General features: G+C 32.5%; 3 protein-coding genes across 4 annotated transcripts; 2 read left to right on the top strand and 1 right to left on the bottom strand.

The window, feature by feature from the left end:
* Positions 1 to 21,892: 21,892 nt before the first annotated feature.
* Positions 21,893 to 40,288, bottom strand: LOC149795441 (beta-1,4-galactosyltransferase 4-like). Its single transcript, XM_089964097.1, has 7 exons — positions 39,987 to 40,288; positions 39,051 to 39,286; positions 35,978 to 36,168; positions 32,988 to 33,110; positions 26,371 to 26,475; positions 25,837 to 25,975; positions 21,893 to 22,940 (listed from the first exon to the last, which is right to left on the bottom strand). The coding sequence occupies exons 1-7, from the start codon at positions 40,273 to 40,275 to the stop codon at positions 22,800 to 22,802; spliced, it is 1,224 nt and encodes a 407-aa protein (XP_089820223.1). The 5' UTR covers positions 40,276 to 40,288; the 3' UTR covers positions 21,893 to 22,799.
* Positions 40,289 to 47,817: 7,529 nt separating this feature from the next.
* On the top strand, positions 47,818 to 51,809 carry LOC149795440 (uncharacterized). Of its 2 annotated transcripts, none has more exons than XM_089964096.1 (2): positions 47,818 to 48,180; positions 49,879 to 51,809. In XM_089964096.1, exon 2 carries the CDS (start codon positions 49,900 to 49,902, stop codon positions 51,076 to 51,078), a length of 1,179 nt encoding a protein of 392 aa, XP_089820222.1. In that variant the 5' UTR covers positions 47,818 to 48,180; positions 49,879 to 49,899; the 3' UTR covers positions 51,079 to 51,809. The 2 variants fall into 2 exon arrangements, with proteins under 2 accessions (XP_089820222.1, XP_089820220.1); XM_089964094.1 differs by lacking the exon at positions 47,818 to 48,180 and adding an exon at positions 49,244 to 49,363.
* A 12,731-nt stretch (positions 51,810 to 64,540) lies between these two features.
* LOC149795439 (uncharacterized) lies at positions 64,541 to 71,684 on the top strand. Its single transcript, XM_089965225.1, has 4 exons — positions 64,541 to 64,810; positions 67,497 to 67,601; positions 67,968 to 68,106; positions 70,367 to 71,684. The coding sequence occupies exons 1-4, from the start codon at positions 64,653 to 64,655 to the stop codon at positions 70,772 to 70,774; spliced, it is 810 nt and encodes a 269-aa protein (XP_089821351.1). The 5' UTR covers positions 64,541 to 64,652; the 3' UTR covers positions 70,775 to 71,684.
* Positions 71,685 to 72,089: the final 405 nt, after the last annotated feature.

The following is a 72,089-nucleotide window of genomic DNA, read 5'->3' as shown; positions in this document are numbered from 1 at the left end:
AGTTTTGTTATTTTTACCTTTTCATATTGTTCTTAAGCAAATAATTTTCCTGTCAGTGAAGTAGTTCTTATATATTTTTCATTCATTGAAAAGCATTGAAACTATTACCATGTGTCAAACATGTAAATTTGAATATTTCCATCAGAAAATAGAGTGTCGTATCAATATTACCTCAGTATAATTATTCATTACGGTTTCTTAACATACTATTTAAATATTGCTTCTTTTTACAAATATGCTCTTCCTGTACTTATTTTTCATATTAGTCCTAGAGAATTTTATTTTAATTTCTTTACCCATAGTATATTGAGATATGTATACTTTGGTAATAAGTATACAGCTGCTTTAAAATGGGATATTGCATACCTTAAATGCACGTCTAGTACAATTTTGTTGCTCCAACCCATGTTTGTCTGAGTATTCTGCAGGTAAAACATATTAAACATCTTTCAAATGAATATGTTTATGTAACTGTTCTGCTTGTCAGGTGTTTACAATGCTAGTCGACAAGATTATGTCACATCCCTATTCTTGACTGGTATTTTAGCACATGTTTTAAGTGTATTCCAAGGTTTGCGGAAAACGTCTTATTTTTATCATTCTTTTGGATTTAGGGAAAAAATTTAATTGGAATAATAATGGCATAGATAACTTAAACTTTGCTTGCGTCTTTCTCTGAATGCGTAAAGATGAAATTATTTGAATTACTCAGATTTATTTACAATTTACAAAGGAAATTATCTTGCTTTTTGATGTTCCTTCCAAAAACAAATTGACAGTTTGACGTTTCACCAAGTGTTGAAGGAACTACCTTATCTGCTTATAATAGGGATTTTCCATGCAGACAGTAATGATAAATAATATGATGTTTTCATGTACAAATGCAGCAGTACTGCATATGTCTTCCTATGACGCCATTTTTGTCAAGACTCCTCCACCTTACATGGATGTTGACGTCCTTTAGTTCAACTGTCAACACCCTTTGATTTTCCAAATGTTACAGTTTTTTATAGTTTTTTTTTTCACTTTAATACTATTGGTACCAACATTTTTAATATGTTCATGAGTGGGCTCAATATGCAGGCTGTGGCCAGCTTCTTGTATGCATTCAATAATGACATATAGTTTGACTGAAATGACTCTGTTTGGGTTACATCTTTTATATTAGACATCTTTTGCGGAGATGAACATGTACTGTACTCTGTGAAATATGTGTCATATTCATACATACTTCTCTGTCTTAATTAAATTGTAATGCAATTTAATCATTTAATGATTTTCTTTTTCTTCCCAACTTCCTACTGTTAGTTATTTTTAATTCTTTGGTTTCAAACAGTATTGGGTAGGTGGCCATAGCACCTCAGAAGGTGGATAACTGCATTTCGTAATCGAATGATCATGAGTTCGCTACACTAGACACGAAACACAAAGCCTGACCTTACATCCTGAATAGGAACACTCTGACCATATTTTTTCTCAGAATTGGGCAATGTACCTGATAATAAAAGACTCTGAGAAACGCCTGTGTCTCTTAATAGTTTAATCGGGACAGGTTTGGTAGAATTGTCCAGAGGTGATATAGAACCTCTCAGCATGAATGGCTTATAATTCTCAAAAATAAAATCAGATTGATTTGGTTGATCTAACAAATGTATTGCTTTCAGTACAAGACTCTGACCCTGACCTCTTAAAATAGGAGTATTTGGAAAGTCAGTCTTTATTATGTTGCTTAATTTTCAATCTTTAACAATCAGAAATAGCACGCAATTTCTTGTTGCAATATAGGTCTATACAGTTTTCATTTTGACATTCCTAACCTATGCTGATGTACCAACTCATAACCCCTCAATATACGTTACTCAACCACATCATAATTAACACATTGTTGCAATGACAATGAAGTGTATATTTTGTATGCTTTGTCAATAGGTTCACTTTGTGCAAATATATTTCAACGTTCTCTTGCCCATATTTATATACGTCCTCTTCTATAAGAATTAATAGCATCAAAACATGAGCGTGCACATATAGTGAGGGTCGCTTTTCACTTTTCAGTTCTAATTTTTTAATTTAAATTGCATTTCCCCTTTCTCGTTTTCTCTCTGTATTTTCATCTCTGCTTTTTCATTTATATTTACCTATTGAACACTCCGGTGGCCTAGTGGCTAGAGCGTCCGTCCTGGACGGGGAAGGTTGCTGGATTGAACCCTGGCCGAGTCATACCAAAAACATAAAAATGGTACAGCTTCCACGCTAGGTGCTCAGCATTAAGAGCTTAGTGTTGGCATTTGTTATTCAATTGTGAGGATAATGTGTCTTGGTGGGACAGCGGCATGACATCACTATATACTGCGCTGCAGATATCGTATCGATATGTCTGAAAATGTGTTAAAGCTATGATAAATATCCAAATCGCACACACACACTCCATTTGCATATCTTATCTCTCTCTCTCTCTCTCTCTCTCTCTCTCTCTCTCTCTCTCTCTCTCGCCTCTTCCTGCAACTCTCATTTCTGAAATTGCATTTGTCTTTCTCTTCTTCAAAATAATTCCAGTAGTGATGCAAACAAATTCCAATATTGAACTTGATATGTCAATATCCTCGAATGTGCTACGGTGCCAACAGTCTTAGTGTATCGGGGTGATATAATCCAAAACGTCTTAAATCAATTCAGTACAATTCAAAATAGTGATTTAGTCCAAGAAGAAATAATGAGTACTTCGAAATTCCAGTGAAAATTTTAATGACATAAATCCTCTGAAATATTAACTGAAATGCAACCTAAACTGAGCCCTCAAAACCTGATGTTAAGACATGCAATAAAGAAGTTATGTTACTTCTCCCATTGTAAAAAGCCCCAACATGCAATAACAGAACCAGATTGAATGTTATTTTGAGAAAATTTTAAGTTTTCAATAAAGGCAGGTATCTTACTAAAACTTAAGTTAACAACATGTCATGCAGCAGGTACACATAGCATTCATTTTATTTTAGATAATAACCTTAATATAGAATCTAAAATCATAGATAAATATTACTTATGTATTATATTGTTTACACAAACATAAGAGTTTTGTCAGGTAGGCATTAAACTAAATTACTGATCAAGGTCAGTATCACAATTTGGATATACGTAACAAATAAGCATAAAGGCCAGCAAATAAAAATTAAATATACATCACAAGCGTTGTTACATGTTTTTAAAGTTTCGTTTTCATATGTTAGCGGTATCTAGAGTCTCGGCTATTTAATACATTTATTTATTAAGCGTAAAAATCCTTGCATTGTACCACCTTGTATAATATGTAGAAGGATTTTATTGCAATATACTACTGTAACAATGCATCTTTTGAGAACAGTGTAAAATGAACCTGAAGTTTACAGCATTACAGCATTGTGAGATTCCACTTCAACCAAAATAGAGAATGTCTTTAATCAAGGAGAGCTGAGAAAGTGAATGGAAATGTACTACTGTACAGAACTCCGCTCCCATCTTTATTTTAAACGTGATTGGTGCATTGGTGCATAATTTAGAGTAATGAGGAGGGAATTACCTATCCCTTGTTATATTCGTCTTATGTAATGCCTTATTTCCGCGGTGGTATTGTACAATACAATCCATTGAAATTGTATAGATACTCACATGCACGATCACTTTATGTGAACTATGCTCATTAGATTTATCATTAAAAATATGTGAAGATAACACATTGTAAAGAAGCATTATCTGCTGGTACGAATCGACCTTCAGGATTGCCTTGAAAGTTTACCACGCGTAGTCTAAATGGTTCTAAATGAAACTGATGCCACTCAAATATTCAACATGGCCAACACAGCATCCATCTTGACAATATTGTTCTCGCTCCTTCTGAGTGGATAGTCAGACCAATATGAGGTTCTCACCAACAGATTTCTTGTAATGTCTTGGTCCTAAATTAAAATGGTGCCGATGTGAAGTTAGGTATGGCCACTATGGTTGGCATCTTGAAAATCGTTTTGTTACCCCACACTAGAAAGTTATATAGCCATCGGGTCTTCGCGGATAAATGTATGATTTCTAGTCTGTTCTAAAAGATATGGTGCCGATCTGATGTCTAATATGGACACAACAGTGTTGCTTTTGTCCTATTAGTTTAATCTTCTTGGAGGACTTGAACTTGTAAAAAAAATGAAGATTATGTCAGATGTTCAAAAGTTGGGAATAAAAAATAACTGAATCTGCTTTATGCGCTCCCCCTCACCTATTTCGTATAATTGTTATAGTTGTAAATCTCGTCATGAGTTACTAGCACGAGTCATCAATTTGATGCAGAATATAATAAACCCTCGTATAATTATTATTAGGAAATTTCAGAATTTACTGCCTTGATGCCAGGAAGAAGTTTATGTTCGTCTAGGGCATTATCCCGTGAGCAGAGAGAAAACATTAAGAGAGGTCGTGTACAGTTAGTAATTCTTTATGATTTGCAATTGTCATACTTTGCGATCTCCCCAAAGTACATATATCATCACCTTTGTGTATGATCACATATATCGCAATCTTCTTTGACATAATGGTCCATAGTTTCTATAATCAGTCTAGTCCTGTTAAAATGTGTCATTTCCATTTTGTGGTCCGTGACAAAATTAATGATTGGAGCAAGTTTTTTGAACAACAGGTACTATATATTTATATATATCTTAAAAACCACCATGGCTTTTATAGCGTTGGTATAAAGCAATTTGATATACCAGTACTATTGGCATATCAATTTGTGATCCGCCAATGAAGCAATAATATGCATATATAAACATTCTTGCAAAGGCGCCCTTGCTATTGTGCTGTCCACTTATTAATCACTCGTGACGTGTGAAACTAACCATACAAATATTAATAATCCCCTTTTTTAAATGAATGCACAATTTCATTGCAATCCTTTCTGCTTTCAGATCACCCTCCCCTCTCATTCATAAGGGATAAAATGATCAGAAATATAGATTGAGTGAAATACAGAATTTTGGCTGCACGAAAACCTTGAAATTGGACTTCCAAGTAACATACAAGAAAATTGTTCGTTGTAACGGTTATTTGTGCACTAGCCTTGGGATTCATATAATCAATGATAGAAAGTTACATGCCTGTCGACATCATACGGTACATTTCATGGTTACGTGGAACTCATACATGTACTATGATGTGTGTGTGATCTGAATTTTTGGCGTAGCTTTAGCAAGTTTACAATCATATTGCTACAATATCTGTAGTGTGGCAGTTTATAGTGATGTCATGTACTGTGTAACCATGCCGCAGACATGTAGCACGATATCCCCCGCCAGTCATATTATCCTGACACCAGGCCGACCAGTCCTAACACTAACTTCCTAATGATATGCGCCTAGCGAGGCAGCAGTACCACTTTATACGTCTTTGGTATGACTCGACCGGGGTTCAAAGCCGCGATCTTCCGCATCCGACGCGGACGCGCTAACCATTAGTCCACCGAAGTTTTCAATAGTGTGATATGGTTAATGCTTCGTTGTTCTTTCTTGAACCTATTCTAATGTTCCAAATTCGAGTATTATTAAATAAATATGAAAATATCAAACGTTCCCACCTCTCTCTGTCTCTCTCTGTCTCTCTCTCTCTCTCTCTCTCTCTCTCTTTATCTGTCACTTCCTCTCTTTCTGGACCATAATAGCAAGATAAGTGCGAAAATCTAAAAAAGGACGAGCTAATAGGAGGATTTGTGTTTCTATTATCCCACGATGCCTCTGGACTTAATATGATGGTAACACTAACATCCATATGCTAGTACGTGACGGGCTGAGCGTTCGTGCCAATGATTGAGCTAATCATGTGTTTGTAGTGTTCTACTTTCTTCATTTCGTGTTGAAATCATAAATGTTTCTTATATTGACTTAATCAATGTAAAAAAAAATAGAAACTAAAATAAGAAAATGATCAACTTATCAAATTGCGAAGATGATTTTAAATAGCAACATACTGCATTTTCTATTGGTTACACTCGGTAGGGATATGATTAGTTCATTCACGCGGTCAATACACAGTTGCCTGTAGTCAACCTTAAACATCATTCCAAGCGGAAACACATGTATATGCATGTGATATGAATAAAATATATGTACAGTATGTACGCTGTATCCTGTAAAAACCGCTCGTATAAACTTGTCATTGAAAGGATATTCGACAAGCCTGTTATTCTTTTAATGAAAAATGTATACTCGTGGCATATCACTGATACAGCGTGCATGCTATATATATATATATATATATATATATATATATATATATATAGAAAGATAGAAAGAGATATGGGATTCGAGGATTTAAAGCCCTAACGCAACTATGGAAAGTTTGCGGGCTGCATTATATGCCGAGATTCTAGACTCTAAACAATCGGCTTCTCAAAGATTATTTTGATGTATGTCGCTTATTTGAAAGTAATTCGGCATTACTTGTACATGTTAATAATGTAAATCGTGTGAGATTTATTTTACAGGCATGCTTCATAAAGCACTTATCCATAATTCTTACAGCCATTTCTATTTATTTTAATGCCTAATGAATCAACTTAAACCCTAGGAGTCCAATCCGTGTTTATCATCTATTGTATGATTGTTTACATAAAAATTAAAGACGGCTGATAACTATTTATTGTTTGGAAAAGAAGTAAACGAATTAAAATAAGTGCTCTTAACTCCTTTTTCAGAAGTGAACTCGTCAGAGAGAGTTTAGAAGCATCTCGCCGACTTCATGGTGACTAGATGTTTATTGTTAAGCAAATGGATTACCAATGTTCTCAAATCATTTAGTTTTAATTTTTGAAAAAATTATTCCATAACGGCTAGCTTTCATTACTATACATAATGATCTGGTAGCATATCTAGGAGTAGAAAAGGGAATTTAATAACGTTATCAAAAGCAAATAAGATGAACCCTTTCGAAGAAAAAAGATTTAATGTTTCAGTTCAATGTATTTCACCTACCCCCTTTTGTCTATACTCTCTCCATTCTAAATATTTCAAAAAAATAATATATTTACCTATGTACATACATATGCATATATATGCATTTTAACCCTTCCTTTCCTTCTCGCGTACATTTTTATCTTCATTTACTATTTACATACATCTTTTGATAACTTTAATTATAGGCATATGATTTTAAGTCATACACAAAGAAAACCGTAAAAGAGTTAACTGTAAAACAAATGGAATGCAATTTCCTTAACTTACCGTTTTCTTCTGCCTAATATTGAAACTTTAGTTGTGATATAATGTCATATAATTGGTCAGGCGCAGAGTTCCCAAAGGCAACTTCAGTTCCAGTGAATTTAGCATATGCATACTGATTTATGACATTTGTGCTGCTTTGATGTCAACCTACATTTTTAGAAATCTCACTTTTATTTTAAGAGATGAATTTGCAATTAGGTATGTTTGATATATTTATTTTCCTAAAATAACGAACTAATCTAATGTATCGGAATTTATATTATAATTAAATTTTAATAAGCCAATTGACAGTTTCCTGCAAATTTATAGAAAATGGTTAAAGTGAATTTGACACCTAATAGCATAAGATACGTGAAACATTCCACACAGATGTATAAGAATGGGTGATTAAAAATTTATTTTTATCTATCTTTATTGTTTTGGTTCTTTGTATTATGCAATAACTTCCTTTGTAAATCTTTAAATTTTTGTATCATTTTAATGCGTAAAACCATTGTTCACCTTCACGTAGTGTCTCTTCAAAATTAAACTTATAAAAAAACTCTTCTGAAAGTAACTCGTACACACTGTACAGACTAGTGTTTTATAAACTATTGACCCATTATTTTCGTCTCTAAGCTTCCAGTCATATAATGAATCGGATGACATCCGCATCGGTATAAATTTATATCGTCTGATATCAGTAATTCTACGTCATGGCTGACATTACAGGTGTGGTCAGAGATCCCTCGTGCTATACTTACACCTGCATTTGCTGGAAGTCCTATACAAAGAGAAGAAAATATTCCAGTTATCTACTATAGTATACACTCTTCTCGAGAACCATGCACAATGCATCCAACAGGTCAGGGGGCACGAAGTTGCAACAGTTCCAGATAACATAGCTTTTATTTGGTTCATGGCGTCTTAACCAATATTTACCACCCATACTGTATTGTCCTAGCAAACTATAAATGTAAACAAAGACCAATATCAATACCAGCTTTTTGGTTTTCTTGAATAAGCCAAAATTCGGTTACTATGGAATGAATTGGCTTGGCAAGAGTTTGAACAATTACGTGCTGCCTACCCCTAAATATGTTAGAAAATAAGGCGTTTTGATTTCAAAATATAAGATAAAATGGTAGCTCCAAACGGATTATCATGGAATACAAATATAAAGTAGCTAACACTTCCGTTATCGGTTGTTTGTCTTTAAAACTATCCCCCTTTCATAATAATAGATAATAATAAATGTAATAAAGTCATAAGGTGTTAATTTATTACACGTTTAGTTATCACTTTTAATTGGCTGCAGCTAGCCGTGTCATCAACACGACAATTATATAAAATTAATTGATTGTTTTTAGCTTTTTAGTTTCTACATAAGATGATGTGTGCAATTGAAATATAAATATTCTGTCGGGGTATATGTCACGTCTGCAGTTGAAAAATATAGATAAACAAAAACGTTTACTGCTTAAATGTGTTTCACTATAAATGAGGCTAGATGATAAAACGATCAAATACTCTACTTCAAAAAAAGAAACAGCTGATTTTTAATGTCATTTGGGTCAAACTTAGAAAGGTTAATAGGAAGAAGGAACGAGACGTAAGATTATACTAGCCATTTCAACAACGTATATCGCGTACTCCAGTTCCTATCGTTGTAAAACGGCATGAAGATGACTCAGTAATATTTCTAGATGTTCTTTTCGACCTGTGTACGGAATGATATACTTTGTTGCATTATGTCGGTATATACTATTATCAATTCTATATTTATGTTGCTATCAAGAACATTATGCTTTTTATTCTTTCTTGTACTTCATATTTTATTACAGTTGTGATTGGAACACACTGAACAGCTAAATTGCCGTTGTTTTGCTAAGAAATTTTGTTTTAGATTTTGGATGCAACAACGCATTACAACAGTGAGTTTGAAGGAATAGTACAACGGAATGAGCATGCCCGGAGTAAGGAGATTAGGATTGTGATTGTTAAGTGTTGTACCATCGACCAATACAATGAAACCCTTTAAAACCGACCACTGTGGGACCCCACAAAAAGATCAGTTTTTGAGAAGTTTTTCTTTTACTGGGGTTCTTGCATACGTGAGAAAAACATTTCTAAGAGCTTACGTTACAAGAGAAAGATAGGGAAACAAAACGAATAAGGGGAAGAAGGAGATCGTTATGTGATCAATCTATGTGCGCGAAAAGTCTACAAAATAAAGAAAGACGTTTTGGTTTTCAAATACACGTGTTAAATGAAGACTTAGACGAACAATTTACGTTCCTTCATCAAGCTCATCGTTAGCATGGAAACACATTCTTCGTCACATGAAACACGGGAGGAATGAGATTATTTTATAACTTTGCTATAAGTTCATAACTTATGCATGATACCCTATCATTTAAACAAACTTAGCCTAATTTATAATGTTCACAGTTCAAGAGCAAAGCTTTAGGAAGGCATACATCATTGTCTGTTTTATATTTCTTTACCTAACTTGGTGTTTGTTATTCTACCATTTTATTGTGGCATAGATAAATAAGTACACATCCTTAGCTATCACATCTGTCTCTAATCCATGGATTAAATTAAAAACAAATATTGTTCTTTTGATTATGTATACAATATCGTCAATAACAATCAAATCATAAGCAGATAAGTACAGTCGTATTTAAATATATATCCTATATGCATTTATTCAGTAATAATTCGCCTTAAAAGCTTTTTCCTTTGCATAGTGCAATGACTTTATACTGCGACATTTTCCCTTTCCCTGTTTTTGTCGCACAAATCGGTGCACTTTAATAGGTTCTACACGTACTTTATATGTGATCAAGAGTGTATTATAAATATGGCAGATAAAATATATCTCCAAGGTTTTTTGACTTTCGGTTCTATGGGAGATATTTTAAGCATAATATTGAAATTTGGAGTCGAAATTTTTTTCGGTATTCTAAATTGATGTGTTTCGGTTTACCAAGGACAAATGGTAATATTATGGACGGAAACATTTTATACGGAAAAAATATTTCAATCTTTTTGTGATCAAAGTAGACTAAGGTTCTGGTTTTGAGACCTTTCACTGCATATGCATCAATTGTGCAAACGTGGTGGCTATAGCAGTCACAAGAAGCGCCGAAACATAGCACACTATGACGCTTACATGAAATTACAGACAAAACAACTGTAATTATTTACGTTTTGTTTAAAAAACCAAAACCAATTCGTGAAGAAGTAATTCGGAAATAAACAATGGACTTATTTATTATTTTGTTTTACTTGCCTCGGAAACTTTATGTAATCACATGCAGTTTAAATTGATATTTTTAATTGCTTATATTGCAGGTTAAATACAAAGCAGAGGTTTATTTTTATTTAGCTACTTTCAATTCACCCGACGAAGATTCTAAAACAGAACGGAGCCAAATTAGTTTTTCTAACGTAATAAATAACCTATACTGTCATCAATAAAATATTTTAACTTAAACGTATATAAAAAGTCATTCGAATTATACCATTCTTCTCTGGAATTGTAATGCATGCCTATATCAATAACAATTACACTCAAGATACATGAATAAGGCATTGTCAACACCAGGTTATATAACTCATAAAAGAACGAGATGATCGAACCCTTTTATGTCAGGTCCAAAACTGTCGTTGAAAGCTGTGCATTTACATAAATAACTGCGCGTTTAAGAGATGCAACCTATCAATATGCACACTGAGTGAATATTGAAAACTGTCGGTTTACAAAAAGTGTATTGAACTAGATATTTACTGCGCAAGATAAAGACATATCCTTCTCCGTATATTGTAGAAAAGACAATACCGGATTTTTTTTAAAATTTAGCATAGTACCTGGATAATTTTCCTTGCTTCATAAATAATAGTTTAAATTTCGAAATAAATTAACTGCATTGTGGACTCTTTTGTATACATTAATGCGTTGTTTACCACTGGCAAGAAAATTATATAAATATGATTTTGTCTTAAATATAAAAAATACCTCAATACATTTCAAAAGCCAGTACGATAACCTCAATATCTACACTATAAGGTAAAATATTTCCTTACCCAAATCAGACGATTGTTCCGGACACGGTGGGAATGAAGTTCGATTTTGCCAAGGGACGAACTCGTTTCAATTAAACATAACTCGCATATAAGATCTCATAATTACCGTGGAGACAGTAATCATCACAAACTGTCATTCTTGTTCAATCAATAGGAATATTGTCGTTTAGAGCTTTGCAAGACTGCAAGGATGTCGAACCGTTTTCACAAGCAATTTTTCTTGTTGTTCTTTTGCACGTTTTCACCGTCTCCAGCATGTATTTGCATTCATGATACAGCCTTACTGTGGTGCAAGTCCTACTTGGTCAACAGAACACAAGTTCTATGTTGTGGTATTCCACAGGGTCAGTTCGTGGACCTGTTCTCTTCATTCTATAGACTCAGCCGCTCCCTAGTGGCATAGCTAATTCTGCAGTGTCTCACCAATTGTATGCTGATGACACCCAAATATACAAACCTAGCCACCCAACTGAAGTTGACACTACCATCCAAGGTGCATTTCTGATGTGAAATCACGGATGACATGTAACAAGCTGCAGATGAATGATGATAAAACGGGCCATTCTGATCACAACACAAAGACTTTCTCAGTCACATCCTTTACCTCAAACAATAAATATAGGAAACACCAACAGTCAGTACGAAAGCTACGCGACACTCTTGACATTACTCTCACATTGCACCAACATGTCATGAACATATGCAAGTCTGGATATCTTGAGCTGAGACGCATCAGCTCCATTCGCAAATATCTACTCCAAAAACTTCAAAAAGTTCAAGACACAGCTGCTCGGATCATACACAGAGTACCACTATCAGAGCATACATCCCCGCTGATTTGTACCCTACACTTACTATCGATTCGATCCAGAACCAAACACAAAAGTTGTTCTCTGTGCTACGTTTCACTGACAGACTCCAGTCCAACATACCTATCCGACCTCACCCATGTGTACACACAAGTAAGATACGTCCGCTCCTCTTTTGACAGTCGTATCCTCATTATTCCCATAACGAAAACGAAGTCATATGGACAACGTTCTTTTGCATACTAGGGCCAAGCAACGTGGAATAAATTGCCCACTGAACTTAGACAAAAAGACACAGTGATCCTATTCAAGAGTGCTCTTAAAACTCACTTATTTCGACTCCAACAACAAATTTAATGAACTAATAATGTTTCCTACCTTCAATATTTTCAGCATATTTGTTATGTTTACTAATTTCATGGTGTTGCTATTTTTGTTGCAATAATATCATTATATATGGTTTTTTTACGTTATAGGTGTTATCTAATGTAGTAAAGCTCTTAGAACTTCTAAAGATTAGGCGCTATACAAAGTCCTCACTATTTTTATTATTATTATTATTATTATTATTATTATTATTATTATTACTATTATCATTATTATTATTACTATTATTATTATATATTCCAAACGTCATTGTGAGAATACTAGAATGGATTTTAGATTCGAAACAAAACATTCAACTTACACATAGGACGATATATGAATGTCCTATGATATCTGATGAACACACCCGTTATAATTAAGTTAGATGTTGGAGCACACAAATTTCCCTTAAACAATAGGAGCAACACTAACAATGTTTTCTTGTTTACTGTGTAAACCTATATCCTTATCTTCAAATGTAGCATAGCAACATGGCCTATACTCGTTTCTGTACAGTGTAAATGATGCATTTTGTTGCTACTGTATTAATCACAGTGATACCAATATATATTTCCATAAGCACATGATACTATATCTTGTAGCAAATGCGCTTCTATATCCACATTTGCTATAACTATACATCATCTTTCAGAAACTCCTGCTTTTTGTTATATTTCCTTAATCTGATATATATATATATATATATATATATATATATATATATATATATATATATATATATATATATATATATATATATATATATATATATATATATATATATATATATATATATATATATATATATATATGTGTGTGTGTGTGTGTGTGTGTGTGTGTGTGTGTGTGTTTGTGTGTGTGTGTGTACCAGTTTCAGCATGAGATTCCTTAAAAGAATGTTTTCTAAACTAAAATTATGTAATATTTTATTCCCGACAACGTAGAAATGAACAAATATACCAGAAATAATTTCAAATCGTGAAAACTAAACATACGCAAAACATCATGACGTACGGTATTCTAAATTAATCACATGCAGTTTTAGAAGGATATTGTTGTGAATTAATGCAAGTGAATTACAGCTGCAAGTCATGTGTATTGAACGATTCCATTGTTAAAAGTAATATACACGTGTGTAAAACTAATAATTCAGTGTTTTTTGCATAAATGTATGGGAATACATATGCCAAAGAAATGATTTAAAGATTTCATTCTCCTTTGTCTCCTGAAATGATATAAAGGAATCCATAATGTCAGTAGGTAATTTCGTTATTCGTGTAAGTTTTCCTAAGCACATGCGCAGCTGTTGATGTCATTTCGATTAGATTGATAATAAATTTTCAAACATCACTTATAATCATATCATGATACCTGATATCAAGACGAAACTTAATTGATGTAAAAGATAACGTTTACACTAAATCACTTGAACCAAACCCTAAATATCTGAAAAATAAGTTAAAACTGATTTATCTCACGTCCGCAGTTCTCATATCATATAATATTAATATGTAATTATAATTTGTATATAATACATTCATATTTTGCAAATTTATTTAAATTGAAATATAGACCACTCAAAGCGTTGCATAATTATGCTTTTAAAATTCACAGCTAAAACAAAAAGATTAGATACCTGCAAAAGCTTTTCATTTTGTATTAGATCAACATTATGCTAGATATGAAGACTTGTAACTATGTGTGAGAAATTGAATATATTGATCTTATTTAAGTCCACTATTATTTATTTATTTAAAACATTTATTGATCTGGTTGAATCCATGTGCTATTAAACATTCAGCAGGAAATCGATATAACATGCTCTGATAAAATTTCTTGACTTCTTCAGAATTTATTTATGATGCTCGTTTTATAGACATTTTTAACATTGCATTTCAAATCATACTGTATCCAACTTTAATAGCTGTATATAATGTCTCTGGTAAATAAAATTATTTGTAATAATGTTCTCACTTGCCAGTTTTTAATGTGAGACTCACTGCATTTCTAAACATGGTTTTATTGGTTTATAACCGATTGTTCAATTTGTTTCTTCTTTTACAACTAGAGAGATTTCCATGAAAGCATAAATCATAAACTAGGCAACAACTGCACTTCCACTAGTAACATACCTTTGATTCTTATACTGTATATCGTTCACTGCTCTTTCATTTCGAGGGAAAGGTTTCAATCTCCACCCATAAGTTGATCATGCTTACTTGTTTCATTTCCTGTTTATTCTACACCATTAACATGTTTAGGTTTATTTTCATTTTAAAAAATTCAACCGTAGACGTTTCGATATTTTTTTGCAGTACGGTAGTTTGCACTATCGATTCACTTAACTCTTTTAATTTGAAGACACGTTTAGATTTAAGAAAAAAGATTTTTTACAATGTCAGCAGTACATTTTTTTCAAATCATAGTCTAAAGTAAATGGTGTCAAAAAATGCAAACAAATTTATAGAAATTGCAGAATTCAACAAAATTATCTACTCTGTGCATTGATATATTTTGTATGAGGAACATTACATACAATATAATAAGTATTATTTAGCAAGTCAGTACAGAGGAATAAAAATAAAGGAATTAAAAGCATAAAGAAAAATACAAATTAACCCAAATACCACATCTTATACGTTTAAGTACAATTTGTAAAAACGAAATCGGATATAACCTTCAAACATATACGCATTTAGTTAATTGAATATTGCAAAATTTGGCAAAACGTTACTAGGTCCGTATCTTTCCATTATTTTGATCCAGAGCAAGACAAAAACATAATTGAAATAGAAACCGTATTTTCACGTGTCAAATACAAAATACCCGTACGCTAGTGAGCACAGGTCTAAAACGGATAAAATATAATCACATAGAAATGTTTAAGCTTTCATAACTGATAAATATATAATAATCGGACTTGTTTTAGGTTATGTCATACTCATATCATCTGTAAATGTTGACCCAAATGGCACATATATACAATAGCAGCAATAGTTACGCGACCGGTTTAAGGAACAAATGTCTCAATTACAAATCCTAAGTAAAGAACTAAGATTTACTTCAATATTCTTATATTACCAATTAGGGAAGTGTTATTGTATAACGTGTTTGCTTCATTATTGTGGATAAGTGACAAGCATTTTCTTTTGAATTGATTTATGTTTCTATAATTTATTAAACTTACAAGCATGTAAAATATATTAAATTTTGATCATACAAATTTTCATTTCCCAAAAATATTGTTCTTAAATTTCCTTTAGTATAACTTTACACAGCTAACATATCAGTGTTATAATTACCGCATCTGTTAAAGACTTGATCTTTTCAATGCACTTGCATTTGCAAACTGTTTTAATTATTTGTATCTTATCCATTTTCTCCACTTCCACTTCGGTTAAAGTTTTTTTCTCCGTCCTATGTGTTCTCTATTAATTCCAACGGCGTATTAATATACCGTGTTTCTTTCCTCATCTGGGACATCACCCATGCATAGTTTTGAGATACGAATACATCACCTGGAAAAGCTAAGATTTCAGTTTGTTTGGATTGAAATATAATTTAGTTTTTTTTCTGCAAACCAAAGAGGTAGGAGTGCAGCCGACTAGGTAGCATGCAACCAGTTAATTTTCCCTTTCTTTGATTATTTTCTATTTTTAAGTTGGTTTAAACACCAACTCAGTTCGTATTCTGATCATTGTATTATGAATTGTAATTATTAAAAAATATTTTCTTTTTTAATATCAATACTTCTGAAACGCGGACTAGTGCATTTAATTCACAATTTACTTTGCACACTGATGTAATTAGGAATTTATTGATAAATTGAGCCTTTCCACTAGCCGGAGATAATCGATGAATTATGTTTAGGTACATCGTCAAAATATAAAGAAACATGAAATGTATGAATATATGAAGATCGTCCCACTAGTTTTTATTTCCTTACCGCTGTGGTAATAGTGCTGCGGTACTGGCAGATAGACCATTTTGCTATGATGAATCAATTGTACATTTAAATACAGCAATACATGAATTGTCATTGAAGTTGTTTTCAACTTCTCATTATTTACTGCTTTTTAAAACAAAATGATATGACCAGACTATACCTACCAAGTCAATTATACACTTATGTGTTACCAAATGACATGTTTGAATCGCTACAAAACGTAGGGAAATTAATTTTAAGGAACGCAATGCTTTCAAATTAAAATCTTGACTTAACAAGCAAAATCTTAATATATGACCTTAAACAGTACCATAGCATTTTTGTATAGGTTCTGCTACCAACTTACGTGTTTGTATACGATGAAATTGTAAATAAACATCAGTATGAACACATAACGGAGCGTATTGTAATGATTGTTCGTCATAGCAAAACGGTGAAAATGGGCTAGCTATAAATTTAAGGCACATACACGCACACACCGTTGACGAAACCTTTAAATGGGTTGGTTTTTTTTCAGAAAAGAGAAAACCTCTGATTTTGCCTTCCTCAAATACCTAGTCAATATGTGCATTCAACTATGATCCGACCCATGAAAGTAGTACTAACAAAATGGTGCTATCAAAGAAGGTATACGAACGGATTACTGAATGAATTAAAGAGGATAAAAGATCACCAAGGCAAGTAGATACAAGAAGGGATTAAACTATATTTGATATTTAAGACGTACGCATGTTGATGGAATAACAGTAAGATTTGTATTAAACGATCGGTTAACATCATGGAGGTCAGCAGTTTATGATAGGAAAGACAACACCTTAATATCTGAACTGGTGGTGGGAAACCACACTTTAGCAATGGTGACAATTCTAAATTAACTATATACATAAATACAGACATACATACATACATACATACATACATACATACATACATACATGCATATATATATATATATACATATATATGTGTATTTGCACATATATATATGTAGGTGTGTATATGTATATGTATGTGTATATGTATGTATATGTGTATATGTATATATATGTATATACGTGTATATATGTATATACTTGTATATATGTATATCTATGTATATATGTATATATATATATATGTGTGTATGAGTTTGTGTATGTACACACACATACACACACACACACACACACACACACATATATATATATATATATATATATATATATATATATATATATATATATATATATATATATATATATATATATATATATATATATATATATATATATATATATATATATATATATATGCGTGTATGATTGTGCTTATATATATTTTCTAGAGACTACTATATGGTTTAATATATTTATATGTCTCATCTTTTCAATGTTTTAATTGACGATGTATTGCTGGCATTCTCGTCCATGCTGTGTCTCATAATTTTACGATATGTATAATCCGTACTTTTTATAACCTGATTTAATCTTTGCTGACGAGGTAATGAAGTCAGTTAGACAGTCAGTCATAGATGAATGCATGCATGCACGCATACACGCATATAAATATATGCATGAATAACACAAATGTCGTGTAGAAAGAACTACATATATAATTGTACAGTATAAGTTTTCCATTTCTTTTTCTTTACTATTTCAATGTCACTGTTAAACACATAACAATCTAGACGTATCAAAATTTTCGAAATATTATCATCATCAAGCAATTGTTAAAAGATCAGTGCCATGCTAAGCCAAATGCCAGTTAGCTCTGACTACAGATCTGCATAATTGCTGGTATTCAGATATTTCGTTTTGTCAATACGTTAGCTGACACAGTACGATCGTTCTATCTTTGCCACTTTTCTGTTGTATTGCATGATCTTTTATTATCCTGAATTTAATTAATATGATGTAATCTCTGTTTAAGACGAAATACGTTCTTACGGTTATGGTCCGTACTATTAGCGTAGATATTGTTTTACGCATCGCGCTGAGAGAAAACACGCGAACGAAAAATGAACTGCATATGTGGAAGAATGATTTAAGTTACAGTCACCGTCGCTCTCATAATGCTTATGTATTTATTACATACAGTTCTTGTACTAATTGGTCTGTAACACCAGTTAGATGTTGTACGATGGTATTATGTATTTGCAAAGAACAAAATTAATTCCTTTCAAGAAGGTTCCTACAATGCTAATCGGCTTGGGGGAGGGCGATTGAAGAGTGGGCACAGACCATTTATGAATGTCATTACTATACGTACAATAAAATAAAAAGACGGCGGTGTCATTTTCGACTGAGAAAATGCCCACGCTCTTTGCTAACTTGACACTAAAAGGGTTTACTGATTGAGTTATGTCCCCATGATAACCTATTTACGATAATTGTTGTCATATGTTGTTCTTCGTCCAAATATTACAATAACCAGATTAGTTAATTTGTTTGCAAGCATGTTTGTATAAAGTCTATCATAATGCTATTATGATAGTAGTTTTTGGTACTTTTGAGTAATACCGATACCCCTAAAATCATACGATAACAAAATCGTGCGGGCGCAACCTCACCTTGAGAACTTCCAAACAGAGTATAATCGCCACCGATCCTATAATCACAATGTAATTACTAGAACATTAAATAATCCATAACAACAGATACTTGTATAGCTCTTAAAACTTTCATATAAAACTAAATGTCCTATATATTCTGTAAGAAAGGAGGAAACCTTTCCACGTCCTTCAGGAACCTATTTATATCATCGGCACTGTTATATCAAGCTACACTTTCCTTACTGGGATAACTTTAATAATGATGTTTAGATATTCTTTAGATATTCTAGTTCGCATTTGCATGACACCAAATTCTACTTAATTATCCTTCTTTAAGAAATACCAGCACTTCTGTGCCGCCCTTCGATATGACATTGATTTTATATCTTTATATGAATAAGTGACATATTCCACAATCGAGTAATAGGAATGTATTATTTATCTTTTTATATGGTGTATAAGGCTATTTATGTTTATAATTTTCATAGTCTCTTTGGTTGGATTTTGGATATGTAATGATTTAATATCACACTACAGAAAAACAAGAGAAGAAAAAGCAACCATATTTTGCATTAGTTCAATTATATTCTTATTTTGAGTTTTAGGTATATTCATTTTAACTTTAACATTATTTTGCATTGAATTGCAAAACTGTTTACCTCAAACAAATATATCTCGTTATAAAATTGGATCCTAAGTCGCGATTTGTGGACCTACAATAAGTGGAATAACACCACTGTGACGCTGTCATCTACGGGATCTCTATATAGCGAAAACTCTACTTGACTGTCCCAAGAGAATATAAGTTAATTTTCATGCTGCCTTTATCACCAACTGAGAGATATATTATACTGTGATAGTCTGACAAAGTATTTACACACAAGGCTGATCTCCTAATGGGAATAGGTAAAGTTGTTACATTTATGGCCTGGAAAATAATTCTTGACTTTCGCTTCAGAACATTTAATCAAATGACGATTTTAAAATGTATACCATAGCAAGAGAAAAGACTAGAAATCGAAAGCATAAAGTATGTATGTATGTATGTATGTATGTATGTATGTATTTTGATGATTTACATTAATATAATACATATATTGAAGTACTTATCTTTGGCTGATGAAAAGTTTGGATTATCAGTAAATTCCTTAATTATATCAGGTTGTTAATTATATCTTGAATTAAAAGCACTAATCAGCTTTCGAGAAGCATTAATAATACCAAAACATATATTTACCGTTATATTATAACTTATAATACAATCATCAGAACACGAACTAACTGGGCGTAAAATACAAAAATCAAACAAAGGTAACAGTGACTGATAGCGTTATACTTCATCGGCTGCACTTCTACCACTTGGGTTGACACAATAAAATAAGATTATATTTCAATCCAGCTCTTATTTATTGCAGGTGATGTATTCCTCTGTCAAAACTATGGTTGGGTGATGTCCCAGATGAGGAAATAAACACGGCCTAGATATCTGATGATCTCCCATAGATGGCTGGTACAATAACGGGAAATAGGACATTTTAGGTAGATTATTGCTATCTATCCCTACTTGTAAGTTGAAGCTATTGGTCTATTGAAAGAATAATACAAATTAAAAATAAAAGTGACAAACGCATATCCATCAACAACAATAATTATGCAATAGAAATATTCAAATAGTAAGAATACAAATATTAACTAGATTTAGTACATGAAATGAAATATACTACGAGAGAAGTGGAAAACTCTTGCCGAAATGGAAGCGGAGAAAATGTACAAGAATTAAAAAAATAAACACGCTAAAGTTTTGCAAATGCACGGTGATCAAAAATGGTAGAGTATTTATCAGATGCAGTAATTATAACACTGACTTTTGATGTGCACACATAATCCTAACGTCAATTTGCTAAAACGAAATAAAAATTGTTATGACAGCAAATAGAATAATATATTTATTTGCCTAGAAGTTTAATGAATTATAGAAATAAAAAAAATCATTCCAAAAGAAAACAAAAGTAACTTATCCGCATGAAAGAATCGACCAAGGTAAAGAAAATAATTCTCCAATTTCTAAAATCGGAACAATGAAGTCAGCATTAATTCGTTATTTAAAATTTTGTAAACAACTCAATAAGCCAATACAATTCTCCTCATTAGCTGTTTTTAAATTGTATAAGCCTGGCATCAAAATCACAGCATCTTGTATGTTTTTCATTGTATGATGAATATGGTATGGTAGTCGTTTTCCTTTGAGTTTCCTTCACGGCTTATCCTAGACGGAATTTAATCTATTCTCCTTGCAATATCTCATGCTGCTGCCATGTGATTGTATCGTCCAAGGTCCGATCCTGGGCACGTACAACTAGCATTTAGCAGAGCTCCAGTAATGGTTGATATTGTGAAAGATAGTTTAGTTGTTCATTCATTTTTTTTTACTTTTGCTTTTACAACACATTCTGTACATCACATTGGATACTATACTCCCTTTTAAATACTGCATCAACTGAGCGAGAGTCATTTGTTGTCAGATTTGACAAGATAATATCGTCTGACTTGACGTCATCCTTTACAAGTCCGTCACTTTCTAGCACGTAGTCGTATATATGCCCATCAGGAAATTGATCTGGTATATTCTTTGAAGGAAACATAATCCCACATAAGATAGTCGGGATTGTTGGACGTACTTTCTAATCCTGTGCTGCTTTAAGTTTATCTACTTTAATATTGGGTCATACATCGCGGTTGGTATGGATGTCAATGTATTCTGTTTATTAAATATCTTTATCCAAATAATTCCGTAGGAACGAGATAAACTTTTTACCACTTGCAGATCATATGGTAGATGGAACCCCACCTAGGGAAGTTTATTTCAAATTCAAGTAAGATTAGATCAAAGTGTCAATTGAAAAACCTCCACTCTTAACTTAGTTAACCCCCATTGTTTTCTAAACACTAGTTACACATTAATAAGACGTATATAATAAATATATTCTTTCCTAACGTTACGTTCATTTTATTCCCATCTAATGTATTTGACTTTTTTCGCACTTTCATTTTAGCTTCAGAATGAATATACACTGATAGTCCTTTACTGCTCAGTTAATTTTCTTATCCACCTACAATAATATATTGCTTGATACGTTTCACGCCTTCATTATTAATGTATGTCTCATATCCTTTTGAAACAGACAGGTAACAAATCTTTCACTTCTTTTATTTGTTTTGTCCTTTTCAGTATTTCTTCTCCTTATACGTGCGAGCAACTTTTTAATTAATATATTTTGCTTTTTGCCTTCAATATACTTTCTTTCATTATAAATAGTTTTGTACGTGGAAATAAAGTTGTCTCGATTTCTACCAAATTGTTTAAAAAGTTTTCCAAATCCCGTGATGCTTTTTAATTCCAAATAGTATCTTAGGTAGCAAATTTCACAAATAATGATTAGTATGGCTGAAGCGGGTGTGCAACACTGTATAAAGCATAATAAACGAATTATATATATAGTTTGGGCATAAATAGCTAAATGACAAACATGAACTGATTATTCTTGATTTGTCGTAAACCGTTTGATAGGTGCTAATTTTGAATTTAAATTTCCTTGTACTGCAGTGATTAACAGTGACATAAATGTACAGAAGTTAGGCTAATATTATATATCGCATAATACAGTAAAAACAGTTATATTGTGTTCGCGGTACAAGTCGCAAATGCTTCTTAGGGATAAAATGTTTGGTTTGTTTACAAGATAACGAAGCATTTTTCGAAGACTTTCGAATCTATGGAAGTTTCTGGTGTGTGAGTCATCTCATACGACTTTTGTAAATGTCTCTAGTAGCCTCTCTGTTTAATATCCCATGATCCCATAAGTGAATAGCATATTCACACAGAAAGCAAAAGAAATATGAAGATGAACAAACTTACTTATGCATGTTGAAGTAATTCGCCGTGCATCTGACGTCATATCTTCGAGATACTTTTGGTACTTCTGAAAGATAAAACGGGATCCATCTTTGTAGGCCTATATACATCCAAATGTTTGTGAAGCGCAAGGATACAATTGCAGAATTAAAAGACTGATTCGGCCAAGATGAAAACAATTCAGTGCGATTCCTGCAAGCATATGTGCCAGGGAGTATGACATGGTCGTGATCATAAAACTGGAGAAACGAAGAAACACCCTGACATAGAATATCAAGTGCAAATTTGAAAAGAAAGTGCAACATTGTGAATTAAACAGCACATATTCAAAGGTTTCTCTTAGTGTTCCGACTAAATTCCAATTCCAGTCTTGAACATTCTGATGTATCAAAGGCCTGAAAGGTGCTGATTTGGATGAATTCACAATAATCCCTCAATTGTGATTTAGTCCGAAAGTATGAATGAACACTTTGTATTTCCAATGCATACTTTAAATATATCGTCTACAAGCATAAGTTAACACGTTTTAAATGGTGACTCCACTGCAGATGTTAAGATATGAATGCAAAATTATGAGGTAAAGAACCTTGATAAAAACACCAAACGACACAATAAGTAGACCAGGAAGGAGGCCACTAATTCATTTCCAGAACATTCTAAGGTGCTAGCAAGGTCAAGTCTATTACTTAAATATTTGCAATCTACCCTACAAAGATCAGGTAGAGCATTTTCTTCCAAGATCAATACCAATGTCCTGAAACCAAATCCTAGTGCACATGTTTGCTAAAGGACGCTATTAGGTAGACTCAAACAGATTTGGCCATATTTTATGATTATTACCCGCACCCTTTCTTTCACCAGTTCTAACCACACAGTGGTCAAAGCGCAAAAGAACATTCAGTAATAAAATGCATGTTGTTTCTTTTACTCTCTCTCTCTCTCTCTCTCACACACACACACACACACACACACACACACATACACGCATGCACACACAAATTACATAGTGAAGTATGGTCATATTCATATTTGATAGATTATAATATTTTGCCTTTTCTTATAAAACGAGAACAAAAATACGTGTTTTTAAGAGGTGCTCTTCACCTGTGTTATTTTGGTGTGAAGCATTCTAAAGCCATTAACAAAACATTAGCCTTTCTTAGATAACGTTAGGTTCAACTGCATCGTAATGAAAGAAACATTAAAAATAACTTAAAGTATATACAGACGACATGGATACTATTAATTTTTTGAAATACTACAGACAGATTATTTGCTTCGTATGACGGCAATACACTTTTGATATTAGATAAATATAAAGTATTGGACATAATAATTAAAAAAAGAAAGAGCTCATAATAAGATCATATATTTTCATACTAGAGAAATATTTTTATAATAACGGTCTGCTAATAAAATGTTATTACAAGTTTGAATATGTTTTCCGTTGCAAAGATAAACTATTTTCGATGGCGTCTTTTTCTTTTCACTTGTATCTAGGTTTCTAACTAATACATATATGGCATGAAAACGCCATATTGTTGATTCATGGATCATACTTGCTAGACATCCCAAACCGTATTAGTCGCAAAGCTGTCTGGTTTATGCAAATGAAACCAAATTAATGTATTTCCTCAACAACATAGCTGCGGTTACTTGATATTTAGAGGATGGATAACAAGCGTATGAGCAATAATCAACCCAAACAACAAAGTGCTTGGGCATATCCCATAACAAAGATTACATCATGGCGAGCGCAAAAATCAGAATATAGCAAAAAGATCTACACGCAACTTAAACAACTTGAAAATGTTTTGCCAGGTGACTGATCATTGCCGTTATGGATTACGATGTGATGTTCGAATGGATGACACGAAGTTCCCTATCTTATTTTAAATTGATTAGAAATTGAATTTTAAACAAATAAGAATTTAAAAATAATATATCCATTAATTAATCTTTAATTGTGATAGACACCAACTTGTACTAGAAATAAGATGAAAAGAAGGTAGTTGGTCAAAAAGAAACGATATGTGATATGCAACTATTTCTTGTTTCTTTCGAATTTGCATAAAAGGGATAAAATTAATGTCGCGGCAACCTTTATAATAATATAGTCTGGGCAGGTTCAGCTAAGTAGAATTTACTATATATATATATATATATATATATATATATATATATATATATATATATATATATATATATATATATATATATATATATATATATATATATATATGCAACTGTCTAAAGGTACATCTTCAAAAGAAATATTTGTGTCGATTCTCCCTCCATCTCGCACTGTCGCGCGTGGACTATATACGTCTGTATCTGTTCATGCATGTATTAGAAGTAAGAATTTATGTTAGTTGTTTTCATTAATATATATATTATGCGTGTGTGTGTGTGTGTGCGTGTGTGTGTGTGTGTGTGTGTGTGTGTCCGGTCTATGACAGTTGCAATTACTTGTAAACTATTCATGTTGACAATGATGTTGGAAGAGAAAATATACTGACGATACTTTCATTTTATATATTGTTCTACTCTTCGATAAAATGTGTAATTCTGCTTTTATAATTAATAATTATTATTTTCCTTTCATTTCATTTCACATGTGTTGCATGGATTGTATTCATTATATGAGCAAAGATTGCATTTTAACAATGAGTACAATTTTGATACTGAGTTAATTGCTGTGTATAAAATCTTCCCATGAACTGTTATGGGAAAGGTATTTTCGAGCAATTATAAATATTAAAATGTTCTGTCAGACTGAGTTACTTAAGCGCTTAACGACACCTGTCATAAAGAACAATATCTTTAATACAACATATGTAGCGGTAATGTATAAACAGAATAAAGAACGCTTTGAAACCCAAGAATCAAAATTGGTGCTAATTCTGGAATTTATTTAGGATTCAAGGATGTTAAATATGCATAAAATGATGATTGCTACTCACCTTTAAAACTGTAGCTTCTTCAACTCCTATCAGAATCCAGGTGTATAATGTGCGATATTCAAGGGCTAGTCTCCTAAATTTTATGGAATCCACCCCCTCTTCCATCCGTCTTGCTTTAGCGTGACTTAGAAGTGAATATCTACAAATCTCGTATAAAACAAAACAAGATGATCAAAAAAAGGTAATACAAGGGCCATACAATATTACATGAATACAATTTTGAATGTTTCCGACAATTAAAGTTTTTGCTAAAAGATTTTGTTGATGCTAAATAAGATTTGGTTGGTGCTAAATAATCACTTCAGCCATGAGTTGACATATTGTATTTAGTAATATACACCACAATTAACAAACAAATAATAACCTAATGTAAGAGGTGTCATAGTAGAAACTCAATACGCTATTATAATACTGCTGCTCCCAATGCAAACACAATTGAGGTCAGTTTGGAACATCGTTAAGTGTGTATTGATGAGTATTTCACAAAATCAATCAAGTGAAACATTTGCTCGATGAGGTGCGACAGCTAAATACCTGTTTGGGTTTTGCTGGTTACTAACATCTTCATCATGATGTAGTGCAACATATTTTCCAATTTCTTTCTTTGGTCTAACAAATTTCATTCCAGAGCTGCTAACTCTAAACAACATAAAATCTAATGTTAGGTTCGCAGCAAAATGAAATGAATAAATTACATTTGTGTGTGAGGTATGGTTGATATAATACGTTTTATGCATAATTATATCACATTATCGTAAATCGTACACTATTAGCTCAAAGAACTAGCCTAAATATATGATAGAAAAATATGTTATAATATAAAATAATCACAAGAATATTATTTCGTGAAGAACTGGAAACTGTGATGGAGAACATTTATTTAATTCATTCCTCCTGGTTAGCAGGACTTTTGTACCTACATTCCATTCCATATCGCTATAAATCGATTCACGGAAATTGACTGTTGTTTTGTTTCTATTAACGAATATCATATTAATTACTACAAGGCTTGATGAATTATATTTTTATGTTTTGTTTATCGTTTTAAAGCAAATAATATAACTTCTAAAGTGAAAATATTCGGCAAAAAAAATATTAGTCTTTAGACTAATTTAGCTCCTCAAATGTGCGAGTAAGATGATTTGGGCATGTGAATCTGCAGCAAAATAATCTGTCCCTCTGTTTCGGTCCATGCCCAGTTATCTGTCCTGGGCGGTAAAACAAAATTTGAAAACCGTTGTTGATTTTGTACAAACTTAAATGTGTTTGCTTTAAATGATCAAGATTTATACAGTTACACAATGCTATCAATAAAATAATTGAAATGCCTAATTACTAGACCGAGAGATATGTCATATAAACAACGATTCCATGTTAACACATGAAGGGATGCGGTGACGCTTGTAAATATATACAGTGTGAAGAAGCAAAACTCTTAAAATTGGACGTCAAGAATATGTCTTGTAAGCTATACAGTTTAACTTCTATACTGGATTGCTATGAAAATTATGTGGGTCCAACTGGAGATCAGCAAGTGACAGTGTACAAGGAAGAAAATGATATTGGTCCCAGGGACACAATCCAAATGCATGATTAATGAAACCAATGCATATGCCTTCAATGTCAGGGAATGGGTAATTTCAATGGTAACTCAAAATACTTTAACTTAGAGATACTAACAAACCAAACCTGAATCAAACAATTGAGTGATTTATTTTACATACGCTATCATACTAACTACGGTATTTCCTCATATCCTTGTTGTTTCTATACAACTGACGTAATTCTTTTATTTATAATGACATACAATGTTATATAATCGATGTTCAGAATTAAGACTACCATGGACGGACGAAAGTACTGAACAGACGTGAATAGATGTACAATCACCATGAGTATAACAAACTAACAGATAGCATAGGAATGCATCGATGCCCTATTTTCGTTGTATTCGATTGGCAAGAGACATTATTCACATTGTAAGCATGATCCATTTCAAGTTATGCAATAACTTATGACATGTCATTTAGCTGTAGAAATGAATATTTTGAATAACCTTTACATTGCCGCACGAAAAGAAATCAAAAGCAGAGGGGCGAGCCGGTTTTGATTTGAAGAAATATATCATAATCCCGTTAATAAGTACAGTGCGTAATCCAAGCAGAAAGAGAGTTTAAACAATTATAGTTAAGCGTCACATTGCCCAATAACATGATATTAAGAACTAGAATTAATCTAAGAATATGCTTACAATTAGTAACTAGACAAATACTGGCCAACCTATGAAAAATATACAACTGAGAACGAGTGCATCTTCGTGCGCAGTGCGCCTACTAAGTGATATCATGCTAGCTCACGGAGTTTGAACGCATTTAGTCTCCTGAGCACACTGTATATGCATGAATTATTGACACTAGTACAAAAATATCACGTTATCATCAGCCCACTACCCATATACCCTAAAGCACAGTTCACCGACCCAGTGAAATAAGTTTTGGTAACATTTTCGTTTAGCTGATTAAGTTGATTTAAGAATATTTGCTCAATGCAATTTTTAAAGATTTTTGTTCAAAGATAAGTTTTGCCATTTTCAAAACTAAATTCAAAGAACATTAAATGAAATATAGAATATAAAACATTTTCAAACAAATTTTCTTTCCTTTTGAGCCAATATTGCAATTTCACTCTATACCCAAGGTCATGACCTTCCCATTCGTGTGTTGTATAATTCAGAAACTCAGGTAAGTAATCTCCAAAGTAGCTCTTATAAAAACAGAGAAATGAAGCCTGTGACTACACATCCAAATATATAAAACAAAAGAGATAGCACTTGTTCCGCCAATTGTATTAAACGATATTATCTTTTTATTTCATTGCCATCGTGACCTTTGAAAGGGACAATAACCCATTTGAACAATTAGCTCAAAAAGATCTTTTCAGTTTTTGTTAAGTCAAGCGGGTACAATCATATTATTTTCCGTCAGGGCTTCTAACTTTAGTTTATATGTTTACGATTGAATGACCTTACACTAAGCAATAAAATAGAACGAAAACCAGCAAATATTTTGTAAAATGTAACAAATAATTTGTTTCCTAGAATACAGTGTAAAACCTCAACACATAACATGGATTAATGAGCAATAAATTCAAGATAGTCCAAAAGTTATATCCTCAGTCATAATTAGTGCGGTTATCACATTCCAGTGGTTATTGAATTAAAATCTAATATTGAACGTGTTGTTGTGCCATCGATGTTGAGATATGCCAGTAGTCTTCAGATGAATCATAATAATATAATCCTAGATGTCCTTGTCTGAATTCACTATAATTCTACGTTAATGATTCTGTCTGAGAATACTATTGAAGGAAAATTTGTATTTCCAGTGAGTAAGAATTTGAATCAATAATTCCACCAAAATCAAAACCTGAACGCAACAATGCAAATAATTTGTGCTTCAGATGTCATTGCTGGAATGAATAACTTCTCAAATAAACAACATCATAAACCCCTCTACTTGACATAAGTCATAATTAGTATGTTCGGAACATACAACGTCTATTTACAATAAGTTTTCACTCTAGATTATTCTGCATTGTTTACAAGATAAAATCTGTTACCAAGATTGTAATAACAAATGTGGTAAACGTCATATGCAACGGCTTAATCCATGGAGAATTCCAAAAACCTAGTCCAGACGCAAATTACAGGTTTGCACATATTGATAGTGATCAAGAGATTTAATCCACTCTCGTAGCTAAATATTAATCTCGTATTATTTTTGTATCAAAATCGAGAGGACATCAGTGTCCCTAACCAGGCACAACATAAACTTGATGTTTGACTGGGTCTAATCCAACATAGCGTCATACAAATAAACATTCACAGAAAAGACTGACAACAATCGAATGTAAATATACATTACAGAATATACCTTGCTATTAAATAGTCATTTTATATATATATATATATATATATATATATATATATATATATATATATATATATATATATATATATATATATATATATATATATATATATATATATATATATATATATATATATATATATATATATATATATATATATATATATAAAATAGGTTTAGTGAAGGATAAATATGTCTTGACTAATATGCGGGAGTGATTGCAAGCATGAGATAACAAAACACTGAGTTTCTTGTTTATCATGGTGATCACTAATTTTGTTCCTAATTGTCTGAAATAATGCTCAGTATGTAGAGAAAAAATAACATTAACGTTAAACATCATGTGGTAAAATTTGGCTATATACTATTACGCATGCAACAAATCAACTTACCTTGACATCAATCAAGTGATAATATACTGTTGTGGATATTAAAGTTATGTGTGCCTTCCGTTTGTTTGTGAAGGGGGTTTCTGAATGAATGCATAAATGAAGTTTGTAATGATTGGAAATTGCAAGCAATTCATATGTTAGAGGTTTAGTTCAACGCTTAACCTTGTTTATGGGTTACTGAAACTTTTCCATTGGAAATCAGGAGTTTTTCCATCGTTCTAGTGAAATGTATATCCAGGGACATGGTAATCAAATAATTCGTTACTGTTTTGAGATCAGTTTGGGAATCATTCAGATCCGTGGTTTGATATAATTTGAGGGGCATTATTTATCAAACTTATTCAGTGGACTATTAAAATGCTGATTGACTTCTGGACTAATACATTCCTGTGGAAATTAATGTGAACTTATTCAAGGATAATCAGGAATGTCTCATTGTGTTAGATAAAGGATTAGTGGAAGTAAATCGGAATATTATATGATTTGCAATATCAGATATGAATTTTAGTATTATTTGGGATTTAATTCACAATTATATAAGTGTGTCTTAAACATTCACTTTATAAAGTAGTGAAATAGTTTAATAAACTAGTTGGTTTCGATTTTCTTTTTTCACATAGATTAAGACCTATAGTCGTATGAAGACACATAATATTATGTTTAATTTTGTTCTGTCCCTTAGTTTAAGTCCGCAACCAGCAAAACAGTGTTACGTAATCGATCGCAAGAAACTATTGCAAGATATGACTGGAGATATAGCATTTGTTTGCATGTATTAACCTCCAATGTTTGCATTTGTCATCAAGTTTAAATTTAGTGAAATTGAGTCGGTTGTCCAGCTAGGGCTATTATTGTGGATTACACATATCGTGTACACATCATGCTAATTAATTTTACGTGGATATATAAGAGGTAGATATGATCATCAACAGGCTCATGCTGACACATGACTCTTGTATATGTGAACTTGTCTCAAACATATCATACACTATCAGTTTATTTACATTCAAGAAAAGATGTTTGCTTTTACCAAGATACCATCAATATGTCCACTATCAAGAACAAACATTATTCAGCTTTTAGATAACCGAAGAATATTACTATTTTGTTGCAAGCTACAATCCAATTCTGTAATTACAACGATTTCCACGCGATTATCGATAGTTTGAATAAATCTTAAGGCCAAGGAGATATAGTTAATTCGACTCAGCGTACGAATATATTTCTAGCAGGAAATTGTACTTATATGTAACGGCCTTTTCGGTTCATCTCCAACAACTGTCGTTCAAAATAGCGGACACATTCCATGTTATTGACATGAGAATCAAACCTTGATATCAACACAGATTCAAGAAAATTGCTATGTATAGTATGTCCTCTTTGAACCCAAGCAATAAAAAATATATAGCAAAAACCAAATCTTCAAGAGTTGAAAACCAGCTTACTTGCAAATCTGCAAAATGTGATGACTTTTCTAATTCCGTATTGCGGCTGGTTGTCAACTACAAGTGTTGGGTTGACTTACCTTTCTAGTATTAACAGTTTATGACGGCTCTGTTCCCTTTCAGTGAAGTGAAAGTTTTACCAAGCACGTGTTAGTTTTCACATTTAAAGCATGTTTATGATGATTGCTATGGACGTTTTTTCACCTTTAGGAAATGTACATACAGTATACTAAGAAAGTATTAGGAATGGGTGGGTATCGATGTTCCTCCACATTCAAAATTCTGATCGGATGCTAACCCAGTGCAATCATTGGAACGTTTTAATACAGGGCGATTCAAAATTTAGGATGATTATGAACCATCAGTAAGGGCCAATGTGATGATATTGCAAGATGAGTTATATTGCATCCCTTAGTTCATTGTGTACACATGGTCTGAATATATACCAGCAGCTTACTGGAACAGAGAAAGGAGAACTATGCAACTTCAATAGTCACATTGAAAGTGATTAAGCAGCGTGCGTACAAAAGTCAGTTATTGTCAAGTTATCATATGATGCTTCGTCATAACAGATATAACTTGCTCTTTGGTCAAAATACTTTGATTGTTATGTATTGTTTTCTTTAAGAAAAAATTAAAAAATAAAAAACGTGAAATATTTGCCGACTTGTAAATCCTTTTGAAATCCTTCGTTGTATTAGACAATACTCCGCTTCCAGAAGCCTGACAAATGTGGATGACTACATTAAGAAATAGTATTGTTCTGTGGGAATTTTCAATAGTATAAACTCTGCTAAACGAAATTATTATTCAGGCCAGTCTAAGTCTCTCTAAATTGGGATAGCGAAGAACACGACAATAAAGCCGCCCACATGAACTCCGATAGTTCTGTATGATTTCCGAATATATAGTCAGGACTCAAATGTCCCATGTTCTCTCTAAATGCATGTGGAGAAAATGACATTGTATTATATGACCATGAATAAATCACATTATTATATACTTACTTAGACATAGATTCTTTGGCTAAATTATATGCCTGGGATAATTGTGTAACTCTTCATTTCTGTACATGTCAAAGAATTGATGTCAGTAAAGTAAAAAAGTATTTTGAAAAAATAAATTATTTCATATAGGAAATAACTAAACTAGTAATGCTAAGACAAGTGCAACATATCAATATCAGTGAAGTACAGAAAATAGCACAATGACTGCAATGCGGATAGAGATTAGTTAAGATTACTACATAGTCTATAATAAAACCAAAACGAGTATAGGGACAGGCAAACTTCAATAAACCTTTGACGTTGCAATGCACAGAAAAATAGGAGGAATTATTATGCAATTCGCGTTGAGTTTAACTATTGGACCTCATTAAAGCAAACCTTATTCCCAGGTCATCATCTTCTCCTCCCCATCCAAAGTACAGATTAGAAAATCCATTGCACTTCTTGTACTGTTCTTTCGTAAAACCGACGACACCTCCGTAATAGTCATCATAGGAGATGCTAAAAAGGTAAAGGGATGGTTAAATGATGCAGTATGTGCGTATATGTTATTGTTAACAAGCATAATAAACTGTAGCATAAGTGACAGAACAGAAACAATTAACAGTGAATAAGATTATAGTTGTGGTATATTACCCAGATTAGCTACTGTACCTAAAACAATATCAGGTCAACAAAAGCAGATGGCATACGTAACTGTCCCCATATCTTTATCAATAATATTTATTGTAACATTTGGTATTAGTTCGATTTAGTTTCATATTTTAACGATGATAAAGTATATCTATTCACACATGACAGTGACTATAATTACAAAGTTATATCTACCAGTTACTCCGAAAACTGCGTTGCTAGTATTCGCTTTGACATTTACATTTCTTACGATATGTATAGTCAATTCTGCACATGTCATCAATTGCGAAAATTATGTTTGAGTTAATGTAATTTCAAAGATTATTTTTTTATGTTTCAGATAGATATTGCTTCTGCATGACAGGAGTTGGAACCATGTCATCACCTCCGGATATAATGCGTACACTGTACCAATATCAACCTATTTAATTGACTACGAACAGCACACATTCTACATAATTGTAATAAGCATAGTGATAAGTACGAAAATATAGGACACTTAATTTAATGTCAGTTGAGAAATTTGAGAAATTGGAACAAACTTGCGAAATTTACTGGTTCTATTTAGCACACTGCAATTACTAATTTCTATATTTTTCAATGTGTTAAATCTACCAGTGTTTCTTACGCCTAATGTCAGCGGTAGGGTTACTGGTAGGGTTACTGACATTTGATTACAAATAAGGCGAAGGATGTCACCAATATTTTGTGGCATTTAGTATCTCTCAAAGATAGTGTTTTTATATATATATATATATATATAGAGAGAGAGAGAGAGAGAGAGAGAGAGAGACTGTTTAATATTTCTGCAACTAGCCGACATCGAGTAGAACAAAACTAATCTTTTTATTTAAAATCTAAGAGCTTCAGTTCTTGTTGTTTTGGAAAAGGTTAACAAAATCAAAGTATCCGTTAGACAGGAAATAAGGCGATCTGATAAGACAAACTTACATGACTACATGCAACGAATGTAATTGCATTTGATTTCATTCATTTAATTGGCTTTAACTCTGATAATACTAGTCACTAAGGACTTTGGGGGAGTTCTAATAGCCGTATTTACTACCTGCTAATTGTTATTTCGTTTCCCCTTTTTTAGAATTCAGTTAGAGTTCTGCTGATTATTTTTTATAAGAACGGCCATATTGGCCAATACCCATTCTGATTGTAAATCTTTCAGTCATCAAAACGACGCAAACGGGCGTTAGTTTCTTACCTGCATATATTTTGTTTCCAATGTTAATGAAAAAAAACAACTGACTAGGCTTCCGAATATAGAAAATATTCAAATATATCATGGCATATGAGGTTTAAATATACACTAGAAGAGTAATACCTCTGTTAAAATGAATTAGCCAACATGCCTAAACTATATAATTATATAAGATATTATATGTTGTGCCCGATTATTCGACGAAAATATATGAAAAGTAACTATCATTCAGGAAAGGTCAAATATTATATATATAAAAAATCACGTAACAATGTTCTTGTTGAACAGGGTACTTGACCACAATTATGCTAAACATTAACTGAAATAACTTTATAGAAACGAAGTTATGGAATACAAAGTTATAGTTATATATTGTTCTATTTAGGTGACCGTTAAATTTCTGACTTTAGAAGATAGGAACAGAAGTATTTTCAACTACAACCATCTTAATAATAAATTATGATAATGAAAAATAATTACGGACCATACAGAAATGTGTAAGCGATTAAATAAAGTTTCATTATAAATCATTTTGTCAGAAAAGAACATAATTGTCCTAAGAATTTTTTGTAAATATTGTAGATAACTCTGATTTCCCTAGTTAATCCGAAACTTGCAGAAATTTTTTATAGTAACCATATACTTTTATACCACTCGGTCAAGTAAAATAAAATAACATAATGAAAAAGCAATGCATGTTTGCGACTACTCTGTCATATAATGGGATCTTTTGTTTTAGTTTGATAGTAAATTCGCCATTTTTCTTGTGTTTCTACAGCATACTTTTATAACGTGCAGCCGCCATTATCACACAAGCATAGAGTACTATTCACATATGTTGCTCTAAAGGGGGAAAACTAGATGTTATCTGAAAATGTTGCACCATAAAACTTACACCTACGTTACTTTTAGAAAATGTTCCTAGTGCGTCGAATATATTAAGAAAACTTAAAATAACATCAAACCGATTTGCTAATAAATTCTTCGTGTATTATTAAAGGACAAGATAATGTATACTGAAATAATGGTGACCTAATTTGAATTTATATTATTCACATATTTTGAATACATAGTTGGCACAGCTGGAAGTAGCTTATATTCATAATATTAAGATTTTATTTGCGCCGTTAGAAGATAATTTAAAACCATTCGCACAAACCCACAAGCATGGCTGATTCAACCTAGTCACATATGTTTTTAATTATTAAATATTTCTGGGAATAAGATATTTTGTGTAATACGTGTTTCTTTTATCGGTGTTGATTAATCAAGAGTTTTATTATGAGAAATAACAAGAAACCGTACAAAATATTTAGTACCAAATTCACGATGACTTATTACCTAGATTTCATCGATGGAACTGATGTTTCTTAGCGTGCAGCATTGATCACACTTTATAAATTTTACCGTTTATATTTAAAAATTAAATGAGATTGATTTTCTGGAAGGTCATTTGGGTAAAGTTTGCTGAGTAATAGCCTTTTCACTTCGAAAGCGAAACAAGTGATGTTAACACTATTACCTATTATTACCATGTTTTGTGCTTAAGGTAACAAAATGAATCGGCTGACTTCCGCATCGGTACAAATTTCGATCGTTGGTCATAAGCATATCTACGTCATGGACGATGTAACAGTTGTAGTCGAAGATCCCCCATACTGTGAGCACACCTGCATTTGCTAAAAGTCCTCGATTAAACTGAGTGGGCAATGCCTTTCCAAAAAAAAAAAAACAAATATGTTAATGAATTGCCATATTAGGTAAATTCATGATGAATAATATGTCATTCTGACAGGTCATATGACTGAATGTAAAAGCAGGATGTATGTGCTGCTACAAACTTAGCATAACTTTAGTTGTATAAAGTCATAATCCAGCATGAACAGAGTACTAGCATAATAATGTTGTAAAGGATGAATACAAGACAGTAACATATTTTACTAGTAAATACTCTCAACATTTTCTTAGATGCTAATAAGTGCAATAATGTCATAAGATGCCTATATATGACCGTTTTCTTTATAAACAGGATTTGCAAATATGCCTAAAACAAGAGAGTGTCAGTGCAGAAAACAATATTATAACTATACCCCAATCATTTTTCATAATCACTGGTTATAATAAATGTACGAAATTCACAAGATGTTAGTTGTAACGGTATTGTCTTATTTATTTAATCAGCAAAAGCGTGGAAATTAATTTGTCGGTTCTGTTAATAAAGTACGGATATTGAAAAAAACGAGAACAGTAGACATCAATAACTAAGCCTTTCAAGCTTTCAAACAAAATAAACTAAAATCTTTTTTAAAAAACAAAAAGAAATTCGCAATATGTTTAATGATTCATCACGAAGATGAAAAGAATTACAAATTTGATATCTGATCGATTATTTGACTTACTTCTTCTTAGTGAATATATTAAAAACACCCACAGCGATGTGTCAGAGAATATTAGTGTGGTCCTAAATTTCGCGTTACCCACTGTAATACTGATTAGAATATAATATTGTACAATAGGTGGGGGTTTGTTGATTCTGAAGGAGTGACGCTGCAGATGTTAACTCCCCGACTAATTTAGGTTTTTCGTTATTGATATTTCTTTGCCATTTGTCAAAGTGAACACAGATTAGGTATCATGTTCTGAAGGACAGTTAAATAACTTAAACATAACATAATTTATAGAATATCTCATAATATAATAATAATTGTGGTCATGCATTTAAATAAGGTTACAAGGGAGTCACGTGTTCGGCAGCGGAAGCAAGATCATTAACTCATCTATCATTTTGAACTTCCTTAAAATATCATATATTCTATAATAGGCTTTGCATTCAACTGAACATTTTGAACACTATTACCATATGTGAGTTTCTTCCTTGATACGGGTACGTGTTTGGCATGCGTAAATCACGTTTAATGTAACATTCCTTTATGACGACTTACAAGGTCTAAATAAACAACAGAAAAGGGATAAAACGAAGTTTTAAGCCACCGACCATAGAGTAACAACAGGCATGTCGGCCAGTTATGCGCAACAGGAAGTCGAAATGTCAGGCACGCCAGCATATCAATCGGCCAAGTTCACCAGATGTCTACTAATCTGTTGTTGGCCCGCTGAAACCTCAAGTGGTTTTTACCGTTAGGAGAAAAAGAGTCCTGTTCTCGAATTCTTCTCGCTACTATGAGAGTAAAGAACGTTGGCCACCTGGTGTACAACCATAACGATCACAAAGAAAGAAGGAACGTATGCCGACCGTAGCTCCATATGTTCCGACTGGTCGACATACTGGGATCTGACCATTTATAGACTCGCATTATAGAGGAAAAGTCTAAGCGTGTGCCCTTGCTAGAGTCATACAAGAAAACCTAGAAATTTCAGAACCATCACCGCTAGATGTACATGGAGTACATTATCTATGCGGATGCCGAGACATTCTATGTGCTAGTGTAGAACCCAGCCGGCGATCCGGACAAAAATCCACAAACATAAAATATCCTGCCAGATCACGTGCAGATATTGTTATATTATTATCCTCGGTAACAGTCTCCAAGTCTTCGCACTTTCAATCATACTTTAAAGCGTGAACTGCGGCAGATATTAGAGGTATGTCAAAAAGTTTTAATGGATAGAGAGGATTACAACACTGTATAGGAAACCACGTACTGTTAAATATGTTGCAATGCAGAGTAGATATGATACGATAACATTGCCATATACCGGTAACTACGGCATAAATACATGCACAGATGAGAGCGCTTTCAGAAACCTAGCTTTCCCCGATACAGTCCTCGTAGCGAGCAACTCAGCCGATACAGTATATCTGCAAAAACTACAAGCATTTGTAGAGCTCGGGTTAAACTTTGCCCTCAAAGTTGAGGTGAGGCGGTTGCGAAGCAAAACATCAGCAGAAGCAAAGACGAACCCAAACAGTTGTCACACACACTTCCACGAGCACATACGAGAAGGCAAAAGTATTGTTTAGTACCTTTAATAAAAATAAATAAACAATATCCATCCAGACATAGTGTAATGCAAATTCGTGCATTTTATTTTGACCACTTGGAACACGGACACTCAGAACAACTTGTGTTTTGCTGGCTAAATGTATGGTAGACATGATTGTCTAACTTAATGACACGTGCCTTGCTGAAATCATATTTTGTACAATTCATATTTGGTCTAGCTGTATAAAGTCTTAAACATAAGAATAGCGGTGTTATAAATGTCACTAGAAGTACATATTGATATAATGCTAATTTCTAAGTAAATGATAATATGAATATATATTCTAAGACCGATAAATACTTGATATTTAATCTTTTAAAATCGATAGCACGGCACCGCAGCTTGTACAACCATTACTAGCATAAAGACGGCAATTACATATAACACACACGCAATATCAATGACCATAAAGATCAAAACTCGTTTTTACAAACATTACACTGAATCTAAACGATGTGTATTTACATAAATAACAAACCATTAGGCATTTTGGTAAAATTGTGCAAGAATTGATTTCAAACTGTTTTTATTCATCTGAATGGTCAAACGGGTTCATAGGGATATAACAGCTTACATACGAGTATACTTACCATTTCCACGACATATATGCCATACTCAAGTTCCTGGCGTTGTAAAACAGTGTGAAGATGGCGCACGCAGATTTCCAGGTGATTATTCCTGTCTCTGTATGGAATAATAATCGCGGTTCTCTCTCTTGCTTTACATTTTGGTGGCGCATATCTCCCGCCAAAGGACAGATTTATCAAGCTATTTCCTTTCGTTACATCTCTAAGAGTAACTGTTGGCTTTATGTTCATCTGACCCACTTAAACATAGTGAACACAACAATGCAATTTTGCATATCTTATTGTAAGAATTCATAGATATGAATACATTATGTATAGGTATTCGTTGTTTTCATTTGATAGAATGTTTATAATACGGGTATTATGATTTATAATCATAACTGTATTTAATATTCAAATTTACATCTTACTACAGCTTTTATTTATTTTATTATAAATAATGCAATGTTAATTTTGAAAATATGTTATCTGAAAACTTTTAACTGTTGATAACATATGTTGCCAAGACACACCTGCTACATGTAGCAGCTGGAAGGTTTATTTCAGGTTGATTTAAAATAGTGGCCAAGCAAAGCGGTGTTGACTTTGCACTGTTACTTCCAAGTGGAAGTGAGTCTTGCTGACTTAGTCAGCTGGCGTTTCAAAGGAAGGATATTGTCCGGATTCAAAAAGGAATGTTTTCTTTCAACACTAATATTTCAACATTTCGAAATAAATTATGTGGAAAGAACTCTTCGTTTATTATCAATGATGGTGTATGGTCTTTTGTTATAGATTATGATGTGATGTATACATGACATATTATTTTTCTTTCGGCCTGATATCGTTCTCTAGAATCATTATCAACAATAATAAATATGTATTGTACAATGTCATGTTATTTTAAAAACATTCCTAAGCACTAAATTAAATACACGTAGTATAGAAATACTGCCTTACCAACATATGAAGGTTGTTCCGGACAAAGTGGTATCACAGATTCATTGAGTTTAGGTGCGGTTTCTGCAATCATGTCAACCAAACTTTTGCATGTTGATGAAACTTCTTCCATTGACAAGGGTGATATATCATTAGATCTCATGGTGTAATTAGATGATCTTGGTATCTCTATCTGGCATTGTTGACGTTGCCAATAAATATGCGCTAATATTACGACTTGGACACACACCGTTACAATCAGGAACACTTTTTGGTATAGGGAGACAAATCTGCAAACGATTTTCATCATTATAATAAAGTTCTCGAACTGCGGTGAAAACTGGATCTCATATCAAAGAAAAGGATTGTGTTCCAACTAAAAGTAGAAATACCCTTTTGCCAACATTTTAATCTGCAAAATTTACAATTGCTCCGAGTACAACCAGAAATGAGGAAATTATATAAGTATATATTCACAAATATGATTAGGCGATATATACTCCTGGGTTTAGGATGCGTAACCATATATGCATATAGTCCAATGTAACATGGTAACGAGACATGTACGAGTTACTATAAAGACTAACTCATATAGTCTGCGTTCATACAAATATATGCTTAAAAGATTCAGAATTTTTAGAAATTAAACCTTATATATATATATATATATATATATATATATATATATATATATATATATATATATATATATATATATATATATATATATATATATATATATATATATATATATATATATATATATATATGTATATGTATGTGTGTGTGTGTGTGTAAACAGCACGTTCTCATGATTTTAATGAGGATTTTGCTTGTCGATGATGCAGTTGTACTTTAACGAATTTACTGTTTCCTGCTGTCAATTTTTATGTTAAAATTTATGAGTAGAAATAAAAATAATAATCTTATGAATGTATCGAATATTTTCTCCAATAGCGAAAGTTACAATTGTCACCTTTTCACATTGTTCATAAAGGCCACATAGTGTATGAAAATGACATACAATAATTTCGTTCATACTTTGACTTTATTAAATGGAGTGTTGGTTTATCTATCCTTCACGATGTTATCGACGGTGTTACATGATCAAACCATATATTTTAAGTTACATGGCATATATGATGGAGTAATACTCACAAAGAAAGATGTAGTTGACTCAAAAGGAAAGACTTTCTTATCGACACCTATTGTGAACTCAAATACATGTTCTTTTCTAGTTATATATTTCGTTTAAAAGGAATGGACGCTATTGGATCACAAACCAGTTCAGTATAGTGTAAAACCATCACGTGACAAGTCAGTCTGGTAATAAGGTGAGTTATTGCCACAAAATGTTCAGCAACTAAAGCGAATTTTCTATTATATATACTTATTACATGTGAACAAATTTATCCTACGAAAGGCATAAACAAATGCTAATAGATGATTAATGTGCCCTTTGTTGCTAGTAACAGAGAAAGCATGTGAACGACAAATTTTCATGAAGAAAATATTATCATTAGCGTTATTTCAGAATTCGATTTTTTAAATTTATTGCTACAATTTCTCTGCTTCCTCTTCTTCATTGGATGTTTGCCTGGGTTGACAATCTATGTAAAAAAAATGCAGGATATATTTGATATCTTGGCATAAGAAATAATCGAATGTTTGTATAAAACGTAGGGCCAGTTCGATGAACATTACAATGACCTACCAGTCTTAACAAAAAGGTTACCACAATATTACGTTCCGGTGTTTAGTTTAAAAGCTGATTCAATAATTCAGGATTTGAACCTGTTTACATATATATTTGTATGCATATGTTCGACACTGCTGAATCTCAGTATTTGACTTTTGTATCGACACTTTCCCATACCCCTTAAACATATTTGCTTACTTTGCAAACTATTTACCTAACAACCTTTACAGGACAAATGCCATTTTGGATGTCTTTTATTAATTAGTTTCTTTTCTCATTGGTATTATATCGTGTTCTTGGTTTATGTTGAACATGTGATTCCATTTCTGCGGCACACCCGTTTCCTGATGTTTTTGTTACACATTCAGTTATGACATATTGTACTCTATACACGATGCAATTAACTGCTACTCGTTATTACATCTACCTCGCTATTACATTACAAGCTGTTTTAAGTTACAGTCATAACATTCGGCTATTCCACTCAAAGTGAATACATTAAAAGCCAATATAATATAAATATCATGAACATTTCCTAGTGAGGTCCGTATAACATTGCTCTTGATGTTCCTCGCTTTGTTAACTGGGTGTGTCCATTTGATGCATAAGGAAGATTACTTACTTTGGATCAAAACTTGATACTTAATACTAATACTTAGTTACTAATTACGCCTCATAGTTCCAACTTTTAACAACGTATAAAAAATGTGACAAGCATACGTTTTAACTCATCTAGATCTGTGGCCATATAATCTGAAGACATGACTCTAATGGCGTCGTGCGTCAGTCAATATTTGCTATTTGAACTTCTTAAATTCAGTTTGACTAGCTTCAATCATATATAGTATAATGCATCGTAACATGAATGTTGTTCAAATTTATACAACGTATGAGCATCAATCATGACATAAGACTGCCGTTCCTAAAATTAAGGAATATTCGAAATATCCTCTACTAAAAAACAGAGAGAAAAAAACATAATTTCATGTAATAGCACCAAACGTACGAAGTCATTTGCTTCTAAATATTATGAATCCGTCGTCAAAAATGCAAACACAGAAAATTGCTCAAACAACTTTTAAACTCAACCCATCAAAATGAATTTGGCTTAATGTTTCACGAAAGCATCATGTCATATAAAAGTTTTGAAATCTGAAATGACAATCTTGTATGGACATAACTTCTAAATGGAAGAAAAGGCTCCTTAAAATGATTTGTAATCAAACGCCTCTCAAAAGAATTTGAACAAATTTGGCACTAATCAACTGCGCAGGGGACGTTAACCTATCGTAAAAGTTCCGATGCCGCCCTGAGTATGCTTTTTCTTTTCCAAGGAATAGCTTGTCCCTTTTATGTTTAGAATTATTACCTATCAACAGCTTACGCTTGAAGAGGTATAATAAATTCGCTAAAAACCAATGTACAGATTTTAAATAACTCATTTTGCAAACGTGCTTTTGGTGCACATGACGCTGGCTGGGGGTACCACTCAAAATGAACGAATACTCAAAAATTATATCGAACAATGTGTCTTTGATTATTTATATCATTGTTTATAAACATAACTCAGGACATTTTGCGATGAAAATGTTAGTCATCACCAAACAGCATAATTTACACGGTCACAAGAGAGAGAGCGACAGCAAAAATGAGCAAAGAAAGAAACCTAAAAAGTACCGGAAATGCTGAGCAATTAAACACAATGGACTTGGTGGATAAAATGTTGCAAGTACTTGAATTGAACAGCATATAGTACCAGCACAAGGGATCATCAACTTAGTGCACAATATACAAAAAATACAGTAAGATATAGAAATATGCAACAGCACGCAGACGAAGCTCGGTGGAAAAGATAAGCTAACTAATAATATGATGATAAGATCAGATGTTTAATAATCAAAACTCATGCTCAACAGTGGTGAGTAAAAATTATATAAACGATAACTGGTATATGACCATTTTCTGTTTATAAAAGCTACATAAATGTGAATGACCAATTATTCTAAATCTAGTATTTAGGGTTTTTATAATTTGTATAAATTTAAATATTTTTATTTTTGTCTCAAATATTTATCTATATATTTGACTGCAGAATGTAATACAATAATCACTCAGGCATAACAGAACATTTCTCCTCATGTAAGTTTCATAAAAGCAAAGCTTATCATGAATTGGTTGACAAAATCTCGCCCATCTAAAATCTTCACTATACATTTACCAACTACACTTCTATTTTTGTATTAATATAAGCTGTCAATGTAAGGTCTTTATCAGTAATTTTCATTATTGACATCAAATACCTTTGGCGTTTTGCCGTTAGTAGGATCGATCGGGTTCTGAACAAAATGTCCCGATAGTCCTAATTTAAAAACTGTGATATTGTCACAGAATTACCAGTTACATCTTGTTCCATAGACTTTTAATCTTGACGATAAATTGTTAACTAAATATTCCGAATTTACTTTGTTTGATGTAACGTCTCAGTTCTACGTATTCATATGATATATTTGCATCTACTATCTTAAGCCAATACTTCACGATGTAATGATATATTTTTATATTTATTGCGCCATAATTATCTAATAAAAACGGGATTTGGCATCACTCTTAATATAATGTTGCTAAAAAAAGATATGTCTCCATTCAATACATATAGCAGACATCACAAAAAATTACAGGATAAGTAAACTTGTTCATCCAATTTTCAATTTCTATATTTACTGTTTCAGCAAGTGAATTCCATATTCAAGGTAGAGTACCTCATTTAAGAAAAACTCATTAAATTTGTTCATGGTTTTTTCTGCAAGTTTGCACTCAGTCCAACATAAATTAATATGTGCAGGTACTAGGTCTTTATAGTGAACTTACAAACGATGATAATGTTATTTAAGTATAAACAAATAGAAACATGTAAATATCATTATTGATACCTTCAGCAAATGTCATGGCAAACTCATTCTCGGAATTATTTACAAATATTACTGCGAGAAATGGTGATAAATATTCACTATGCCCAACATGAAAAATACAAACAAATTCTTGACATCACATGTTTTCATATTTAAGCCTTGATTTTGCATCCTTGTGCATCGATTTCATTATATATCATGAATACCTCCACTTAAACCAAATGTTTTCAATGTATATTATTCGTTATCCCTTAATATATAAACAAACACTTTGGTGAAATCGAAAATTATACAAAATAATTTCTTTTTTCATTGCTTATAATTTCGTGTGTCGTTTCTACTTGTTCTTCATTAAAGAAATAATAGTTATTTGCAACGTTAATTAGGTTATGGTTAAGAGTGATTAACATATCTATGAAACCCAGAAGTGGTATACCTCTATAATTATTGATATTATTTTAATTGCCTTTTAATGCAACCATGTACCTAACCCTTTGGACTACATTTCCGAAGAATGACCAAACTTGAATACACAATTCAATAGTTAATATATAGCGTATCACAGTATATATTTACCATGATTAAGAAACCGATTAATAATCGTATACAAGTACTGTGATCTAACTGTACATGATGTTAAACCTTTTCTATCTCTTGGATAAGCTATCTTTATTGTGCTCATTAAACATGAAATTAAACCCTTCGCATTAAAGTGAAAGCCATCATCATCTAGTATAAAAGGTAATCGTTAGAAATATTTTCAAGTTGTAGTATTGTTCAATCATATCCATTGTGGTATTTAGAGACGTAGTATTCGCAACATTATTTGCACATTTTCTTATGTTTTTCAAATTCTATTATACCAATTCCTTATATTCGTACCCATAGTTCGTTGAATAATTTGATGGTCTGATCAAACATGTATAAATTATTTTCTTACTGTATTTCGCATTATTTTAAAGATGATCATTGGACATGATACTCATTATTAAATACTATAAAACATCTTTACGAACATAAAGCGATGGACATTTTTCGATTTTTCTAATGCTATTAGTGAAATATACATGTGAAAACATTACAGCAGAAGAAATCGTATAAATGATACAAAATATGCATTAAACAATCTAATATTCCTATGCATGTGGAAGTTACTCTGCTATTGGATTGTATGTTCCTATGATGGGTCTGACGTTGATTTTGTATTCCTATAACATCAAACAGCACCTGAATTATCTCTGATTGTTTTCATCTTCCTCGTGAATGTTCGGTTGGGGGTTGGGTTGTGATTACTAAACACAATAATTGGAAATGTAGTTAAATTAATAAACCCTTTGAAGTGGTTCAATGTCAATACCTAAGCAAAAAGTATTTTCTCGGGTGTTGGCTAATTTATTTGATGCATATTTCATTTCTTAGAAAAGTAGCGCAGTGGATTAATGCACCAACCCCAACCAGCCCAAACTTCACTTGCACTAACAGATGTTTTGAATGATGGACGGAAATTTGGATATGAATGAAGTGGCGCACTCTTAAGTATGGCGTCTAATTTGTCAGAAGCTTTCCTGACATTATATAGACCAATTAGACCTGGTTGTCATGGTCAACAAATATATCAGCCTTTGTCACAGTTGTGTTGCTTATACTGTAATTTGCAACAATTACAAATAACGTACCCTTTATTCTTGCAATAAATACATGTCATACAAATAAGGTTTTCTGATCAATCCTATCATACACTTGATTTCAAAACGTTGTGCCAGTTTGAAATTTAGGAGTGCTTGTATTAGGATGAAATAGAATTTACAAGAAGACTGCTTAGTGGAAGCCTTACTGACAAAAGAACCCTCATGAGCAAAAGAAAACTTGTCAGCTCTACTAGCAACACTTTCGACCTTATCTTCGTCATGGTAAATGTTGATGTCACTATGAACGCAATTCTTGAAATCTTTAACTTATATGTGTTGTATGAGATTTTCGTAATCTTCACTAACTTTCTTGGTTAAGCGCCACCTATCAAATAATTGCTCTTATTCTCTTGTACATTCAACATGGCTTTGTCCAGTTTCATTTTTACAGTTCCTAAACTTTTGTCTATAAGCCTCCTTTACCAACTCATAACCCTTTAAGATAAATTCCGTAACCAGACCATAGTTAGCACTTTGTTGTACTGCCAAAGAAGTGTGGATGTCAGGGCCTTTGCTAAAAAGTTCACTTTGTAATAACAGGAGTCCAATGCTCTCATGGCCATTTCAAATTATCAGCAATTATTTTAAAATTCGGAAAATAGTATCTACTTCTTCTTCTTTAAAAGGGTGGACTAACCTAATATTCAAAGTAAAATCAAAACTTGAATTGTAATTGGAGATGTGCTTTCCACTTGCCAGATCTAAGTTTATTAATATAAATTAAAAATTAGTTTCTTCCTTTTCTTCTTCTCTTTGCATCTGTTTTCCCTCTTGTTTTATTTTTGCGTTACTGCTAACAGTAGTAGTAGAAGTACTAGTAGATGCAGAAATAGGTGCGGTAGTAGTCGTAATCGTAGAGAAATGTGACATAGACCAAAGGAAAATCGCGGAAAGTGTTAAATGAAATTAACTGTTTTATATTCAGATACAAATCATAGTATTATCTTCGCCTTCCATTAAACATTTCAAAATGACGTAATGCGATAATCATGTTAAGTGCATGACAAAGATAAGTTCATTTACCCTAGATAGTTCCATTAAGTGTATATTGAATCCAAAATATAGCCAACTTTAACATTTTGCATAAAACAGACACATTTATGCATTAATTTGTATATAACAACTTTTATTTGCATAATCGAATACATTTAGTCAAGAGATATTCAAGTTTTGCCTGCAGTAGTTGATTAATTGATTGATTATGGTGTACCGTGCATCACATTGTAATTTGTTACAGAGGCACAAAAGAGGTCATATGGGAGCTGATGCGTTATGTGTATATTTTAGAGAATCAATGTTTACTTCCTTTAAAAAAGTAAAGTACAAGACGCATGTACGTTATCAAAATTGTTCCTTCATCTTCTTAACATTGTAGTAACGATAACTTGCAGGTTAGCGATAGAAACAATCTGTCATAACGTGCTTCACGGTGAAGGTTTCTTTGTGCGAAAAGTTCACAGGTGTATCTTCGGGCTTTACTATATAGGACTGGATTATGTAAATAGGACCGATTCTAGTTCTTGGACTGATGACAGTCCCTATGATGTATAAATTTTAGTTAGGCAACTAATGAAGCGGTATCTACATTAAGAATGGTCCATGTTACCGGAAGTTTTTGATTATCTAATTTGAACAGTATATGTGTTACCACTTATGTTAGAATCGAAAAGATACCGTTAAATGATTGACTGGGCGACTGAAGCAGACACATTCAGCTTTACCATACAGGTTATTGAAATGGTGCCATTGAAATGGGGCATACACATAAGGAACGTTGCTACCATGAAATATGGCATGAATATTTTCATGTGCTTGACCATTTTAATGTATTGAAATAATTACTGGACACTCGGACAGGAGTCAGAATCAACATGAAATAAAATGTGTATACTTGCGATAGAAACTGACATTCCATTTAGGTATGTGTAGTTATCATAGTTTTCCGCCTTCGTATCAGAGTACTGAAGTTGTTTTACATGACCTCAAGATATCGAATTGATATTATTAAGTTCATTATATTTTTCTTGTTTCTGTTTATAAATAACTATATATCCATGAATAACTATTCAAGTTTATAAATATTCAAAAGTAGGATATGTCCAAAACAAATCTGAATTTGTAGTCCTAAAGTTACATGGTGTAAGTAACGGAGTTGTAATATATTTAAATATTCGTTCAATGTATAACCAATGCTATCATGTCAATTAAATTACACCCTTTATCTGTCAAATCTTGTAATCGGCCATGCTACATGACATGAATTTTGCTTCCAAAAATAACCCTGTTGTGCCTGCAGCTATTAGGCTAAAAGAAACAACATCCAAAGAATGTTACAAGCAGATGACATTTATGAACGCGCTATTCTCTTAATTACATAGTATCTTTCTTTGTGGTTTGGGCTAAACCAAATAAAGTTTAATGTGAAGACCATATCTCAATTGCATAATACTAATTTTAATAAATTATTTGTGCAGTTTTAGCATCCATCTTCTAACATTAATACCCTCTATTCTTCCATGAAAACAAATAATTTGCTTTGAATGTCCCTGACGAACCAAAGAAATATTTTTTTAAAAAGCATTTAGATATGAATACAAATCAAACAATTGCTTAGTGCTTGTAACGTATTAATCTTTCTCTTACACATACTCGTCACGTCCTTACAAATTCGTGCTTAGCAACATGATTGTATGTAAAACTTGTATCACCACCTTTGGCACGCTTAAAAGAGAAGGATTTAGATTAGTTATGGGAGTCGTAAGTATAATTTAAATGTAGCAGCCTTACAATGTACATCACAATGAATAGCTACTAGAATGTGTACATATCATTTTTTTGTTTCAAAAAGTGTGTAACTGCGCAAAAATATCCGAATTCATGGTGTATGCACATTTGAACGAAAACTAACTAATCAGATAGTATTTTCTGTTTCCATTTTTCAACAACGAGTCATTTAAAAAACAAAATAATAACCGCAGGAAAGTCTTTTTAACATTTATTATAAATAGTAAAAAGAACACTTCAGCATTACAACATGTTAAAGGAGTCTGATGAAAAAATGATAAACTAAAATATTGTTCACCAGGCAAAGCAAGTATCCAGGTAATGTTCATTTGACTTAAGAAGTTTGAAAAGTGCTTTTAAAAATTAGTTTTTGTAACTTTGATTGGAATAATTGTTTTGGAATTGAGTTAAGAACAAAACTGAGATTGCCTTGCACTTTCTTATGTCAAGAATTATTCAAAATATGCTCGAGGTAAAGACGGTCATTTATTTTAAGTAATTGAAAACATATATTGCTAAATGAATGATTGTATTAAAATTCCATTAGAGTTTGACTGATTCAGTTCATTATTTATTCCATATAACCCTCAGTACTTCTTACATCACTATTCCAAAACGAGTGTATAAAACGTAACAAGAATCGATCTAGATCTTGAATATTTGACTTCGAATTAGATTTTCATTGTCTATTTCTTGCAATGTTTTGTATGCCGTTATTTTGGATTTGTTATGACACTGTAGCTGCGAACTCTTTGCATGGAAAACAAGAAAAGCGCGACACATTCGTAGCGCAATGAACAGCATAATGCATGAGTGTTTTATTTTCATTTTAGGCATTCAAGAAGTATTTTAAGATGAGGCATGGGAAAAGTCGAATATTAATATCGATTCAAATCGTTTTAACGGCCACATTCCTATTCACAATTTTGTCAATTGGTACACACGTTTATGACAAATATATCACTGAGAGAGATACATCAGGACTGGACAAAAAACCAGTGATTAATGGATGCGATATCACAATTTGTACGCCTTGCCAATACCTGGGTCACGACGAAAAGAGAGAGATATTAGAAAATTATGGTAATGATGCTGTACAATTTACCCAGTACAAAGAATTTCCACCACCAAAAACAACAAGACTTGAAGATTTCACAAACTCTGAGACAGAGAGAATTGAAAAAATCATACACCAAAAATGGAATACACAACAGTTGCCTTTACAATTTAAGGATTACGTCAAGTCTTTTATTGAAAACCACTTATCATGGACGTATATATTTTGGACGGACAAGAGCACGAGACATTTCATAAAAGATCACTATCCCAATCTTCTATTCTTGTACGACAGCTATGTTCACCCATTAAACCGGGCTGATTCCATGCGGTATATGATATTATTTTACTATGGTGGAGTCTACAGTGATTTGGATATGCAAAGTTTGCGTCCACTGGATCCAATGATTAAGAAATATTCCTGCTTCCTTGCCCAAGAACCACACGTCCATTCAATCGTTTATACAAATTTTTACGAACAAGCTAGTAATGGGCTTATGGCCTGTCGAAAACGTCACCCTTTTATGAAAAGTGTTCTTGAAAATCTAAATAATTTCTTTTATTATGCACATGTACTCGACTCCACTGGACCAAGGTTTCTGACGTTTTCATTTAGACAGTACATGAGAAAAAAATCCGAAATAAAAATATCAGACGAAGACTATGTGTACCTAACCCCACCTGAATATTTTCTTCCAACTGCCGACCCAGGCATGAACCATTTACTGGCAATGCAGTGTGGAGCAGATCAGTGCCTGTCGCCATTACGCAGATGGCAATGTGAGCAATGGAGAAGTGAAGGGATAAGATCCAAACCCTATGCATTTTCTTTCACAACCCATTTCTGGGCTCATGTAGCATATAAAGATATAGTATCATGGACTTTTATCCAGATATCTGACATTTTCCCTGGTGTACCAATTTATGAATATGATAGTGTTGAACATAATATAAGTTACATACACAGACATATATAAACATATAGGAACATGTTTATTTTCACAAGAGCTCAACTTATGTAGCATTCAATATTTATTTGAGTCTCGTCCTACGAACGTAAATACATATTTTAATAACAATCAGTTCATAGGAATCTTTTTTACTATATCGAAACGTTTCATTAACCACATATGACACAAATGAAAACGTGTTAAAATTTGCACCATACTTTATTCGTGGAACTTGCTGAAAATTTGAATATGCTTTATTATAATATATCTTGAAATGTTTATTCGAATTTAAGAAGGGTATGGAAGAGGAAAAAAAGACATCGGCATCCAAAGGAAGAGAAGATGAAAATATCGCTTTTGTTCCATACTTTACACTGGAAGAAAATTAGTTTGAAGTTCCTCCGACCTTGTTGACTCATTTGAATATTGTGACATTTATTAATGGATGTGTTGTATCAAAATCATGGAATTCAACGTATATGTGCACTGCTGAAAAAAGGTAGCAGTCTGCTAGAACGCCTACTAACATTTAGACGACTTCAAATGGAGCCATATCTGTATGACATATATAGGCAGATGATTCATTGTTGAAGAATTTATAGCATAGCCTTGGATATGTCTTTAATTGGTAGAAAAACGAGACGAATCGACATCGTCGAAAATATTTTATATGGAATTCTATCAGAGGGCACGTGTCAATGACAATTGGTTGTGGATCTATTTTATGTAGGCCCATCCAATATGATGATGCTTTTCTGATCATGCTTTGGACTTGTTCACAAGATCAATATATATATATATATATATATATATATATATATATATATATATATATATATATATATATATATATATATATATATATATATATATATATATATATATATATATATATATATATATATATATATATATATATATATATATATATAAAGAGAGAGAGAGAGAGATAAATCACTGAGCCCGTCTTCAAACAGCAGCCAATGAATAGCTTTATACACTTTGTGCTAGAAGCTCCAATTAGCAAGTTAGCTGTTTTCACGAATATTATGTTTAAGATTTGACAATAGACTTACACTAATTACTCCTATTTAGGTAAATTCGGAAATACCAACTAAAGCAGGACCAACATCGCATCTCCTAGAAAACAAAGGAAACATATTGAAACAAGAATCTGTGAGATCTAGTTTCCTGAAAGATCAAGATGCTTTTCTCAACTCTAACCAGTCATTTGATCTGTGAAAACGTTTGTTCAGCGCACCTCGTTTGATTCTTTGACAAACAAACTCTGTAAACAAACCACAGTCACCACTGAATAAAGAGTTTCGTCGGCAAGTCATTGCTGATTGTGCAACGAAAAACAATATATAAACCTGACATTGAAAAATTTGATTTGTACATCGTCAAAGGGATTAGTCTCTCAGTTTAATAGATAAACAGCTCAAAAGCAATTTGTAAAATGCTATTTCGGATCTCCTATGACCGATGTGACCATTGTTTCTGAATATATATATATATATATATATATATATATATATATATATATATATATATATATATATATATATATATATATATATATATATATATATATATATATATATATATACATGTATATATATATGTATATATATATAATATATATATATATATATATATATATATATATATATATATATATATATATATATATATATATATATATATATATATATATATATATATATATATATTCTTTACACTTTACATATTGTGTGTGCAAATTGATATATTTGATATTAAATCACGATAATATATCACTATATGCGATTTTGATTGGTCCAAATAAGCCCAGTAAGTTCTTGTGCAGTATTGTCTTTACTTATTAACTGCGATTATGTGAAAACGTTCCATTATTGGCTGTGATGGTGGGGGAATGTTCTTTACCCAGCCTTTATGGAACCTTTTTACCAATATTATGAACATTTGGCAGCCAATTTTCGAATAGACTGACCAATGGGAATTGGGATAAACGGTCATGTCTTTCTAGATATGGCATTTTTGCCCCACAGGAGATCGTTATCTTATGCATTGCGTAGTACGCACTGAAAAATGGCGTTAATCCCCAAACTAGAACAGTAACAACAAGAAACCTTGTAAAAACAAATACGGATATTGGTCAATTGATAATGGGCCTTGGTGGGTAGGTGGGTAAGTCGGGGCTTATCATGTAGCCTGAAATCTGCGCTATGTACGAAAGTGGTTTAAAGGTTAACTTCAGGAAGTAAATAGACTCATCTGTGTCATCGTGGATCGTGGACATAAGCCTCTTACTCGAATTGCAGACTGTTAGCCCTATCAAACCATATCATTTTCGCGCGGTACAATAGCTCAGGTGAAATAATATTTCTTATGTGATGCAATTCCAACTTTTCCTTGTTCCAAATCAGCTAATACAAATATCTGACTAAGAAGACATTACTGTAAATTTTGAATTTTTGTATCAAGAAATCATACTATCAAATGAATATCCAAAACCTTTAATTGCTGAAACTGACATACCTCAGGAGTAAATATTGTTACATTGTTCCTCCAACCTAAATTAATCAAAATAGGTGACATTACACACACACACACACACAGAGACACACACACACACACACATATATATATATATATATATATATATATATATATATATATATATATATATATATATATATATATATATATATATAGAGAGAGAGAGAGAGAGAGAGAGAGAGAGAGAGAGAGAGAGAGAGAGAGATACATATACATATATATATATATATATATATACGGCACGGAGCTAAAACAAATTGAGTGTAATTTTTTTTTTTCTCTCTCTCTCTCTATCTCTCATTCTCTCTCTTTGTATCTCTTTGGACATAGTCATATCCTCGTCCATATGTGAATATGACTGTCCCGAATATTTTATCTTATACCACTTGTTGCAAATTCACTCACCTTTACACTTTGCTTTATGCTACCATATTGGAACTAGATATATGAGGCTTATAATCAGACAACAAGGAGCGGAACAAAGTTCAAATTTTCAAGAACATTTAGGTTATTTTTGCAACGTAGAATATAAAATAAAACAGTAAATGGTCCTGTTTGTGAACCTCACGGTTGCTCTTCTTTAAAGTTTTATTATAAAATGTAGCTTTTTCATTCGTCCTTATGATGCACAAAACAAAACTCATTATTTATTTATTTTTAAATTATTTTCTTTTATAAAGTGGATGATATTAATGTATAATCAAAGCGGAAGTCAAACGAAACAAGTTGATATTTACATAGTTGATTCCGTTTATTAACCAATGTATCCTTTTTACAATTTGCACCCTTAATTTATTATCTATTACAGATTGTAAACACGTTTCTGCACGATATATTAAACTTGTTTTGACTTTTGTCACATACATTTTACTTTTATTCTATTTCAAATTAGTTTTTCCATGCTTAAGAAATAAGTTTTTCAACAAATATATTGAATGGCAAACCAACATTATGTTTTTATATATGTACATAATGTATGTATATATGTATGTTTGTGTGTATGTATGTATGTATTTATTTGTGTATGTATGTATGTATCTGTATGTATGTATCTATGAATGAATTTATGTATGTATGTATGTATGTATGTACCTGTATGTATGTATCTATGAATGAATTTATGCATGCATGCAGGTATGTATGCATGTATGTATGTATGTATGTATGTATTTTTGTATTTGTGTATGTATGTATGTATGTATCTGTATGTATGTATGTATCTATGAATCAATTTATTCATGCATGCAGGTATGTATGTATGTATGTATGTATGTATGTTTCGTGTACTGATTTCATACACTATCACATTATCACGATAGTTAATATAGAACTATGATTATTGCTAAAGTGTAATGATTCTTGAAAGTCATTACCGTTTATTATCTTCGGGTGTTTTCGTTCCTAAACAAACAGCTGACCTCCCTAATGATAACCGATTATTTAATACACCTTTGACTTATTTTGTTAACACGATTATGTCTAGAACTAGAATATCTAATACATCGTACTCTTCTTACTCTGGCGACCTTTAATCCTATTACAGTCATTCAGTAGTCCGTTCGTATGCGTTTTTCAATAGCAGCATTTTATTAGTACTAATTTCATGAGTGGGATGTTAGTTGAATTCACATATTGACTAGGTATATGAATAAGGCAAAATTTTAGGATGTTTCTCTACTAGAAAAAAAGATTCATTCGAAGATTCCGTCATCTGTGTGGGCATGTATGTGTCAACTATATAGCTAACCCATTTACTCCGTCATCTGTGTGGACATGTATGTGTCAACTATATAGCTAACCCATTTACTCCGTTTTGCTGTCATCAACACGCATTATAATACTCGTCCTTCCTTGTTTTCACTGGTGTATATTTAAAAATTCACCGTATCTTAAAAATAATTTGGTAACTAGACATAGGAAAATGCCATAGTACTCTTTAAAATCATCTATTAAGAGTGTGCTTGTGTACATCAGTGTTTTCAAACTTAAGCATTGCATTCCTTAAAATTAATTTCTCTACGGTTTGCAGCGATTCATAAATTTCAGTTGGTAGGTAGCATAGTGTATAATTGACTTGTGATAATAGGCTGGTCATGTCGTTTGGTTTCATAAAGCAATAAATGATGAAACGTTATGGACCACTATATTCAATAACAATTCATATATTGTTGTAATTAAATTTGCAATTGAGTCATTATACCAAAATGATCCATCTGATTGTACCACAACACTATTACGGCAGCGGTTAGGAAAGAACAATTAGTCGTAACATCATAGTATATTGATAATATAATACAGCTATTATCTCCGGCTAATCCAAAAGCTCAATTTATCGAAAAAATTCCCTAACTACATCAAGTACTAAGTAAATCTTGAATCAAAAGCACTAGTGCATTTTTCAGAAGTATTAATATTAAAAAAGTAAATATTTTCTGTTATAATACAATTTCCAAACAGTGATCAGAATACAAACTCAGTGGGTTTACATGAAAACAACCAAACAAGGGTAACGTTGACCGTTTACATAATACTTAATAGGTTGCATCTCTTCCTTTTGGGTTCGCACAAGAAAACTAGATGATATCTCAATTCAGACATACTGGAATCTTAGCTTTTCTACGCAATTTATTCTTTGGTCAAAACTACCGTTGGGTGATTTCTCAGATGAAGAAATAAACACGGACTAGTACAACGCTGTTGGAAGTTACTAAAGTGCACATAGGATAAGCCAGGGTGATCTCCCAAACATGACTGCTAAAATAACAGTACAATGACATTTGAGGTAGATTGTCTAGTGTAGGTACCTATCCCTGCTAGTTCGCTTAAGCTGTTCTTCAAGATTAAAGAACCGTTTGAGCATCATGCAAAATAAAAATAAAAGTGACGGACGCATACTCATTACAAAAATAAATATGCAATAGAAATATTCAGATAGGTAGAATAAAATCAGGAACGAGAGTTAGTACAGGAAATGAAACATACACGGAGAGAAGTGAAAGAACTTTAACCGAAATGGAGGTGGATAAAATGGACAAGAACCAAATAATGAAAATACGTTAACATTGTGCAAATGCAAGGTCATCAAAACTGTTCAAGTCTTTATCATATGCAGTATTATAACACTGATATATTCGATGTGTGCATTTATTCTGAACGACAATTTAAGAAAAAGAACAGTAGTGCAACTGTTGTCTAGTTTATGATTTATGCTTTCATGGCTATTTTTCTAGTTTGAAAAGAATACAAAAATCGAACATGCAATTATAAACCAATAAATCCATGTTTAGAAATGCTGTGAGTTGCGCAGTTAAAACTGGCAAGTTTGCGCATCATTACCATTCATTTTATTTACCACCAGACATTATATACTATTTTAAAGTCTGAGACAGAATGATCTTAAATTCAGTGTTCAGAATGTCTATAAAACCATCTACCTCAATAGATACTGAATAGGTCACGAAATTATTTCGGATTATGTTATCTCCATTTGCTGTTGAATATTTAATAGCACAAAGATTCGACCAGACCAACACATATTTTAAGTAAATAAAATATAGTGTGCAATAGGATAATTTTATTCAATATCTAGCAATATGACATATTTACAAATATCTAGCTTAATACTGATCTAATACAACTGAAAAGCTTTATCAATTATCCAAAGTTTATTGTAGCTCTAAACCTTAAAAACATGATTATGCAAAACTGTGTGTTGTCCATCTTTCACTTTAACAGCTTTACGAACTTTGAAAATATTGCCTAAAAATTATAATTGCAAATGAATGTGATATGATGTGAAAACTGTGCACGTGATATCAATAAATTGTAATTTGTTCATGTTCATGATATTTAAGTTTTGGTTCAAGTATTTGACGAATTATCATAAAATGTATCTTCTACATTTATTAAGCTTCGTCTCGATATTAAGTATCATACTTAGATGGTTGAGTATTTATCATCAATACGATTGAACCGACAGAAATAACTGTGCATGTGCTAAGGCAACCTTCACAGAATAAGGAAATCGACTACTCGCATTATGGGTAGCCTTACCTTGTTTTGAAAGACAAGGGAGAATGAGTTCTTTCAACCATTTCTTGCAGGCATATTAATTCCCATACATTTATACAAAAACACTGAATTATTTGTTTTACGCGCGTGTGGAGTATTATCTATAATAAAATATTATCATTATACGACACATAAGACTTTTTGATAGATTATGTTGTATCTTTACACAAAATGTGGATATATAAAGAGTTCGGTACGAAATAAATGATCATGTGATCATGACAATATATAATGTTATCAACGTTATTAATACAAAATAAACAAGATGTACACTTTATACTGTGCATGCAAATGTCAGGTGGTGTTACTACGTTACGTTTGAACATAAGAATATAGGTTCCCATAGTAAACAAGGAGACGTATGTACTAATATCTGAGTTAATTATGACGAGCTTGATCTTCAGCTATCATCTGGTACTCATTTAGATGTCTTATGTGTAGGTTCAAAGCATTGTTTCGATTTTAAAATGCAGGATTCAAAAAGCGATTTGGAAGACATACAAAAAAAACCCAAGAATATTTCCTTTTGAAAACTGTTCGACAGCCTTGAAGTCTTGCAATGGACTAAATGAGAATGTTCCTTATGATCAAGAACAATGACATTTGTTGATGATTACTGTGTCCTTGGCTTGAGACAAATAAGGAGATTTTGTATGCGAGTTATGTTTAACTCAAACGTGTCCGTAGCTTTCCTTTCAGAGATATATATCAGAATTTGACTATACTTGTAATAATGACGAACGAAGGACTCGCGATCAGATGCATTTTGCAATCACGAACAATGTTCTTTCTCATGACATTGTGTGTCCTAATTGTAACTGTAGTGCAGATTTATTGGCAAGCTCACCAATGTCAGACACAGAAGACAATGTTGATTAAAAACGAAAATGGCTATAATGATATGTCACTCTTTTCAATGGAAGCGGTTTCATCCCAATCAGCAAATTCTGAGGGCTTGATTGCAAACAGCAAACCTAAGCAAAACCGAACTGCATTCCGACTCTGTCCAGAACAATCGCCACATTTGGGTAAGGACATTGTCTTGCTTTGAAAGAAATATTTAGCATATAGTGTAAATGCTTTGGTGATTGTACTTCCTTTTAAAATTTATTTTGACATATTTTAGGTGTAATACAAAGTCATATATATAATTGCCTTGCCGGAGGTGAACAAGGCATTTATGTATACAACTTAAAATTTACAATACAGATAATTTATTTCGAAATTTTAAATATAATTTATGAAACTAAGAAAAGTATGGCCAGTTAGTACCCAGGCTCTATGCTAAATTCCAGTAAGTGCACATTTCGTCTTTCACTACAATCATTGGATCATGATAGGTGTTCGTTTTTGTCAAGTAAATATCTCATTCGTTATATTAATACTTATTTTCAACTGACATTTTTCAATATTCCCTGGGTGTGCACATTAAGAAGTTGCATTCCTTAAACGTGTAATTATTTCTGTAAATGCATTTTTGGACCTGTCATAAAGGGGTCATATTGGGGTTTGTTCGTCTCGTTCCTCTGTGGGTTACATTATCTGATGTTGACGTTGCCTTGTTCATGTATCTTGAGAGTAATTGTTCTTTATATAGGCATACATCAGAAGTCCAGACAAGAATGATATAATTCAAATACCTTTTATATACGTTCAGTTTAACACATTTTAATGATTACAGTATAGGTTATTTATTGCTTTTAAAAACTTTAATTTGGCTCCGTTCATTTTTGCAGTACACAAAGTACATCTAAGTAAACGTATGCCTTGACAAGTATAATTCTGTAAAATATTGTATTTGATGTTGGAAATTTCATCGGGTGAATATTAAGCAGCTAAATCAAAATAAACATCTGCTTTGTATTTAACCTCCTTGTTAAATTTGAAGTGCATGTACTTACAAGTAGTTTTCCAGGCAAACCAAACCAAATAATAAATACAACCTATGTAATTTTCAACATACATTTAAGCTATGATCGTAACGTTTCATTTAGTATCCAATGTTTATTCCTGAAGCACTACTTAAAAAACATTTAACGATTCAATTATGTTTATGAAAACAAAAGGCATATAATGACAATTGTATTGTTCGTAATTTCATCTAAGGGTCACAGTGTGCGAAGATATGGGTCCTGTTATCACAGCCATAGCCGCCATATCTTTGCACAATTCACACATATAAGTGATATGTCTCAAATCTGAAACTTCGGTATAACCGAATCACATAAAGATTTATATTACAGTACCGACTTGTACGTCCATATAATCACCATATTTTCTTAGTCAACTGAAACCCTTCAATTCCGAATACCGAAACAAATTTCGACCCCAATTTCAATTGTATGCCTAAAATAAAACCGAAAGTCAGACAACCTAGGAAATATATTTTATCTCCTAAATTTCTAACACACTGTTGAACAAAAATTAATTAAGGCTTTCACGTATTGCAGTGCGCTGATCTGTGAGACAAAAACCTCATACCTCTCCAGGGTACGTGTGGTTAAGAGAATATAAGATATTGTTACAAGCCAGGGGTCTTTACTTGATCGAGCGGTGTCAAAACCTGCATGGTTTCTCTTCATTAGGTTTCCGTACCGCCAGTAGTTCACGCCGTAGAAACCATACAACTAACCCTTAACGCATGCAACTGTTTAAACTCCGCCACCCTAGGCCAGTCAACCCATGGTTTCCAGGCACATTTCCCCAGTATAACTGCACTACATTTGCCACTATGGCGACATAAACGGTATCTGCTGAGTCACTTCTTATTGGTTCCATAGTGTAATTTACCGGTCCTACCGTAAATACTGCCATTGAAGTCACACCACCAATGTACACCACTATATTTTAGTAGGGACTTTATTATTCCATCGATACTCGTTCGGTTTGGACCTGAATCCACTACTACTGAACCATGGCATCATGGAAACTCATTAACACCTTACTCCGTGACGTTTGCTCCTAGTAATTGGCTAATTATTTCGGGCAAAAGAATATCTCTATTACACCAAATTCCATTAATCAGACAAGTAATCACAAAAATCTAAGAATTCCTTAAAACGGGTCGCTATAACCAAATGCGCATACTCCAAATGTATTACAATGTATTTGTCGACAATATATTCGTTGACACGGATTAGGGCTGATGATAAGGTGAACTAAAGTCATTCACTATACAAAGGAAACAAATTTAAGCTATTTAAGCTATTTAAGTACGACTGTATTTTTCTGCATACTATCTAATTGTGGTTGAAGATATTGTATACATGATCAAAAGAACATTATTTGGGTTTTCTTAAAATTTAATATCAGAGTTTTATTAATCAGATATGTGACCTCTCTTTGATGCTTTCCTCCTGAATTCGGCAAAGTATTATTCTAAAGTTCCAATCCGCTCAATGATATGTCCTGAAGTTTTAGATTTTATTCAGAGATTACAAAAAATGTGATTGCTAAAGATGGGTAATTCTTACCAAAGCCACAATAAAATGGAGTCATTAACGCAAACCACGTTAAGTAAAGAAAGATATAACGGTTAATGATATGTTCCTTCCTCGGGTCGTGCTCTTGAACTGTGAACATTATAAATTATGTTAAGTAAGTGAACATTGCAGGGTATCATTTCTAACTATAATGGCCTTATAGCAATGTTGTTAAAGCATCTCATTCCTCTCGTGCTTCTTGTGGCGAAGAATGTGTTTCAACGCTAACAGCTGCATTTATTTATTGAACGAGATGTTCGGTTAATTCTCATTTAACACGTGCATTCGAAACAAATTAACACCTTTCTTAACTTTGTGAGCTCTTCACGCACATAGACTGATCCCGTAACTTTTTCCCTCTCTCCCTTGCTCCCTTTCTCTCCCTAACTTTCTCTCGTAACATAAGCTCTTAGAGAAATAATTTTTCACATCTGCAGGAGCACCAGCAAACAGAAAACAGAAAACCTCTCGAAACCGAGATTTAGGCGATCCTACAGGTTTTCGGTTTTAAAGGGTTTCATTGTAGTAGTCGATGGTACCACAACTGACAACCCTAACATCCTTGCCACGGGCAGGCTTCTTCCGTTTTACAACTCCTTCAAGCTCCGTTTTAATGCCTTGTTGCATTCAAAAACTAAAGCATAAGAAAGATTTGTATTCACCAATCCAAATCTCTTAGCAAAAATGACAGCAAATTTAACTGTTAAGTGTGTTCCAGTCACAACTGGACTAAAATATAAAGTAAATGAAAGATGAAAAAGCATAGCCTTCATAGCAGTAACATCGATATGGAATTGACAATTGTATATACCGACAGAATGTAATATTGGTTGTAAGTATGTTCTTGTTGTGGTGCTCACAGCAGTGCCTCATATATTGTCTCATCATTACATTTCTATCCTATGTTTAAGTCGGTAAAATGAACATAAAACCAACAGTTACTATTGAAGAAATTATCAATATGAACAGCGTGAGAAATCTGACCTTAGGCGGAAGATATTCGCCACCCAACTGTACAGCAAGGGAGAGAACAGCAATCATCATTCCATACAGAGATCGAAACGAGCATCTAGAAATATTAGTGCGCCATCTTCATGCCGTTTTACAACGGCAGGAACTGGAGTACGCGATATACGTTGTTGAAATGGCTAGTATAATCTTATATCTCTTGTTCTTCCTATCAACTTTTTTGTAGTTTGACACGAATAATATTTAAAATTTAGCTGCTTAATGTCCAGAACTAGAGTACTTGATCGTTTGTTCATCTAACATCACTTATAGTAAAACATATTTAAGCAGTAAACGGATATTGTAATTTTTCAACTGATTTAGTCACGATTCCGCACTAAATAGTCAGGTGCCAATTTATGTGGTGAGTCTTCCAAACACAGGTCTGTTAAAGAACTAAAAGTACATCAATAAAACAATGTCTATACTTTTTCAGTCACAGCAAGGATAAGCTCTCAAACGATTCTTTCCTTAAACAATAACTATATATCATTAACCAATCCTGGCCAGCCAGACTCATGTATACTCTACTTTATATTCACCAATTTCAAGCCAGATTCCTATTTTTCCAAACAGTTAGTACCGTGTGTCCTGCAGACCTGACATACGCCAACTGAATGTTCATACTTCAGTTGCACACATCATCCTATTTAGAACATAAGATTTGGAAACTAAAAACAATCCATGAATTTTATATAATTGTCGTGTTGATGCCACGGCTGCATCCAATTAAACCTGATAACCAAACATGTAATAAATTAACACCTTATGACTATATTATATTTATTATCATCTAACATTATGAAGGGGAGCTATTCCTCAAGACAAACATCTGATAACAGAAGTGTTAATTACCTTATATGAATCGTATTCCATGATAATCTGCTTGGACCCACTATTTTATCTTAACTTATTTTTAACTTCTAAACAAAACTCGTCTTTTTTCTAATATATCGAGGAATAGGCAAAAGGTACTTGTTCGAGCCCGTGCTAAGCTAATTCAATCCTAGATAGTAACTGAATGTCTGTTTAAAAGAGTGTATACTATACTAACCAAATGGAGTATTTTCTTCTTTTTGTATAGGCATTACCCACGCAGTTTAATCGAGGACTTCTAGCAAATGCAGGTGTACGTATAGCACAAGGGATCTCTGACTACACCTGTTACGTCATCCATGACGTAGACTTGCTTATGGCAGACGATCGCAATTTATACCGATGCGGAAGACAGCCGATTCATTTTATTACTGGAAACTCAAAATTCGAAAATAACAGGTCAATAGTTTATCAAACACTAGTCTATGAAGTGTGTTCGAATAACGTCCTTAAGATGTTTGCATAAGTTTAATTTTAAAGAGAAAATACGAGAAAACTAACAAGGGGTTTAAGTATTAAAACGATACAAAAACTTAAAGATTTACATTTGAGGTTACTGTACACAAACTGCAAATACAATAACGATAGATCAAAAGTAATTATGAATCGCCCATTCTTATACATCTGTTTTGAATGTTTCAGGTATCTTATGATATTAGATACCACGTTCATGTTAAGACATTTTCTAGAAATTATCAGGATACAAAGTCGATTGCCTTATCGAAATTTCCCAATTCAGATACATTAGATTTTGTCGTTTATTACATGAAAACAAAAAAATCTTATCGTGTTTTCACAAATGCAGAATCCAGGACCAAATCATTTTTTACCTTCATATATCATTTTATTCAAGCGTTTCTTAAATTCTAGTACTTTATATTTATATATAACATCGGGATAATTATGGGATAGTTCTGGAAAATAACGTTTATGTTGTCTTCACGATTGTGTAAACAGGTTTATCTTATCTCGTGCATTAGTAAATTGAAATATGTGTTTTAATAATTATACTGATAACGTATATCAATTAAATGACAAAATTATCATGAGATATATCCAGCTGTTTGTCAACTTTGTTCAGAGACTCAATTTGTATCTTTATGTTTTAACATGTTGAAATTTTTTTGAACAATATGGTTCTCTTAAATATAAACTTGTTGTTGTAACACTAAATAGGTAATCAATTGACCTTTTGCAATGTTCCCCAAAATATCGGTTTCTACTGATTCATTATGTCTTAAAACCTTTTGAACTGATTTAAATATTCTATTCTGAATTTTAATTAGCTTTACACTAGCATAATACATTTTTTAGATTTGTGTTAAGAAAACAAAACATGTCAAATAATGTTTTAGACAAAATAAAATGAAATGTACAATGTCTAATATATTGTTAGCTTTAGGTAATATATATATATTGGCTCAATCGCTCACCATCACTGAATACACAAATGATGTCTATATGAATAAACAAGTTTCTTGCGCCTCAGTTTGTCAAAGAATATAATGTAGAACAATCTTTGCACTCAGCTCCCATCTCGTTTCTATACATTTCATTAAATGAGAGTACACATTTGTATTGTAGTAATAACATTTGTACAGAATGTGCTTCTTTCTACCAACCCCTTTACCTTTCAGCATCCCATATGCATCCTATCATGGAGGTGTCGTCGGTTTTACAAAAGAACAATACAAGAAGTGCAATGGATTCTCGAATCTCTATTTTGGATGGGGTGGAGAAGATGATGACTTGGGAATAAGGTGTTTCAGTGTTGTGTATTACTTATGCCTAATACAATACGTTAATCGTAATAGTTACGCAATGTCTTGTTGTCATGGTAAACATTGTTCATGACATTTTAACACAAACTAATAAAGGTTCACCATCCCATACACGTACATATACATACATACATTAGTTCTTATGTCGACTTGCGTTGTTCAAAGGCTGCAGTTCGATATAGAAACATCACAAGAGTTGTTTCAAAATTTTAATACTTTGCGTCATTGGATGGCATTAAGTTAAATGGGTAACTATTCAATTTATATTTTTGGATATGTCTGGCAAATGTTTGCATGAAGCATAGGCTTGTAAAATATTTGTCATTTAATAGGTAATACATCTGGGAGCCTACTTATTTGTGTCTTCTTCTTAGACATTACTATATACTAGTGAGAGACCAAGATGCATTTTTCGGCATTAGTGTAGTTCCCGTTTTAAAAGAGTCTCAAATATAAAGAATATTTTTCCTCAAGAAATAACTTTCATAGATCGAGGTGAGGCTCATTCGCTGGTATTATAGTCACACTTTGAACAGATTGATGAAATTTGTGACCAAGAAATGAGGACTACATTTTATACTAACGTAATCGACACATTCTTTAGGCAAGATGCTAAACGTAATTAAAGTGATCATGTAATCACTTTTTCCGATCCGGGTTCCTCCACGCGTGTATAATGGTTTGACAAACTATAGAAAAATTGAACATATTTACACGCACACACGCATAAGGCACACACACACACACAATGAGGTGTAAAACATACACAACAGACAACTCATTCCACATTTATAAGATCATTTACTAATAATGGCCGTAAAAAACGGTGACAAAAGCACTAGGCATAGGCTACATATCGTTTGGCGATGCATGCATTCGCATGAAACAGAATATTAAGGGATAATGCTATTTGATACTTCAATAAAGGTTAGTGGTGTTGATGCTCTGATTATGATGAGATGGTTACAGATTTCAGTAATAGCCATTTCATGTAACCGTGAATAGATGTTCGTGTAAAATGTAGCAAAGTGTTTGCGAACAAATAATTCACATTTCAACGTATACAGTATATCATACCTTTACGTCGGCAATCTCGGAAGCAGTGTATCTTATATATTAAGATCTACATGTGTTTGTGTGTCCCGGCTGCCAAACAAGAGTTCGTAAGATAGAAACGCGTAGGGGGCATCCCACATTTCTTTACAAATGTTTTATATTTTTATGTTCAAATTTTCATGTTGTCTCGCTCATCCCATTTAGTTTATTTTTTTAACTTAATTCCCCTCATAGGATGGACAATTAATCTAGTTGTTATGTAGTATTGTTAACTTTTTCCAAAACTTCACGAATTGACATCAACTTTTTTTCAGCGCATGCCATTGCAAATAAAATATACCATATTCATTTGTTAAAACAACAAAATATTACATACATCACCGGATAAAAGCTTTGTTATTTAGAACGTAAAATAGATCATGATTGAAGGTATGAAGGACTGCATATTCTGCGCACATTATTATATGAGAAACTCAATGAAAACATTTTACAAATCAGTTATTATTAGCAATGTTGGTAATAATTTTAGTGGCAAATCATTTGATGACCCCACAAACCGTGTACAGTATATATCAGCTTAACCTTTGTACTGCAAGTATGGCAAATACAAAGTAAGGCAATTTCAAGTCCCTCCTCATGAGATATTTGTTTCAGTATGCAGAGTTACAGGACTGATACCTTACTATATCATCCGGGCTCTTTCACCTAAAGCAGAGTGAGGTCATACATCAATGGCATGCTCTTTCAGATATTTTAGGTTAAACGTATAGACGGTTTTATTTGAAACATATCATCTTCCTATTATACTGACTTAAAATGATGTACACGACATTTGATATAGTTGTCTGTTTAGCACATATCGGTTTCACACTTTTCAATTGGTATGCTGAACACCTAGTCATAGTTTTGTGCTACTGTTTCACCTTCTTATCTCTTGATAGAGGATATTCCCTTACGATTGGCCGATGTGTGTGAATTTGTCGCCTGTCATTTAGCATTACACCGCCTGCTAAATTACCCGTACCATGCAAATGACTACAATGTAGCTCGATACAAACTGACTAGACCAAAGTCTGCATGTGTAACACACAAATCAAATTGAATAAATATTTAACACAAGGAATATCAATAACATAACACCAATACGTACTTCAATAAATCGAACAAATTATTTTCCCTCTTGTACTTTAGATTCCACTGCATACGAATAAGAGATCATGTACATTTAAATGGGTCACAAATAATATCTCTGACCAAGTTACGCTGCACTTTATTTAGAAGCCATGATTAGTTACTCTCTTAAGATTATACATAATATAATGGAACGATGGTCTTATAATTTCAGATATATCTTACATGATCTATTAGTGAACTCCATGTAATTAATTTGTCTTCTCCTGAACCACACGCTTCTCCTTGTACATAAATTAGTGCTTGGTACGAGGATAATCACTTAGAGATAAACAAGGGGCGATCTGGTTTGACACAGTTTATTAATTTCTGATTCTACTTAGGTTGTGTTATGATGATTTATTTCATTATTCTCTGCCAATAACCACTCACATATATAATTCACAACGAATTTTATGTAGAATGTTCTTTACGTTAGAGTTAACAGCGCTGGAATGAAATTTGTTAGACCCAAGGATGAGATTGGGAAGTATGTTGCCATGCCTCATAACGAAGATTCAATTAACCATAAAAACCCAAACAGGTATGTTCTCTCTTAATAATTCAGAATTGATTTTTATTTGTTGACCTAATCATGCCAAGCAACGCAAATAACTACATTGTAAATAATGGTCAGTTCTGACCAAACATAGTTTTATGCCATTGAATATACAACATTATGATAGTGTGTCTAATTTGCCATATACCCCTACTTATATTCGTTTATATTTATGACTGTTGAGTTTTGCAACTTGTGTCCAAACAATGCCACAGATATATTTTCTGAATTGAAATAACTGTCCCTTTTCTATATTTTCTTTCCCGCTTTATGTGTTTGATCTTCTTGGGTAACTTTGCTTCATAATTGTGGGCATTGGAGTTTTGTTCAAGTCACTCTTCGACTTTGCAGATTTACCATTCTCAGTCAAGCTAAAGAAAGAATGCAGGAAGAAGAAGTGCAAACTGTAATATTCGAAAGATTCGCCCTTGAATATCGCAAACTATACACCTGGATTCTCATAGGAGTTCAAGAAGATACAATTATGAAAGTGAGTAGCAATCGTCATCTGAAGATATTGCTTACGTAAATGCACATGTTTGTAGCTAGAGAAATGCATTAACACTTTGTTTGTAACAAACCATTGAAGTATACAGTCCTTTCTCAAATATTTGCAATTTGACACAGACATATCGCATATCTTAATACAGTTATTTAACTAATTAAATTTATGTTGAACTGCAAATCCAAAGTTTATTAAGTTATGTGAAGCTTTTTAAAATAACGATGAAAAGCTTGACAATAAAGGCCTAACTTTTACTATCATTAGTCGTTTTCATTGCTTGTTACCTTTAATGTTTTTATGACAGGTTAATTTGCGAATAAAATTACGATGACATGATACAAAAATGTCTCAGCTCATAATGATTGCTCACAATCGACTTTCCAATAGCAATGTATGAGCTTTCTTTATACATAAAAATCACCATTGGTAGCATCAGTACTGTGCATATGGTAAACATTATACTAAGTAAAATGACAAACACATAATGCAAAACTAAAGACGAGAATATCTTGTCGTGTGTATTTATTCCTTTGAGGACGCAATGCATAAGATTGCGTAACATAATAATAACATTAGTCTACAATGTAAATCTACTTTTGTATAATAGCCAAGTCCGTGCACGTCTTTGTTTAATATCATACAATTATTGCGTAATTTGCGATACACGAAATCCAGTGCATTAATTTCTTCTATTAGACCAGCAAATGTTTAACAAGAATTCTGAAAGGAACTTTCATGTACCAAAACGTTTATATACATTTATAGATTTATGATATGTTTGGTCGAATTCATAGATGCCTTGTGTAAAATGTGCCTGTTATTAAATTAAGAGACTTACATGTTTGTTCCTTGTCGATTTCGTAACTATTTTTGCCTCCTTCTCTTTATCTCGTTCACTCCCTCATTACACATTTAACTTCCCCATTTCAGTCATATGCCAAAGATTATTTGGTGAAACTTCTCAAGATTCAATATGCGATCAATAGTTATCAGGTTAAAGTATGTGTGTATGTTTGGGTGTGGGTGTAATGATTATGCATACTATTTGGACAAAACATTTATGTTAATACAATAAAGGCTTTTATACAAAAAAGGCCTTTAATACAAATCCCTTTGATTTTCTTTGGTAAATGGGTGTCTTTTTCTGCATTTGTTATTGTTGATTTGAAGGACTATGTTACCTCCAGTGAATTGTATCCTAATTTAGTAAAAGATACAGTGAATAAATATATACGTTATTGCATAAATACATGTATACTGTTATATAAGCTATGTCGATATATTATATCACAAATATTCATACATACATACATATATACATACATACATACATACATACATACATACAAACATACATACATACATACATGCATGCAGACAGATAGAAAAATAGACATAAAGACAGCCAGTCAGATAGACAGACAGATATACATACATACATACATACATACATACATACATACATACATACATACATACATTAAATCACAATTTAGTCATATTCCAAAATTAAATCTGCCACCAAATTATCTCTTTTTTAACTTACTTCCTAATAGGATGGACATGACGATATTAATGTCTAAGCAACTAGTTCAGGTAATAAATTATAGAAATATATATATATATAACACAGCGATAGATATTTGCTTGCGTGGAAAACCTGGAAACGGATCGCGCCAAATTGGCAAATAATATTTGTTTGTATTTCCTTATTAGATGAATATTTGTTATTTATATATATTTAATGATCAAGTTTATAGATCATCCAAATGTTAACTTGGATCGATAGTCTTAAATTGTATAGATATCCTATAGCATTAAACTGCATTTAAACAGCTTGAGGATAATAATGGATTCCCAGCAAATTGCGCAATAGATGAAGAGATTTACGTTTGAATGATACAAGAACAATATTTACTATCATCATATAATTTGCCGTATTCAGTCACATTGTATCTTCGACGGTCTTACTGCATGGAATAAACGTAATGTATGTTGACTCAATCTTATTGGCAGGCAAAATAAAATTATCTCGTCATTATAAAATATTCAATTGGAATCCTCATTTCCTCACAATAATTAACGTTTGTGTTAAATGGCCAAGCAAATGTGATAGATACAATCATCTCTATTCACAAATATCTTTCAGTTGACGCCACTAAAACACTTGTGTGTTCATTTTTTACTTTCAAGACTGGACTTTTGTAACACAGTTATGTCTGGTTCATCTCAATATCTACTCCAGAAACTTCAAAAAGTTCAAAACACAGCAGCTCGGATCATCCTTAGAGTACCACGATTAGAGCACACCTCCCCGCTGCTCTGTACCCTACACTTGCGATCCATTCGATCCAGAATCAAGCACAAACTTTGTTCTCTGTGCTACGTTTCACTGACGGACTCCAGTCCAACATACCTATTTGACCTCACCCATGAGTACACACCAGAAAGATACTTACGCTCCTCTTCTGACAATCGTATATTCATTATTTACAATATGAAAACGAAGTCATATGGGCAACGTTCTTTTGCATACCAGGGCACAGCAACGTGGAATGAATTGCCCACTGAATTTAGACACAAAGACACAGCGATCACATTCAAGAGTGCTCTTAAAACCCAGCCATTTCGACTGCAAGAACAAAAAACCTGAAGACCAAATAATGTTTCCTACCTTCAATATTTTCAGCATGTTTTTTTATGTTTTCTAATTTCATGGTGTTTATTTTTGTAGCCATGTCATTATAAATATTTTATGTTATAGGTGTTATCTAATGTTGTAATGCGCTTAGATTTTCTAAAGATTAGGCGCTATACAAGGTCATTATTATTATTATTATTATTATTATTATGCCAACAAACGACGAGAAAAACATTTAATGTACCATGTATTTCATATTTTGTAAGGTCATTAAGGAAGGAAGGAAAATCACGATTGAAAGATTAATTATATTGATAGATAGCTTTACATTAGAGGATTTAATTTTCAAATATGATAAGCAATCTAAAACAACGACTTATGTTACAGACGTGCTAAGTGGTATTCGACAAAATGTATAACAGCAAAACTTCCTGCATCATAAACTGATTTCGACGTGTCATGCAATATCTAATTAGCAGAAAAAAGACTTAAACAGTCATAGCAAATGCTTGTTTGTGTAATGGTAATTACGTACGTGAGAAGGTTTTCGATAGTTCCAACGTTTGAGAATTATCCTGACTTTGCCGAATACGAATATATTCGAGCAGTAGACAACGCAACATTTATGTATTATTTCATTAAAGATTTTGTTTTCATGTACTGATTATTTTTCAATTTGATCCTTCAATTCGAATTCAAAACAAAACTGTTCATACCTCAGATTTCTATGATTTTCATGTCCATTTCGGCTTTGAATGATTTTTCATAGCATTTATTTCAGTGTTCACGTAACGTCATTACTAACACTTTCATAATGTTTAAGTTATAACACCCTATATGTCAATGTAATTCTATCAACAAAACATTTAATACTATTTTACTGTCATCTACTTGAGCAAATAAATATTCTATTTTATTTTGATCCATTTGTCTAGTCGTCAATGCTAAATTATACTACTCCAGTTGTGACATTCTAAAATGAACGCATTTGTATCGTAACCTCTTTCGCTTGCTTTTGTTCGTAAAGCTTTACGTAAAGTTTTAATTGGATACATAAGATAAATTATTATTTTCTTGCAACTCCGACAGTATATCCATATTAGATATGATACTGTTGAACAGATCACTACTAACCATAACTATAATCATTTTGAACACCTGGTCGTTCGGTTCAATTTAATTTGTCAAGTCTCTCTGGAACTTTTCAAAGTGACATTGATTGATGTCATATTTTTGGTATATATGTTCATGTTATTCAAGCAACTTTCAAAGACGTTTATTTCACGGTTTGTCTCTTATTATTAGGCAAGTCAGCTCTTCTTCCAGG

The sequence above is a fragment of the Sinohyriopsis cumingii genome, chromosome 7 (assembly GCF_028554795.1).
Source record: "Sinohyriopsis cumingii isolate HCF-2022 chromosome 7, ASM2855479v2, whole genome shotgun sequence".
NCBI classification, from domain to species: Eukaryota; Metazoa; Mollusca; class Bivalvia; order Unionida; family Unionidae; genus Sinohyriopsis; species Sinohyriopsis cumingii.
The sequence above is the reverse complement of the archived record's forward strand: the minus strand, read 5'-3'. Positions and strand labels throughout refer to the sequence as shown.

What these genes read in the sequence shown, in the direction of transcription:
- LOC149795439 (XM_089965225.1), top strand. Translation starts at nt 64,653, where the DNA reads ATGTGCTTCTTTCTACCAACCCCTTTACCTTTCAGCATCCCATATGCA. An exon ending in GATGATGACTTGGGAATAAG is followed by an intron (nt 64,811 to 67,496) that starts GTGTTTCAGTGT and finishes TCTTTACGTTAG; the next exon opens with AGTTAACAGCGCTGGAATGA. An exon ending in AAGAAGATACAATTATGAAA is followed by an intron (nt 68,107 to 70,366) that starts GTGAGTAGCAAT and finishes TATCTACTCCAG; the next exon opens with AAACTTCAAAAAGTTCAAAA.
- LOC149795441 (XM_089964097.1), bottom strand. Translation starts at nt 40,275, where the DNA reads ATGATGAAAATCGTTTGCAGATTTGTCTCCCTATACCAAAAAGTGTTC. An exon ending in GCATATATGTCGTGGAAATG is followed by an intron (nt 36,169 to 39,050) that starts GTAAGTATACTC and finishes TTTTTTGGAAAG; the next exon opens with GCATTGCCCACTCAGTTTAA. An exon ending in AAGAAGCTACAGTTTTAAAG is followed by an intron (nt 22,941 to 25,836) that starts GTGAGTAGCAAT and finishes TTTATCTTTCAG; the next exon opens with AAGTACCAAAAGTATCTCGA.
- LOC149795440 (XM_089964096.1), top strand. Translation starts at nt 49,900, where the DNA reads ATGAGGCATGGGAAAAGTCGAATATTAATATCGATTCAAATCGTTTTA.